General features: G+C 38.5%; 4 protein-coding genes, 2 long non-coding RNA genes and 1 pseudogene across 15 annotated transcripts; 3 read left to right on the top strand and 4 right to left on the bottom strand.

The window, feature by feature from the left end:
* Window positions 1-5,464: 5,464 nt before the first annotated feature.
* Window positions 5,465-12,268, top strand: LOC112281455 (uncharacterized). 2 transcript variants are annotated; one of them, XM_090249714.1, is made up of 10 exons: window positions 5,793-6,181; window positions 6,734-7,553; window positions 7,922-9,215; window positions 9,432-9,715; window positions 9,935-10,025; window positions 10,306-10,463; window positions 10,569-10,620; window positions 10,810-10,892; window positions 11,120-11,213; window positions 11,411-12,268. In XM_090249714.1, exons 2-10 carry the CDS (start codon window positions 7,161-7,163, stop codon window positions 12,232-12,234), a joined length of 3,273 nt encoding a protein of 1,090 aa, XP_090105840.1. In that variant the 5' UTR covers window positions 5,793-6,181; window positions 6,734-7,160; the 3' UTR covers window positions 12,235-12,268. The 2 variants fall into 2 exon arrangements, with proteins under 2 accessions (XP_024373753.1, XP_090105840.1); XM_024517985.3 differs by having other exon boundaries at window positions 5,465-7,553.
* Window positions 12,269-13,397: 1,129 nt separating this feature from the next.
* Window positions 13,398-14,748, bottom strand: LOC149989393 (uncharacterized). The gene is made up of 2 exons (XR_016502608.1): window positions 14,597-14,748; window positions 13,398-14,151 (listed from the first exon to the last, which is right to left on the bottom strand). It is a non-coding gene; the product is annotated as an uncharacterized LOC149989393 (long non-coding RNA).
* A 368-nt stretch (window positions 14,749-15,116) lies between these two features.
* LOC112281900 (uncharacterized) lies at window positions 15,117-17,057 on the bottom strand. The gene has a single exon (XM_024518916.3). It carries the CDS (start codon window positions 16,680-16,682, stop codon window positions 15,600-15,602), a length of 1,083 nt encoding a protein of 360 aa, XP_024374684.1. The 5' UTR covers window positions 16,683-17,057; the 3' UTR covers window positions 15,117-15,599.
* A 696-nt stretch (window positions 17,058-17,753) lies between these two features.
* On the bottom strand, window positions 17,754-23,183 carry LOC112281898 (tRNA-dihydrouridine(47) synthase [NAD(P)(+)]-like). Its single transcript, XM_024518907.3, has 10 exons — window positions 22,925-23,183; window positions 22,295-22,551; window positions 22,013-22,129; window positions 21,341-21,610; window positions 20,166-20,735; window positions 19,605-19,877; window positions 18,974-19,258; window positions 18,644-18,764; window positions 18,170-18,339; window positions 17,754-17,970 (listed from the first exon to the last, which is right to left on the bottom strand). Exons 1-10 carry the CDS (start codon window positions 23,088-23,090, stop codon window positions 17,872-17,874), a joined length of 2,328 nt encoding a protein of 775 aa, XP_024374675.1. The 5' UTR covers window positions 23,091-23,183; the 3' UTR covers window positions 17,754-17,871.
* A 1,324-nt stretch (window positions 23,184-24,507) lies between these two features.
* Window positions 24,508-28,318, bottom strand: LOC112281901 (peptidyl-prolyl cis-trans isomerase CYP40-like; annotated as a pseudogene). The gene is made up of 9 exons (XR_016502611.1): window positions 27,974-28,318; window positions 26,765-27,142; window positions 26,441-26,587; window positions 26,188-26,275; window positions 26,008-26,060; window positions 25,720-25,823; window positions 25,478-25,553; window positions 25,170-25,241; window positions 24,508-24,943 (listed from the first exon to the last, which is right to left on the bottom strand). The product of XR_016502611.1 is annotated as a peptidyl-prolyl cis-trans isomerase CYP40-like (transcript).
* A 3,414-nt stretch (window positions 28,319-31,732) lies between these two features.
* LOC149989394 (uncharacterized) lies at window positions 31,733-32,554 on the top strand. Of its 2 annotated transcripts, none has more exons than XR_016502610.1 (2): window positions 31,733-32,155; window positions 32,313-32,464. It is a non-coding gene; the product is annotated as an uncharacterized LOC149989394 (long non-coding RNA). The 2 variants fall into 2 exon arrangements; XR_016502609.1 differs by having other exon boundaries at window positions 31,836-32,171; window positions 32,313-32,554.
* A 2,541-nt stretch (window positions 32,555-35,095) lies between these two features.
* On the top strand, window positions 35,096-38,892 carry LOC112281899 (UDP-glucuronate 4-epimerase 1). 7 transcript variants are annotated; one of them, XM_024518911.3, is made up of 5 exons: window positions 35,096-35,227; window positions 35,418-35,776; window positions 36,589-36,808; window positions 37,033-37,695; window positions 37,940-38,892. In XM_024518911.3, exons 3-5 carry the CDS (start codon window positions 36,761-36,763, stop codon window positions 38,579-38,581), a joined length of 1,353 nt encoding a protein of 450 aa, XP_024374679.1. In that variant the 5' UTR covers window positions 35,096-35,227; window positions 35,418-35,776; window positions 36,589-36,760; the 3' UTR covers window positions 38,582-38,892. The 7 variants fall into 7 exon arrangements, with proteins under 7 accessions (XP_024374679.1, XP_024374681.1, XP_090105841.1 ...); XM_024518913.3 differs by having other exon boundaries at window positions 35,559-35,776; XM_090249715.1 differs by lacking the exon at window positions 36,589-36,808.
* The last annotated feature ends 32,665 nt before the right edge of the window (window positions 38,893-71,557 follow it).

Consider the following 71,557-nt stretch of genomic DNA (forward strand, 5'->3'; position numbering starts at 1 on the left):
TATACATAGAACAATTTTTGTAACAATATTATATAGATCCACAATTCCAACAGCTATCTTGTCAATGCAACAATTGACTTGGTTAAAATGCATGTCAAAAAAGTTTATATGGCTATGACATTATAGCTTTTTTTAATGCTCGTTTTAATAAGCAATTATTAGGATTCCAAGGATTTTGTCTATAAGGCATAGAATGACAATAATTACATATGTTATATATTAGAAGTTGTAATAATGGTCTTTATAGTAGCATATTATGGCTATTGCATTTGCTTGATCCTTTGAAAATTTGTATAGCTACATTTATTGTTTCAAATAACATAATAATTTACATATATATATATCAATATTTGTTCAAAAAAAATATATGTAATCTCTCTTAAATCAATTACAAAGTATAAAATCATTTATATGTATTTTTTACTTATTAAATATTTTTTTGAATTGGCTATAAAAGTTACCTATTAATTTATTTTAATTTTGTCAAATAACACCTAAAGCTCACAATACTTCTTTATTGCTCTTGAAAGTACAAAATATTTAAAAGAATCTCTTTTTTATCTCTTCATAGAACACTATTGGATTTTGGACCTCAAAATTATATATCTAATCAAGAGTCATGCCTTCTATAATCATAACAAAGATATATTTAAATTATATTGGACTAATAATTTCATTTATTTTGGCAATATTTTTGAAATGTTATCTGTATTGGTCCAAATTATTACTTGTATAAAAAATGAAATATTAGACCAATCTTTGTAACTTATTAAATAGTGTTTATGATTCTATTATAATTGGTGTAATAACCACGAATATTATGAGTGACATCATTAGCACCTAATTTTTTTTATTATACTCAATTGTACTAAAGATTATGATATTACATCTATAGAGGTCATTTTTGGCAAGATAGTACTTTGAAACTAAACTTTATTGCAAGGTCATGTATCTTTACATCTATTTTTGTATACCTAATGTTTACAACTAAAACTTTGTACTTCATTTATTTTGGGATTTCCATAGTAAATTCTTCTTTTTCTTTTGAGTTTTTTCTAATATTTTCATAACGACAAGAAGTAGTTTTTTTATTACCTTTTATTTTATTTTATTGTGGTGTCATATTTTTGAACTATGTCATTTGGTATTGGCAATTTGTTCAACCTTACTTTTAAGTAGATAGCCCTATCCAACATTCATAGGATCCTCTATGGAAATTCATATTACCATCCCTAGTATAGTCATTGAAAAATTTGCTCTCAATTTGTGATGGTAAAAAACGTATTAGTGGATAATAGAAATCATCACAATGGCTTTTTAATATGTTTGAGAAGCCATATATTGTCTTCAAAGTAATATGAGATTTTTTATAAAGACATGATGGCACCATGTTTACACCAATCTCAATAAAATCAATGACTTATATTTCTTAAGATTCTTGATGTGACCACAATACTAACATATTTAAATAGTAATATATTGTTTAGTTAGTATATAAGCATATAATATTACTAAAAGCATATAATTAATATATCTCAAAGATTTAAAAAAATCATTGGCTTGAGCTTTCTATTTATATAAAAAATATATATAAATAAATAAATGATATTTGTTATTTTTTTATTATTTGTTTTTATATTTTATTTATTTATTTATTTATTTATTTTTGTAACTCATAAAAGTTCATTGCTTATATTAATAGGTAATAGAAGATTTTAAGTAAAAAGAATTAAAATTAAAATTAAAAAATGATAATTTCTCGACTAATATGTGATAGTAATGTCCACATATAATAGAAATATTTCTATCAGATTTGTGATTAATTTGAAGTCTTTATTTGTCATTCCATATTTTGACTTTTTAACATAAAGCATGAATTGTGGTTTAACATCTGTTATTTAGAAACATATTATGCCTCATTCAACTCACAAAAAAATTATTTTAAAACTCATTCTTAAATCAAATTGTACTACAAATATTTATCTTAAAACCATCATATACCAATTTTTATTATTAGAGATTTGGTTCCCATTGTACTTGAATGTCATGAAAAAAGATGAATTTGAATCAATAAAATTAATTATATTATAAAGTTGTGTTTGGAATAATATGTAATATTAACAATTACTCCATAACAACTTTTTTTTTTTTGAAACAATTGTGCAATATAGAAATAGTAATTTTTCATTGTATATCTGAATGATACATTCTTTTGTAAAACTAAAGGCAACTCCACAAAATAATAGTTACATTAAAAAAACACAAGAGTGTAATCCTATGTTATCATCACATATCCAAGAGGAAAAAAATGAATTCAAAAAAGATAAAATCATAAATCTCCCTTTGATGCAACAGCACTAAAAATAAAACTAATTAGTAATAAATATAATGTACTCATTATTTATTGATTTCCATTTTTTTTGAGAATATATATATATATATATATATATATATATATCTAGATATATAGATATAAGCTTGATGTGTGATTTTTTTTTAATATATCATGTTCAATAATCACATTTACTTTAATTTACTTTTGAAGTAAGAATAATATATTGCAAGAATTTATTTTATTTTATTCTAATAAATGTAGCATGTATTAAATTCTCCACAATCAATGAATTACAATTTTTTGTATCACTCACTCAAATTTAGCAATAAAAAGCCTCTGCTACACTCACAATTCGAGTTTCATCACACAAACAATACAAGTACTGCTTTTGTTAAACAAGATTATTTTTCCTTAATTAGCCATAAAGGAGCATGTTCTAATTAAGGAAATTTTCACTTGTTTACAAAAATGTGTTTAAATTAGAACGAGGTGCGAAAGCAAAGAAAGTTTGCTCGTAGCTTTGTTAAAACCGAGGTCGTATTTGACGACACCAGTGCCAGAAGCAACAAGACCTGGTCGCCTCTAACAATTTGGCATCTGAAACGCTCACGTTAGGCCCATATGCTCGTGCACTGCTCAACTTCCCCACTTCCCAAATTCCCAAGCTGGCATTCAGAAATCCTACGTGGCAGGATTGTCTTTTCATTTGGGTGGATTCTGCTTGAACCACCCATAATTCGACACCTGGAAGGGTCCAGAAGAGGAAACGACCCACCATGTCCATTCTTGGGTGCTGTAACTGTAGGGCACGGATCCCCGCTCAGCTCGACTATCTTTTTCTTTTCCTTTTGCTTTTCTTTTATAGATGCAGGATAGTGATCCATTAGAGAGAAAGGAAAAAAGGCAGCATCTGTGGTCTCAAAATCCCTTTAAGGTGTACTAGGAGCCGAATTAGGGTTACAAACTCTCCCGTGGGATAAGCTTCTCAGAGAGAGAACTGCCTCTTCCAAGGAGCTGTTTAATGAAGAGTCTAATATTGGGAGGCTTTCTGCCACGTGGCGGAGGTGAACAATAGACTGTGATATATATATACGAACAGGTCAGCCACATCACATTTTTAGAGCCTCGTCAATCTGCATGTTGGACAATAGTCCTCTATATTTAGAAGAGAACGTCCTCAGCTCTGTTGATGTCTCAGCTGACACAAGACTTCTTAGTAAACTAAACAATAAACTAATAATAGTAACCTGAAAGGGACATGGGCTTGTTCTCTCCCGCATTCAATTTAGCAACTTTTATACCTGCCACTATGATTCTCAAGGATGGCAAGGTTCAGATACTCGAAAAGTTCCCAAAGCGGCGCATTCCCCTAGAATCATGATGGGGATTCCTAGCTGTGGCCTTGAGTTCCCCATGTGTGAGAACTTTATCTCTTTCCAAAACCTGGAGCAAATTGACCTCAAAGTCTGCGCCCTAAAAAGTTCTGTCAGCTTTGCATCCCCCACCGTCCATTGCTGTGATTGCAGGCCAATGAGTGAAATCATCCATCTAGTTGGCCATTGTGTTTTTCAGGGTTATGGCTGCGTTCATCTGCCCACAGTTGCCACGCGGATTCGCAGCCGCAGCTGCCACTTGACCGAAGGATTAAGTGTGAACTGGCATGGCATGCCATGGCATGGCCGCCGACACCTACAAGTGTGAAAATGAGAATATGGCACGAATTTGCGACATATCAGCTTTCCATTCACCGACAGAGAGGAGATTGTATTTACCGGTTTGAACACCACCGCGATTCATCTACGAATGTGGTCATTCGTTCACATTCTTGTGGAATTGACTCGTTCTCTTCTTGTGTTCCCACAAAATGCATGTGGAAATTCTCATGCTATTATTGAGCAGCTCATCCTACTAAAGTAATTCATATCATCATACAAAGGTCGGGCTTTGGATGGCTTTTAGAATTGGTATTTATTCCCTACGGAAATGAAAATTAAGTGAATCACTAATTATTTTGGGTAACCCAGCTTTGTGTTAAAATACGAAAACGACAATAGAAACACTATTTCTGTACTAGGTTGTTCTCTATTTTTGAAATCTGTAAACAAAATTACTAATTACTTTAGAAGTCAAGCAGTTAGTATAAATTTTGGAAGCCTGAATAAATTAAGGTGTTCAAAAGGTAAAACATCATGTTAATGTGGATTAAGTGAATATATTAGAATTAACTGTTTATGATGTGTGTTGCACGTGTCATCCATTCCAACTATTTAAATGGTTGAATAAGTTGTTTGTAGTTCAAACTATGAAGGCACAGAAGAACAAGAACATTCCCAACTCTTCAAGACAAAGAGAACTTGATCTGCTCTGACCATGAACATACAAAGATGACTAGCTTGTGTAAAGAGGTTGGTTTATTTAAGCCCAGCTATGAAAATCATACCTTTGCTCAATGGATGACTGTTTGATGTTTAAAAAAGTAAAAATATAACAAAATAACATAGCGAGTTTGTGAATGTTTAAAACATCAGATTCTGGGAAAAGAAAAAGGAAATCGTAATATGAAACTTAAACATGGTTACATATGTAGATCCACTTTTAGAACTGTATAGACGAGGAAGACCAAGTGTACCCATTATCCATTTTTTATATCCTGTGTCGAAGAGGTCGGAACTTCGGGTGAAACATGAAATAGGGACTCCTTCCACAGAGTCGTCGACGGGGGTCGAAGACTGAACACATGACAAATGAAACCCTAGCAATCATTCAAAGTGCAATCCCACGTCCTAAAAGCACGCGACGTGAACGACTTGACCAGCTATGAAAATGAATGAAATTTGCGCCGTTACGAAGAAGTCATCCGTATAGGTGGTGAGCTTCAGCCAACATCTGTTGCGGGTCCGCCGGCTACAGCAACGAAGTCTGCGAGGGCTAACTTCCGTCCTGACGCTGAAGGGACGACATGCCGACGAAGTCTCAAGGAACTCCGAAGAAGTGCGCATCAAAGAATGCTGTTGCTCCGAAAATCAGCGGAGAGTAGAGGCGGAGTGGCAATTATGTCTCGGAGACTGGTCTCCATCGAAGCCATCATAATCGACGCTCGTTGTGGAATGATATTGTTACACGAAGCTCGCACTTGTTTCTTTTATGTTCCGTAAGTTGGCAGACGAGGCGCTAGCGTCTCTTTTTCTACTTTCTCGCCTTCCTCCCAATTTTTTGTCGCGTCATATCATACCTGTCACGTTCTCCGTTCTCAAACCTGCATCTCCTGCAACATTCCATGTCCTCATCAAGCCGAAGACGAGTACATTTCTGCTTTTTGGCTTCTGTACTAGCATGGGTAGGGAAGGTTGTTCCAGGGCATATTTGGAGGTGAAAGGGCGTTGAAGGGGATACGGCGTAAGGGGAGGGAGGATTGTGCTGGATCATGAACGTGATAAGGAGGCAGGTTTCACGTGACTAGGAAGATTTTAAGTGATTCTGAGGAGCTTCTGGTGGCAGATCTAGAGGTTGGAGTTTGGCAAAGCGTGTGGGAGAGCTGGGATTTTGCTGGGTTTGTTTGTTGCCAGTGAGCGATGATGTGGTGGATCGGTCACTGAGTGTGGCATCGAATGGTGGGTTATTAGTGGTTTGGGATTGTAGGAGAAGGAGATGCGTGGGCAGAAGTTGTGGGTTGGGGATTAGGTGATGCAGTGCGTGAGTTCTGTGTACTGGTGGTGAGTTTTGGGATTGAAGCGTCTGGATTACAAGCGACGGTTTAGAAGAGTGGTTTGGATGTTTGAGGAGCGTATGAGGTGGAGGTGGGTGCCAGTTGGCGCAGCGTTGGTGGAAAGAATTCGCAGTGCAATGGTATGAAGTGACTAGTTGTTTCTGTTGCAAGGATTGCGAATCCGGATCCATTTGTCACTTGATTTACAAGTTGGGGTACCAGGAGTGGCTTCCCGGGAGTTGCGGGCTAAATTGGTGCAACAGTGTCTTAGAGCTTCTTCCCCTGCGTCAAATTCTTCAGTAAGTCGATCGGTTTGATGTGGTATTTGAAAGGGCTAGTGTCCTGAGGAGTTTAAGGCAAGAAGTCGAACCGTATTATATTGGAACCTCCAGGCATTCTATTATCTGGAAAGGTCTAGGAAGACGAAAGACTTGGGGCATTGTTTAGTGGCACGTATTAGTGGCAGAGTACATCTAATCGTAGTAGTTTCTAAAGAGAAGTACACGATGAGGACTTCAACCATGACAGACTGTATCGAAAAGTGCAGTCCATCGTAATGGATGCATTCAGCTGTTTTTCTACGCCTATATTTTCTCGAGTCTGTCGAGTCACCATAAGTTGTCGACGTTGGAGACAACTTTCTTTTCCATTGGCTTACCAAATACTATGCAATGGCTGCCGAGTGAATCCAGATTAGGTACAAACAGCGCTGAGGAGGAGTATGCATTAAACCTATGGGAAATTGGCCATCTCCTGAATCATGATTCTTCTTTCACCTGCCTTGGGGTTCGTGCATTTTGGTGGGCTGCTCTTTGCCACTCGGATCTTCTCATCTGTTTGGATATTGACACGCCATATGTCACATCTTCATTAAGCTTGTTTCATGCATTTAATGGGCTTGAATCGAGGTTTCGAGGAAATCAGGAATGGGGGTGTTGTCCGATCAATTGAAGCTGGCGCTGCCTCCATGTTCGAATTGTCAGTTGCTGTAGACCTGCCAAACTGTCGAGGTGGGGTGGCGAGATAACAGGGTGCTCCGTTGATGACATGAGTACCTATGGGTGTATTCGCTCCAAGATGAAGTTATTTTTGGCAATTCATCAAGGCCTGTGAAGAAGTATGGGAGAGGAGTCTGTGTCGGACGATGAGTTTCACGAGTCTTTTGAGGACGTCCCTTCCACATTGAGCTCAGATAGTACGGGCGAAGGAAGTGATCGAGACGTACGAATGCATACTGCTGGAATTGCTCCTGCGACCGGCATTGACCGTCTACCTGTCTGGACGCCTTCCGCTTTCCAATCCAAGTTTTCTGTTTGGAAGGATGACCCTGGTACTATCAATGAGCGTAGGGAGCGGTTCTTTAAGAAGATGGGGTTAAAGTCCTCAAGAGACGACCCGACATATGCTCACATTCTTGATCTTTCGGGAGGATTCGCTTCGAGTGAGACAGGCTTCAAAAAACCCCGTAAATTGTGCGAAGAAGCTGTCACAGGAACCCGTGCAGATGGATACGTAAGCACTCAATTGGATCTATTTCAGTGTGGTACTAGCGTAGCTGCTTTGCTATTCACAGAGTGTGTTACAACCGAACTGTAGCACTTCTTGCATTTGAAATTGTACAGGGAGGTCATTTTACGAATCAGCTATTGTCGATGAGCAATAGTCTATATTACCTTGAATTAATCAATTTATGGGTTTTTGGTCACATGATTGTTGGAGTCCTGGTCGTTGCCTAATAAAGGAGTAACTAGTTGGAATCATTTCATTGACTGAGGGTAAGCAGAGGTTGTATTTAGGTTCACTATATGCCAGTTTATTACTTGTATAGGTTTCTTCCTGCCTTAGGTGACTCATACCGTCCTTGCCATTTATGGATGCAGGTGAAGCCAACGTGTGAAAACTGTGGGGGTGAGCGGAAGGGTGTTTCAACACAAAGATGTGCGCATTTGGAGAGTTTACGACCTGAGAAGTTGGGAACAGATGTAGAACAGGCTTTAAAGCCATTATTTACGGAGAACGGTTTCAAAGTTGATTCGGATAATGTTCGGGTGGAAGTTACAGGCTCACGTGCTATTCATGAAAGGAACCTTGCAGACACGTGTTGTATTGCAGGAGGAAATGGCGAACTAGGTTCCAAATCTTCAGATTCCAGGTTCTCCATATCTCCAGGCTACAAAACATGTGAATGTACCGATTCAGTTAGCAGCGATGGGACTCACAATTTGCATGAAAGTTGTGGGAATAAAACAGAAGTTGTTTCAAACCAGGGTAGCATTCATAATAGATTCGATAGCGACAGCTCGTACTTAGTAGAAGGTGTTCGTCGATTAGAATCAGGGCACCAGCATCAAGCGTCCAGTTCTCAGGAGAATCTGTTTCGGTCCTCCGATACGGACTCTGAATACGCACTTGGCAGCCCCGATGTCCACAATGGGATCGAGAGCATCATGGACGAGCGTTTCAAGATCCGTGACTTGGACAGTGGAAAACAATTTTTGATGAAAAAGTTTAATAGGGATGGGTCATTGAATATGCTCCGGGAGATGGACACTGGTAAGGACTTGACGTTTGCCGAGTTTGAGAGGACTCTAGGCCTAGTGTCCCCAGTTACACAAGAGCTCAAAATGCGACAACTAGCTTTGGATGGTCAGGTCAGTATTCGAAATTCTGAGCCAAAGACTGACGAAAAAGCTCCATCCACAACGAAAAGGAGGGGTTGGCTGAGAAAGTTGAAGGGTGCGGTGAAGAGAAAATCTAAGGATGGACTGGTCAAGGGTGAAAGTGCACGGAGTGTTGCAGTTTATGATAGTGTTGATGATATAGATGCATCTTCAGTGGTGGGTAGTATTTCCGGCGACGCGTCGCCGAAAGGGGACAGCTCATTTTCAGGTCTGAAAAGAAAGGAGTTCACTAAATGTGATTCGATGCCTGGTCTGCCCATAGATGACGTTGACGACTCTTTTTGGAGAAGTCCACAGAAGGTGAAAGTGCGATCGCGCCAGAAAAGTTCGAGAGACCTTTCAGATCTTCACTTGAGCCAAGAAATCTCAGCCCACCAAGGTGCAATATGGACGATGAAATTTAGTCCCGATGGGTGCTATCTTGCTAGCGCTGGTCAAGATCGGATTATTCATGTTTGGGAGGTTATTGATCACCCGTCAGTGACTGAGTCAGGTGAGTCTTCTGTACTCAACCTGCCACAGGGATCCTGATGTCACATGTTTTGATTTTACAAAATAGAAAAACTGTCACTGAGGAGGAAGGTGTTTGTAATCGGTCGTGTTAACAATATTTGGCTAAGGTTTGACGTATGCTTGGTTGTAGAGTGGTTACTTTTAGAATTAGGACACTTTCAGATGATGATAATTGCTATGAAAATGTTGGTTTCAGAACTTTATGGTGGCCTTCATAAGGTTGACATCGAGCTGAGACAGAGAGAAAGTAGTGTCAAAGGTGATAATGATGGAAGCATCAAGGCGGGGCAAGATAGAATTATGAGCAAAATCGACAAAGAAGGAAGTATCAAGAGTGGAAGAGGGACTCTTCGAAAACTAAAGTCTAGCAACCAAAGCAAGGGTCCAGTTCCGAAGCTCTTCTGGCTCTCCGAGAAACCTATTTGCTCTTTTAAGGGGCACACAGAAGATATACTTGACTTGTCATGGTCTCGAAGCCAGGTATTAGTTTTTCATTTTCATTTTTATTTTGTTACTTATTTTTGTAAAAGACAACTAGTTTATCTTTTAACCTGCCGGCATGAATTCATTGACATGAGATGTTCTTCTCTCTTACTGTAGTACATGCATTGCATTAACCGCCTATCTGATTTTATTTATGATTGCTAGGGATATCAAACAGTCAGATTTTAACAGCTGTTGTATGGGCCTGCATGCCAGTTTCTTTTGTCTTCATCCATGGATAATACAGTACGTTTGTGGCACATTTCATATGACGAGTGTTTGCGGATTTTTCCTCATAATGACTTTGGTAAGGTTGCGTCCCATATTTTCAACTTACACTCTATCGTTTGTAAGTAGTGGTCTTCATGTATGTGTCCTTGGGCTGTTTTCCTTATTTCCTGAATACATTTGATACTATTTTTTTAAAAAGTACAAACTACCAAAAATTTTAATTTTGTAATTTTTATATTGAAGAAAGTTTGTACTTGTCGTGGAATTCCGACGTGGATTGGATATTTATATTGTTTGTTCCTTACATTGACCATTTCCAGTTACATTTAGCGGGGTGGTTGTGTATCGGTTTGCAGTTACTTGTGCACAATTTAATCCTCTTGACGATCGCTACTTTCTTAGCGGGTCGCTTGATGACAAAGTGCGGATCTGGAGCATTCCTGATCACCATGTGGTTGACTGGAGTGATCTTCAAGAAATGGTCACAGCTGTATGTTACACTCCGGATGGGAAGGTATTCTAATTATTCTCTTGTTTGTGCACACATCTTCCCCCTCTATTCTGTGTTCAGTTACAACACGTGGGAGATTAACTGATTGTATGGGTGTTTGGGTTGTAGAAAGCGATTGTTGGGTCTTACAAAGGGACCTGCCGCTTCTACAACGCTATAGGTGAGTACTTGCTATCCTAAACTTAAAACTACAATATGTTTATGTAGTTATTATATATAAATGTGCTGTGAAGAATTAAGTGACAACTTACTTCCCGTTTTAGGTATTTTTAAACGATACTGGGCTGTATTATCCAGAAGCCTTATCGGTGGTGTTCCGAACTCAAAGCATATAATGAATATGTTGCAGGAAATAAGTTGCAGCTGCAAGCTCATGTAGATGTACGCGAAGAGTCGAAAAAAGCACGGGGCAAAAAGATCACTGGACTGCATGTATTTATATTTAACTTCATCTCCTTGGATTGTTGCGTCTTCTGTGAGTTGTCAATATGGATAACCATGATTTGTGGGTTAAGTTTTCTCAGTCTACTTTTAAGTCTAATCAAATATTTATGTTAGTACTGTCATTGAATCTTCAACGTGTAAATTTGAAATATAGAATCTTTTTAGTCCAGATTCATTCATATTCAATATGCTCGTTGACATTTGTTTGCATGCAGTGTATGCCCAAGGATCCAAACAAGGTTCTTGTGACGTCAAATGACTCTCGTGTCCGTGTGTATGATGGCCTGGATCTGGTTGCTAAGTACAAAGGTACTTAACATCCGCGTCATTCAATTCCTGCTGAGTTTCATGGGACTAGAGCTTTCGCTTCCACTATCTTCGTCATCTTCTCTGCAGCATCCCTGTTGGAAATCTGTTTTTGAAGCGTTATTCAATGGGCTTCATTCAGTTCAAGGCTGCATTGCCTTTTATGCTGATCCCTTATCGCTTGTACTTTTTAATTTCAGGTTTACGAAATGTAAAGAGTCAAATTTCATCGTCCTTTTCTCCAAATGGAGATTTCATCATCAGTGCCAGCGAAGATTCTCGGGTTCTGGTATGGAGTTCTGCTAATAGAGATATTTCAAACAAATCATCCCTCTACCGAAAAGACAAGCAACTATCGTGTGAGGAGTTCACATCACGCCATGTATCAGTAGCAATAGCTTGGCCGGATTCTTCCGTCCGCTCAGCATGTGATCCTCCCGGTAGGTCAGAGAGGTTTGGCAGTGTACAGGTTGCTAGTGAGCTGGGGTTATCTCCACCAAGGGAAGAGCCTGTGGTGGTTACAACAAAGGGCACGGAAGAAAACTCGAAATGCCCATCGTATTGCTTAGGACGGTCCCCTCTAGGAATTTTTGGATCTGGAAGAAAAAACAGTGTTGCTGTGGCTGACGAACTTACCTCAAAAAAGCAAGTTGAAAGTGGCAGCCTCGGCAACCATGGTCATCAGCTCGATGCATCCCCTGTAGATATTAGCGCTAAGGTGTCGGTACAATCACTTTCATTAGAAGAGAATCCTTCTTACTTGCAGCGGCGTCCAAGCTTCTTCCCCGAGAGAGGATCCACCACGTGGCCTGAAGAAAAGCTTGATTCTTTACGAATGTCCAGGCCGAGTATGATGCAGTCAGCCTCCATTGTTAGCAACATGAGTGACCTCAATGGAGGAGAGGTCACCCCTCCTAGTGATTTGGTCAATGTTTCCGCTGCTTGGGGATTAGTGATCGTTACTGCAGGTTTGGGAGGCGAAATAACAACGTTTCAAAATTATGGCTTCCCTGTACGTCTCTGAATATGAAATTGCGCTTTATTCAGCGTTAAAACTCTGTTTCTAGCATCCAATATGGTTTGTTTGCTGTTGTAATGGGAGGATGGTTGCTACCTTCAGTTTACTGATCGCTGTGTGTTGAATGCGAATCTTCTGGGTGCGTATTTTGATCAATTGCAAAGAACGAGTTCATCTTGTCTGTTCCAAGGCGGGTTTATGTGCAATTTGGATCAAATTGAGCTTTATGAAAGTTAAATCCTCTCTAAGATATTCAACGTGAATAAAAACCAGAAGTAAACATTCTTATGAGCTAGTGATTAACCATCCATCAAACATTTTTTAAGGAAAAGGAATCTAGTCAGGATTACTAACTATATTTATCACTTAACATATATTATCTACTCCAGTGATATTTGCTACGATGCAGAACGATGTCTGTCAATCTGGTCGTATAATCTATCCATGACTGTTGGATGGTGAATGAGGTCTCTATCCACCTTTTATATCACATCTCACTTTTACAAAACGAGTATACCATGGACCTTGACAGGTTAAGACTGTTAGGGGAGCCTTTAAAATAGTACCATCTTTGTCACACATGTAAGAATGCTTTGCCACAGATCCTCTAATGTATTCGAGATATCATATTCTCAGTTGGGTTCTTGGATCGTACGCACTGTATTAGTCATGCTTCTTGGATGCACCGATCTTCAAATTTTTCCATACATAAATGATGCCAAACTTCCAGCATTGAACCATTTGCGACAAGATTGCTTCGCTGAAATTAACCTAGGATATCCAGTAGGAGTCAACTTCACATAAACTTCACCGCCATTCGGTCAACTATGTTCTTGTGTTTTTAAAAATAACTACATAGGATACTTGGTCGCAGCATATATCCTTGAGAAGCGTGTTGATACAATCGAGCAGCTAGTAAACTTGGCAGTCTTATTTCCTACATTTCGTTTCAGATATGATCAATCGCTGCAACAACTAGCTCCTGATGCCCTAATTCTACTTCAATTATTAAAATTATTTGTATAGCCGCTTTTGAATGAGATTCGACAGCTTTGCAATCAGACCTCAAAAATGAAGTTAGGGATTACAAATCCAAATAATTTTAATGCATGCACAAGGCGGTTTGCAACAAAATTTAAGCTCTGGAAAAACTCTGGATTAACACACCATTTATGAGCCAAATGGCAGCCAGTGCGTCTTCTGAAAGAACGGACACTTCAATTGACGTCCAAAACAATACATTCAGATAAAGTCATGTCCAGTTTGATGAGTGCCTTCATGGACGAACTGGCCATTATCTCAGGCTAGTTGCGCACCATGAACCTAACGCCCAGCTTCATATAACCGCCTGCACTGTGCGCCACACAAATGCCACACGCGGATCCTCAAATGAATGTAAACCCTTCCACTGAGCGTGCACTAGGCACGCACAACCTATTTAATAGTTCCAACTGTATGCACACTAGATATGCATAAATACTCCTTACCCAATGTCCTCAGAAGCTCTTCAATACGGACGAATAACTGGCCAAAAAAGAAAAATAACTAGTAAGAAAAAATGCACTTCCACAACAGCGAGGGGAATGTATGAATCAACAGATGAGTCCTCGACAAGTTTGATAGGGACTTTAGTTGGCTTCATGTGTTTGGCGCATTTTTTGTTAGCAACCCAATGGCAAAACTGCTAACTGACCCACAATGAGTTTGGGAGTTTGGGATGCATTTGTCCAGCAGCCCAAAGGGCATTTCACATTCGGCACAAAGGTCCGCCAGTGCCATGGCTGGAGTGCGCTTTACAAATGCTTAGAATACTCATAGATCGCGATGCTCCACCTTTGCCTCAATATGATCGAATCAAACGACCACGTCGATCAGCACCCACAAGAGATGGTATTCTAAAGATGGACCTCGGAGGGAGCCTCCCTGCAGTCACACATCTGCAAATAATTATGCATAATTATGATCAGGGTTGCATTGAAATTGTTAATTGAAGCTTGATTTCTCGAAGGTTTCCTCCCTTTCCAAGTATGATCCGCTGTGATATTCATAATACCTCCGTCATACAGAACCAGCGAATTATAAATCTACTGAAGGCAATCACACTGAAGCTACTGCAGCAAATTGTCACATGGAAAGGCGTTGTCAATTCCCACTAGACCTGATTTCATCAATCTCCACATAAAGCCTCAAACCAGGCCGGCTTTAGGAGTTTCCGAATCTATCAAGTACTTGACATGCATCGAAAACTCGGCCGGACAATCACTTAAGAAAATGGCCACCTTGCAACAAGGAACTATTTCAAGCCGCAGATGCAGAATGCTTCAAACATAACTGTTGGCTGCGTGGCGAAGAGAAATGGGATGGATACCTTTCGGTGAATAGTCTCTAGCACACGACCGAAGAGGCGTTCGGAAATTGATTATTTTTCGTCCATGAGACCTGTCCCCTTGTCCGCATTGGCCCATCAAAGTGGACCTTATTGATTGACTTCGGCAACAGTATGTCACGGTCTGGATCATCCTTGCACACGACGGTGGCCGTTGCGAGTCGAATTAATTCACCAGCAACACCAAGAAGGGACCAACATCTGCGAATCTAATAACCACAGGAGACAAAGACGTCACTTCTGTAAAAGACTAAATCCCTTCTAAGCTCATAACTATGCTATACTGATGATACTCATTCAGCTTTCTAATAGTTACCCACTACCTCATGCGATCATCCTCTCAACTAGTGAAAGCTTTTGCTTAAAAAATACAATACTACTTGGCGAAATCTGCAACCCACATATTCCATTTCTCCAAAAAAGTTCACAGAAAATCAGCCGTACTCATTCATGTGCTCAAGGCATAGAGGGATAAAAAGAAGAATAAGAAAGAACAGGGACATATTACAAGACAGTGAATCGCATTGATGTCCACTCTCAGGGAGAAAAAGAATGATATCCCATCCAGACCTACATGCTGGCAACGAAAATCACAGCATGCTCAACCCTAACCAATAAATGAACCAACTTCCTGCGTTGGTCTTCACCGGAATCTAATTCAATTCACAAAACTAATTTACAAGCTTCAGGGCTACAGCCGTAGCGCACGTCTTAACGCAACTGTAATGTACTGACACCCACTACCTTCATGCAGTTATTGTTGGACGTTGGTCGATGAGCGGGAGCGCTATCAGCATTGCGACGGCTCTACCATCTTCTAGCCATCACCTGTCACCCGCTCTTCAGCATGAAAACGAAAGTGTAACCCTGTAAGACTACGTCTGACCTGCATGATATCCAATCCCAGGGCAAAGCCTCAAAAGCAGCTGCCACAGAAGTTGCGAATTTCCTTGGCCGATCATCCATCTTGGCGACGAGAAGCTCGTCAAGTCACATTGAAGTCTTTCTCAAGCATCGGTCGCGTCCGTGTCTGTGTCGCCACTGGAGCCCTTGAGTTTCTGACCACAGTCGACTGAAGCGTTTCCCCTTTCTCAGCTTGCACTTGCATCTTTGAGATTTTACGTTTCTGAAGCTGCCGCCGACAGCAAAAGATGAGTAAAGAAGAAAGTACAATAACACCCAATACTCCTAGGACAGTTCCAAGTATAATCTTCCATGTGTTAGATTTCTTCCTGGGAGGAGCTAATCCCACCAACGCGAAGTAGTTTTCGCCGAGATTTCTCGAGAAGCACGCGTAGGTCAGAGAGGTTCCATTAGTCGCGCTGACATTTGTCGCGCTCGCATTGGTCGCTAGAGCTGTTCCATCGGCATCAAACTCAACGCAGTAAGAGGGTCGGGCGTTGGGCGGTATGATCACCTGCATGGGGGTCTCGGATACAGCAGTCAGAGCAGGCAAAGGAGTCGTCGGCCCCAACAAATCGGCATTGTACACCCTGATCCCAACCAAAGAGCTCACGAAAACCTGCCCCGGTACCGACGAAGAATACACAGAAACATTGCCGAAATCCCTGTACACCAAAATCACCCTCAAAGAGGAGACGTTAGAGATTCGTAAGCCCGGCGGTATCGTAAACCTTCCAAGCGTGACGCCATACCTCCGCAAACTGCCCACGCGCAGTCGAACAGCCTCCACAGTGACATTCGCTAAGTCCCCTGGCAGGACTGTGGAGAAAGGGATTCCCGTGAGCGGACTCATCCTCGCAAATGTGGAGAAAGCCGCGAGCTGAATGGTCTGGTCGTACGAGCTTAGGTTACCAGACGCTACTGCCGGAAAGGTCTGATTTGCGTACTGTCCCACTACTTCAGCTCCCACTCCCGATCTCAATGCCAAGACAATCATCACCACGACCACCCAAAAATACGACATTTCCTCCATTGGCGACAACCATCCTGTTCTCCTCTCCATAGCCCCTCTATCCTTCAGCATTTCACGACGCTCCTTCTCTCCCCTCTCCCACAATCTCACATTCCCGACGAAACAATACATGGAAGGAACCATCACCAACATACCCTACAAGAGCCAATACTCAATGCTGAACATATCTACACGGACTGTCCAGACGAAGCTGCTATCCAGCACGGGCAAGACGCTTGCCTGTGGTAGTGATCCCGAGTACTTCGAGTCCGCACCAAACGGCTAGCACATCAAACCTCGAGCAACTGTTACAAGCCGGATCTACTACTGGGGCAAACTTCGAATGCCAAAAAAAAGTCAGAGGAGCGGGGGCAGTGGCGCTGGAATCGAGACAGCATTCTTCATTGAGACTCACAGCGTCGGCCAAACTGCCGCTCGGCGCTGTCATTCCTGTTCTGGCATCGCCCGGTTGGTGCATGTCCTCCAGTGTTGTCATCACTTAGTCCGACACCATTTTAGTCCGACGTCTACTCTGTGGTTTGCAGACAGGTCTGAAAGGTTTCTCAGTTTATCAATAAATTATGCTCAGTATAAGATCCAAATTCTTAACCTTACAGCTATTTCTGTATGAAAAACTGACGAAACTCACAACCCCGTCTGGGACGACATAATGAAACTACAGCTGGCAGTCAATCCAAACGCATCCAACTGGAATCTGATGAAATTCAGTCAATACTCATGGCAATGCCAGCTACACCAAGAACCCCATGTGATAGGCATTGAAAAAGGGAAAACGCACAGGTAGTACGAAATCGGTAGCGCCGAATGTTGTAAGTCACTAATTCAAAACTGGAACCTTGAGGAGGAAGAGGAAGCAAATTTCCTGTAATTGATAACATGCGAGGCAGCAATCGGGGTGGGCTATTGGTAGATCAAGGAAAGCGAAGGATGTCGGCTGATTCCTCCTACAATCTCCTCTCTTGCCAGGTGAGAAGGACGAGACTGACAACTCTTTTTCCCGTTGGTTGCTCTGACAACACTAGAATTAGAACCTATCTGAGAAAGCCACGTTGCAGATGGCAATTGTAGAACACTGTTGGCCACCGTAACAAAGTTTTTATGTGCACTCTTAAGCTTGGGAAAGAGTCGCCATGACCACTGCATAGAGTGAAGTGGGTAGCTTGAAAAACGAAGTCATTGAAAAGAGATCCCTCGTACAAGTCATTAGACGAAAGCAACTTTTTTAATATTATAATGATGTAGAAAAACATCCAGTGGATCACATGGGAATTAACGATTAGCCTATAGTTTAGGAAGAGAGCATGCAATGAAATTGTGACGCTTAGCCGTTCTCAGCTTTGTCGTAAGCATTGGATTTGTGTTTAGGGGCAAACGCAAACCCAGGTGGAGGTGGACCTAACACCATTTCTGTCAATCGGACCTGCCAAGAATTCCGAGTTATCCACTAATTAGATGTGGTAGGAAACTTCCTTGACAGAACTTATTTCATAGGTTGTAATAAGGACTGCTCTTGCCCATTCACATGGAGTCATGCGTCCTATCAGAAAACCAACTCTTACAAATAAACGATTAGGGAGTTCAAACACAATCAACAGATTTTCAAAGAAAGCAAAACTCACCCAGTCAGCTGCACTATCTGATGCCATCAGTGTTTCTAGGTCATTGCGTCCAAAGTAGTTCGGTGGACGCCAATTTAGCTTTTGTGGGATAACATCCAGAAGACCAACAGGGATGTAGCGATGTGCATAACTTAACCATTCCAGGAGAAAATGTCGTGTTGTCTCCACACCTAATAATCCAACCCAAGTAAATTAAATTCTTCAACAGGTTTTCAGATGGTCATAATGTCCAGTACTCAAAAAATGCAAATATGGTGGACAGTCCACGATCAAGTCATACGTGTTGTCAAGATGAAAACTGACGTGAACAGAGAATTTATACAAACATTTCGCCACTGTATAAGTATACCTAATACTACCAAGAACCACATTGGCGCAGTAAGATTTCGCAACTTCATATGTTATTTGACAGATATTGGATATTGTTAACACAAATACAACAAACGTGACCAACTGAGCAAGAATAGATTGTACCTTTACTATCAGAACCCCAGTGTATCAGGCCAAATTTCACATAATCACGCAATATGTTAAGCCTTTCTTCAGCAGTGATATCCCAGTGCCGTTGCTCCTTGATTTCGGTAAATAACCACGGCTGCAACAACCAGAGAACTTCATGATATTTCTATACACAACTACCAGCATCCAAGTATAAGTGGTTTGCTCAGTTTTATAACTAAGCCAATTAATCGATCATGCACTGCCCAAAATCGCTTGAATTTACATTGGTATCAGATTCAAAGCATCTAGTGAAGATATTTACATCCAAGCTCCACTTGTATCAGAAATGCAGTAGTCACCTACCTTTATCAAAGCTCCGCGAGCAATCATACATGTTGCGAGCTTGCCTCCTGAACTTTCAAGGTGCCCGTTGTAATCAGTGTAAGAGAAAACATCTCCATTCCCAATAAGTTGGACGTCACTTGGACCGTTGGTTACACACTGATTAATGTAGTCCCAGTCTGCTAGTTTACTGTAGCGCTGTTGACGTGTCCTACCATGAATAGTGACAGCTGTTGCTCCCCAAGATCCGAGATCAGGAAGCAAAGAGTGCGCACAATTTCGACCTTCAAAGAAGCCCATTCGCAACTGTAGCATAAGCGTGTTCCAAGATGAATGCATAGAATGAACTCAATAAGTAGTCATAGGAAAAAGCCATGATAGGGACTGCGAAGAGCATGTCAGTGCACTTTAAGGACACAGGATTTAGCAACCACTTTTGTAATTACAGAATTGGGGTCTCAACACACTAGAAAATCCCATCACACAATCCTCAAATAATCTTAAGCGGAATGCGAACTTTTCCGAACCTTCACACTAATCATCTTAACAAGGACGCAGCAATGAAGCGGCTTGGAAAAGGACAGATAAATTATAAAACTGTATCATCTAGAAGGCAAGTACTTGCATCATGAAAATTAGAAAGAAGTCTTACTTTGACCGTAAGAGGGGTGTTAATTGATCCGGATGCTGCTCTCACAATTTCTTGCAGCCGTTGAGGCTTGGTCAGCAGAGAAGAGCCCCCACCCTTGTTCACCACCACGTCTATAGGGCATCCTACGTTCAGATCAATGAAATCAACAGTGCACTCTCGTTCTATCAACTCAGCTGCCCGAGCTACAGTATCAGCGTATGATCCACATATCTGAACTCCAAAAATATCTTCCTCCTCATGCCGCCTCAACAAAGCCCACTCTGAAGCTTGCCCCTGACTTTCACGAGTTCGCAAACGAAGGAGTATTAATAACAGAAAATTGACGAAGGCTGAAAGTTGAATATGAAGTTCACTAACAGAAATGGCACATACTTTGGCATATCTTCCAGAAATCAAGATATCCTAATCCACTACACTAATTCCAAACAACAAACATGGCAGGATATGGCAAAATGTTCAAAGGCGTGAACTGAAAATGAGAAGCAAGAAGAGAGGTATAGAGTGAAAGTGGACAAAACCAGTATTTTGCAACTGTGGGCAACTATCAACAGAACAACAAACCTGAAGTAAATTAGTGCACATGGCCATTTCTCCACATGTGATGTCAGCACCCAATTTCTTGCAAACTCGTCTAAATGGTAGATTACCCACGGTGGTTAGAGGAGCCAAATAGAGCTTTCCTCGGAAATCAACGAGTTTCTTATCTCGTAGCGGTTCTTTCACCTCATCATTGAGGTACTTCATATCGTCGTCGTCTACTCTACTGTTGCTTCGCCCACTTGTAGCCTCCAATACATTATCCGAAGCTTGCTGCAAAGCCTCATCTGCTGCTTCAATTACAATCGTTCGGACTTTCTTACGAGGAGGGTATTCTTTGTTTATTAGAGAGGTATCTGATGATAAGGGTCCGTCAGGCCCATCAGTTCTTACTTCGCCATCCCCAGGGAGTCCAGCAGAACCATTAGTAGTTTCCGACGCTGCGATTATTTCCGCTTCTTCTGGAGAGACTTCAACAATATTACTGCTTTCAAATTTCACTTTTGCTGCAGTGTCGTCATAAACCAATACTGGTTTTGCCTCATCTCCTTTACAAACAACAGACGGCTTTGCAACCAACTTCCGAGCCTTTCCCTGCAGATTTTAACCCACATCCTCGAAATTTACATGATTCGCCATGAGAGGGATACCATTTACTACATAAAATAAGAGTATTCACAAAGTTGACCGCTAATTACGTGAGGAACTCGAATAGAAGAAGGTTGACTTCTAAAAACCACTTCAACAAAACTAAGTTCTGCAAAAAATACACTATAAGAGAATCCTCTGGTAAAATATTGGAGGAAATATCATTCTGAAGATGCATAGTGTGTAGGTCGGCCGATATCAAACTAACGCGGCATAAAGTGGGGTTGAAACATCATGACTATGTAACTGGAATTCTCGAGTGACCCAATCGTGCAGCACAATCCGGCTACAATACCGCTGCTACATTTACGAGTTCAATTTCATAAAGAGAGTCACGGCATATACTATGACCGGAAATAGTTGAAAACCTAAGGCCCCTTAACAGCCCATAACATTCATTGAGGACCTCAAAAAAATGGTTGAGACCATGAATTAACCCCGAATTCGTGTTCTGAGTAAAGCAACAACTTCAGTTCAACATCATATGCAAGTAAAATTAACACATCTTCCATATAAAGATTATGGAGTTAATGAAGTCTGTGAAAGCATACCAGAAGCCCCAGTGCTTGTAATTGGGCGTCAGCTTTTGGAAAGGTCACCGCATTTTTCCATAGCAATTTCTGAAAACTTTTATTCAAACTATTGAGCTCCCGGATACTGGACATTGGATTTTTACCATCATAATTTCCATCCTTCAAAACTTCTGCTACTTCGGTCCCCTTTACTTCAGGGTGAGAACCAGAAAAACGGCATGCAAATCCGTAGGGACAAGAAGAAGTCACATCCAAGAGAGGGCACAATCCCTCCAGATCTTTGGGTTTCTGAAATCAAATAACAAGCGGCGTGAATGAAATACAGTGCATGCACATCATCATAGGAGAAAGGAGAAGGGAGCAAAAAAAGAAAAAAGAAAAAACTGCGCCATACTTCATCCTGCTTGAATTCATCCCAATCTTCAATTTTCTCAAGAAATTGACAATTTGTGAAGGTTAACAATTTTCACAGCAAGGACAGATAAAGTAGGAAAAGCTAAAATGGTTATTCTCTTATAAACTGATAAATCGCACAATGAGAACTAAAATAGAACTGCGAAATGCAGAAAAAGGACATTTGAATCTGGACCCTAATAACCAAAATGTTGCCTAACCAAGCATTTTACGATCAGTAGAACATAAAGCAACAACTGCAGCGTTCTAGTTAGCAATCTTGGAGTATTAACTTACTTGTTCCATAAATGCCGCCAGGTCGTGATTAAAGCGACACGAGTCACCAAATTGACATGCATTTGCGTCACCAGTTTTCGCTACCGCCCCACAAATATTTTCTGCCGAAGTTATAGCCTGGGTTTCAAAACCCCAACCATTGGCATTCAGAAGATCATGCGTACAACATGAATTGACGATTTACATCACGATTACCACCAGCATACCCTAAATTCTGTTCTGCAGGAACGCAACTTCCTACATGCAGCTCAAGCATTGACCTATTAAGATAAGAATCCAAACCTCCTTCCGTTCTCGTTTTCGTTGGCGTCTAGACTTCTTGTCGACTGAAGCTTTTGCAGTGAAAGGTTTACTAGCCTCTACAGCATTGGCGGTTCCTTCCTCAGGTGAGTTGGTAACAGCTTCCTTAGTTATGACTATTGACTTGGCCATGACACGAGGTGCAATGTTCAAAACAACATATTCCCGTTTGACAGGTGCCCGCGATTTGGCTATGAGCTCCTCAGCTGACGGGTAGTTTTCTTTGCTTAGTGCTTGAGCTGAACAGAAGCAGCAATAACCACTTTATCAATCATAAAAACTTATTTCACGAAGACAACCATCATATGTAAGACAACAGATGAGAGCCCCAACATAATGGCGGGAAACCTAGAGCGCTAAGCCAAAGCTCACCTCATGAATCAGAAAACGAGAAAAGAAAATTGTATCTACTAAAACAGTGAAAGAGAAATCCAGCAGAACACTTCAAACCACTTGGTGTATGTCACATACAACATACAATTTTAAGAGAATGAGAGCAAAGTCAACAGATACCACCAACGCAATTTTAGCAGACGTACAACTCAATGCCGCTTCGAACAGCAAAATGAAAAGGCGAAAAGTTCCAAAACCCCATGTAGCGAGAAAACCTACCACCGTCAGCGCCGTCAGTAGAACCCCCGCCTAAACCCTCCTCCGCTGTCACCGACGAAGGCAATTCAGCAGCAACAGCCACCTTAAGCACTTCGTCAGCCATTTGAGAAGCAGTTTCTACGTCAGATTTTCCCACGCCTGCAGAGAGGTCATTCCCAACCTCCATCACTGCGAAGCGCTTAAACCTTGAAACACAAACCCGCAAACCCCACAACGACAAAGGAGCATATTCTTCGAGACAAAATCTTTAACGAAGTTGAAACTGTATACAGCAACGCGCTCACAGGCCCCACCGCTACGCAAGGTCGGGATCCCTTGACCGGGAGATGAATGAGGGCCCCGCTCTAGCTCTCATCATCCATTACAGTAACTGATTCCGCTGTAATTCTCTTCATGTGATCGTCAACCACTGCATCCACGAGTGGGGAAATGGTGTAGTGAAGTATTTTGAGCTCGTGAGCTAGAAATATAATCATGTTTCGATATGCGTCGTTTCCAGTTTGAGTTGGAGCACCGCCACTTCGTCACTTTCTGGTACCATGCGGATCACTTCCTAGGCCAGGAGTGTCCTTGCAATCATGGTTGCATCCGCATATTTACCTCCTCCATTCTGCCAAGATGGATTGGTTTCTCTCTAAATGCACCGTGCTCTCTGCAAATCGGAGGGTAGTTCATAGCGATGTTAAGTTCTGGCAAATTGTTACTTCAATGTTCATGACCGTAAAACCCTCAAGTGTTTTCCTGGAGTTGCACATAGTCAAGTTGCGGAGTAATCCGGGATGATGTAAATAGATTCACAAGACGTGATGTCACCGTCGAGTTCACAGCAATGGCATTCCAAAGTATCTCGAAAGTGCTGTAGTTTTGAGAGAAAATTTCGAACAGCAGGATTCGGATAGTTGCCCTCTGTGGACCAGAGAGTGGACTTTTACAACCACAGAATAATGTATGAGCAATTCAACGCACGGTTAAGTACATTTTGGTGAATAAAATTTACAAATGATACATTAGAGAACAATTTGGGTTTTGAACTAATGCATGGGCTTGGGACCTGCACAAGGAATTCTGTGATTTGTTTCGCATCAAAGCCTTGATTCGTAGTAAAAAGTGACTCTACATAATATTATCAAAATGCGATACTAGGCGATTCAGTTTAAACAAAATCGTTGACATAGCCAAATCATCGATCACAAAAACAGCTCAAGTAGACACCAGTCACTGATCGAAGATGGAAGTGGTACAGCTCTTTACACAGTACAACTTACAACCAAAGAACATGCATTTAAAGCCACTTATATTATCCCATGCAGAAGGATAGCCAGATGACCCATTCGTCTTTTACACTTCGCTGAGGGGAATAATGGTAATCATGTGGGACCTTTTAAGAGCTTAAAGATTGAGTTATGCATCTTACATATAAAAACCTCATCCTAACTGTTGAAACACAACAAGAACCCTACCTGGTAACTTTCAACAGTCACCTAAAAATTATATCATATGTGAACTACCATGACATCACACTTCTTGTGAATTCATTTCCATCTGCATCTGCTTGCATCCTGCTATACATAAAACTTCAATCATGCAATAAATGCCAGCAATAATGTCCAGGTCTGGCTTCTTATAAACAGCTGGCATCATTAAACTGATATCACTAGCTCTAAGCAATATAGTGCACACACCCACTGAAGCAAGAATTCACGGACCCTGAATCGTTCAATTGAAATAACCTGGGCCTATAGCAAAATAAATCAATCGTACGCTCGATTCACAGGCTGATCAGATTAATGATGTATATATCAAAAAAGGTTGATGTTCTAATCATCTGGTTTGATTTGGTTTCCAAAGAAGCACTTTCTACATAAGCAGAATGTTACCAATTTAGAGAAAAATATAAAATTTGACAGACAGCATTCTCTGAGCACTTTTGAGGAATAAATTACCTGTCAAAAATTGAAAATATTTTTACTTGAACATTCGGGCATAGAACTTCTTCTCTCTCTCATTCCGCTCTTTGATCTGAAATCATCAGCCAGCATTAGCAAGGACAACAAAAGACTCACATTCCAGATATACACAAATATCTTTACGCATTAGGATGAAATTTCTATGTACCAGAGTCATCCAGAAAACTTATATAAATTACATTTTTCCGAACAGCTGCAAGCTCCTTCTTAATTCCAGCTGTACAGATAAGTAGCATAAACAATCAGCAAATATCATAAAAGATTGATCACACACGTACATTCTTAGTGACAAAACCCTCGAATCACCACAGTGCAGACAACTTCAAGCTCACTCCCCAGTATGACATATCCTACACCACGACAAAGAATTCACAAACCTCAAAACCTGCAGGAACATCATGATATGAAATACATGCGAGACCAGTGATACAACAAACTGAGTCGTCCAATCCCATTTAATACATTATTAATGCAGTTCAAATTTTTAGAAAAATACTTGATTGACATAACATATCCAGACATAAGTCAATGTCAGAAACTTTAGTTCATGATGAAAATGAGGCATTAAAACCTAGAAGTTCCTCACCGTCATTCGGTTCAATATTTGAGGCTTTAGTTAAGCTCATCAATGCTGAATCGATGTCACCCATCGCTAAAAGAGCCTGCATCATAGAGAAAACAACTTTTTCCTTCATGCTTTGAACACAAGCCAACCAAAAGATACCTCAACTCAAGATTTTTGTAAGAATATAGTACGCGAGGGTCCATGCCCATCTAGAGACTCATACAAGAAGCTTGCAATTATGCTTCAACATACAGAGACTTAACCTGGCCACGACGGAAAAGAGCTTTCACATTATCAACTCCAGTTTGCATAGCGTATTCACAGTCGGTCAATGCACCCTGAGGATTTTGAAGGTCAACTTGCAGGCCTGTCACCAACAATTTCATCATGAAGTCTGGTTGTAAAACATGTGTACGTATGTGAAAACTCTATTTTGAAATTGGTTACACAAACATAAATGTTATTTCAAGTATATCCTATCTGAAATATTTAAAATATATTGCGAAAGTAATCTATTATCTAAGATGAGAAGGGTTGAAAACTATACTTACAGCACTATTCGTTAATACAAGAGACTTCATCTTGCGCAACAAAATGCTTCTTGCTGTAAACCACCGTTAGACAGTAATGTGTCAATCACCAGGTTAAAATCATGCCATCTGCTCAAAAGAGGAATTCTCAATACAAAAGTTTAAAATGCCATCTCTGGAGAATACACCTTGGCAACTTACTTTCATCAAGCTCTTCTTTCTCCCAGCATACATCCAGGTACCGTAGAGCCTTCCGATACATTCTTAGTGCGGTCTTGTAATCTCCTTTCTAGTTCAAAAATTCAAGCAAATATTACGAACGGTTCCATAACCTCCAAAAAACTCTTTACCAGCAACAATCATGATCAAGAGATAGGATAGAAGATGATATTTTACGAAAGGATAAAATGCGCATTAGGCGGTCTCGTTTCAGGTTGATGAATCTAATGAGCACCTTAAAAAATTCATTTCCAAAGACGCGGGCAGAATCAACTGCTGCCTCCCTCCAAGCTGCATCAACTGGCTGAACGTCTAAGTCTGACGGCCAATCCGGATAAGTATCTCCATCTTGTGTGAATCCTAGAAAATTCATCATCCGTCACTCTAACAACGTCAGTAACTTTCTACAGGGCATGCTGTTATTTTCAACTTTGAAACAAGAAATAGGAGTCTACCATGTACTAGAGATACAAGTTTAGACAGCAAGCCACAGCGACCTAGAAAAGAGTCCATAAAAAGAGGAAAGAATTGAGGACGGAAATGTATCCAAAGCTCGTACCACGACGCCATCGTCTGCGCCTTCCGGCAGCTCACCACAGTCCACGATGCGCAACTCATTCAAGGGTAAGTCAGTTGAACTGTCGGTTGGCTGGTGCTCAAGGGAGCGCACGATCCCCATGCCCTTCAAAACCTTGCCAAACAAAACATGCTTTCCGTCGAGGTGGGGTGTTCGATTAGTAACAATGAAAAACTGGAATCCATTCGTATTTGGACCAGCATTCGCCATATACAGCATGCCCTTCCGCTCATGCTTCATTTGAAAGTTCTTGTCGTCAAAACTCTTTCCATAGATAGACTCACCACCAGTTCCGTTCGCATTCTCAAAGTCTCCACCTTGGATTATGAATTCTTTTATCACCCTGTGGAAAATGCTTCTCTGTTCAATAGAGGACATCCAAGATTTATGCAGAATGATAATCTGGTCAGTCAGCAGGAATAAGCAGTCGGGCGGTGCATCCACAATGGATCACTCGATACAAGGCATGCAATGAATAGAAAACTGTAATTATACAAGTCCGCGCGTTCCAATCGTGTTAACCACACGCAAGCTACCAAGGTTTTTCCTAATAACATTAAATTCTACGCACAATTCTCCGAAATACGTTCTTACAAAGATCACGCTTTCAAGGCGCCATCACTTGATGATAGATTCCTACAAATGCGACATTTCAACAAATATGAATTCATGCCACCCTCGTTATGATAAAAACCCACTTTGCCTTGCGACAAAGCGCAGCTGTCAAGTACAAAGAAGTGGCTAAAGACTACTGTGTCTGCATAGATCAGTAATATGAACTCGATCGCTTTCCTGAGACTGAGCCAAATGCACAACTGAAGTAGTCCACCTGAAGGAAGACAAGCGCTTTTCCTTATACTTATAGAGTGAGTTTATGGCGAGAATCTGACGAGGAAGAGCAACCTACAGCGGTGATCACTTCCATTATGCTGCGGCTACGCAAGCAGATCTTTCTAGTAAACTCAATTCTTGCGTTTCAATCATCTATCAACCACATCCAATCTGACCTACCAAGACCCTTTCACAATATTTCGTGTGTATCAAAGGCCCCTCATCACACAAAGTTCCCGACACTAAACCCGAAATGTAACTAGAATCTAGTGAGCATTGTGACGTGTGGCGACCTACGAAACTGACGACATGGGATCCGTGCATGTCATGAATGAAAGAAGAACTGAATTATTAACATACTTTGTAATAGAAAGGGCGTCTAGAGACTGGCCCAATGCCTTTCTCCCCCGTGGAAATTCTCGGCCGTCCTCGGGGCAACATCTGCGAAAAGTTCGAAAACGATCCGCCCTTCCAAGTCGCCCCCTATACTGATGTCAAAGAACACCTTCGGGTTCTTGAACCCGGCGGATGTTGGGTCAGCACTCATGCTCGCGACAGCAAATATCACCATGTACCGCACGCCAATGAATCCTAAACCCCGACAACTTCACACCACAGTAATTGATCCTCCCACAACTTCACAATTGTTTACAGAAACAAAGAAAGAAAGAAGGGAGAGAGAGAGAGAGAGAGAGGAAAACAAAAATAAATCAAAAAATAAAAACGCTGAATAAAATATGTAGCTTCTTCTCCCTCAAAGGATTCCCTCGTACACTTAAATTGTAAAAACCCGAATCGCAAACCATGCAGCTAAACACAAAATCTTCACCTCTAATCTCAAAGCCCCTTCTAAAGACTACCACCAATGAGCTAGGGTTCCGGAATTCCCACCCCTAAGACTACGAGACTACATCCAAAAAAACAGCCACCGATGTTCCAAAATCCGCTTCAGGCTCCCTACGACACACCAGCAGCATCTCACACCACTGCAGAGCTATCAGAATTAAATCTTCAAGTGAACCCACTGCTAAGATTTTACAGTAACCATTGAAATGTAGTGTAAGAGTAATGCCATTTGCTTAGGTTTACTATGAATGCTGCAACTACCACTTGAAGTTACATGTTTATGCTGTTAGGTGTTATGAATATCTGGCATTGCATAATTGGAGACTTGAAGTTTTTCAAAGACTGATTGTTGTGGTAAAGTGTCATCTTTATGATTGTACTTCAGAAAAATCATCCTCAAACAAGTCTACAGAGGTGTTGAACTAGATCAATGTTAATAATGGATTCAAATAAAAAAAACATCATAATAATATTGTATTAAATTTGTACATAATAGTATAGAAGTGTTTGACTACGATAGCATTTTGTAAATTTTAACTAGTTGATTCCCAAAAAAGAAAAGAAAAGAAAAGAAAAAGAAAACAACACTGAACTTGCATTACGATTTTAGAGAAGACATTACTAAATGTTGAACGAGGCTATTAAAATTATTTCTAATCCATAATCTTAATTACTTAAATAAAAAAATACTATGTAGGATAAATTTTTGGTTAGATATTATTTTTTTCATTTTTTTTCATTTTCTAAAAATTCTAATATATAAAATTTTGGAGGCTTAAAATTTCATTATTTCTAAACATTTCTTAAATTTGGTGTCCTTGTTTTTTTTTGTTTTAATCTAAATTTAAACCTTTAGTCTTTGTATTTCTAATCCCCAATTTGAGACAATCTTTTACATACATTTGATTGAACCAATTTATTGCAAAATTTGTAGGTTTGAAATTTCTCATAAATATTTGAGGCATCTCTTTTAAATTCATTTTTTGGTTTCACATGTTGAGTAGTTTGAGCATTGCAACAATTTGCTTTTCACAAACAATATCTTCAGAACACCTTCAAAAACCTTTAAAAAAAACATATAAAATAATTATTTAAGAATTTATTGTGGATTTTTTTTATTATTATTATTTTTCCATTTTTTCCATTTTTTCCATTTTTTTTTCAAAAAAGTTCTTTCTACAAAATGGGCAATAACATCATTAGCAAAATATTCCATTTATGCTTGAACAAAATCTTTATTAACTTCCACAAACTTAGAGATAGTTCAAAGAAAAAAACTGAGTAACTTATCTTAAAGTATGATATCTATTGGTGTAGTCGAAATGTTTCTTCCAGTTTATGCTCATCCTGGAAGTTCATGGGTGTCTCTACTAATCCGCTATCTAGAAGAGCATGCTGGAAATTTTCTTTTGCACACATCAAACTTGTTTACCATTATTTTAGTAGCTATAACTGTGAGTCTGATGATGCTGGAATGGTGATGGCCACCACAGATTGCTTCTGGAGCCCATGAGAGTAGAAATACAAAGACTATGCAATCTCTGTGCCAAAAAGACAAGCTTGTGGGTTTTGTGAAGAAGGAAATGGTTAACGGAGCATTCTCATGTTGTTAAGCACTGTTGGCTTTCATGGAACTGGAAGCTTGTGAGTTCTCGAGCCAGTTTTATGACGGCGAACTATCGCTTTTGCCTTTCGAAGTGCTGGCAACTGAAAGCAACTTTCTCATCTTGGATCCCCTCACCCAATTATTAACCCTCATTCTTGCTCTTCGCATTGGATACGTTGGAGTTCTCAAGGTGTATATTGTTCAAGAGAATGATGAGTCACTGATCGCACTTAAACCAATGGAGGAAAAGAAGTGTCCCGAACTGCATAAGAGGTGGAAATGTGCGGAGACTCTTCTCTGAACGGGCGAAAAGTATCTCGAAGATTCACAATGGTATCGCCCTAGATTCACAGTGTAACTCTCGTCCATGGTGTATTGGTGTGGAATTGTAATCTGAAATTTATCAAATCATGTAAATTACTTAATCCGACACCGATATGAAGCCTGCGATTCTGCATATTTTTGAATAAATACTCATCTCTCTGACATGCCCTGCAGCATCGGTTTAACAGTGCCAGTTGCACTCCATTTAACGATTCCAACTGAATGTGCCAATTTAATCCTGCAATTGCTGCGGGAAGCTTCATGATCTAGAGGCCCAAGTTTATCAGACGGCAAATTGTTCGCTTGCTCAGTTTGGAACTACTTGTACTACAACTTCACGCAAAACATCGAACAGTTTTAAACGGAAGGTTTGAGCATCACTGCAGTTGCTGAATGCTTGCACACTAGCCACGTTTTTTTTAACTAGATAGTTTCCCCTGCACTTGACAGCAAAGTGATATATCCCCGCAATGAGTATGTACTAAGTAGAATAGTACATGGCAGTTTCAATTCTCTTCTTTCTTACTCGTATAAGATGAGTGCTTCTCCTGCGATAAGTTGCAGTTATGAGCAATTTCGCAGCAATAAGGCCAGTTTTTTAATCAGTCCATTCCCGTTCGCATTGTGATTCCAGAGAGCAGGTGCCTTCAAATAAAACCACCAGAAGTTAATGTGGAGGTTCAGTCTCTGCCGCCGACTGCAAAGCTCACTACAATTTTGCCGACACTAGTACTAAGCTGTACTTCAAACATGTTCAGAGTGTGTCTCAGCACAATGTCCATGAATGATTTAGAACTCTCCTTTATCACGAAACCTAACAATCACTCATCGGTTCCGTTTTTGATCTTCTCTTGCGTCAACTGTGCTCCCGCCAATTGCAGGCATAGCCAAGTAGCGGAATGAGTAGATTTCATTTGTTCAGTACGTGCCAGTCAGCATAACGCATCCACTTGTGCAGAGCATCCCTTCAAATTCTTTACACATAAGCTTGCAGAGACTAACACTTCATAATCTACCAAGTCAACTGAGGAGTAGTGTCATGCCAGGGAAGAACTTACAGTTAAACTTCCAGTATAGAGGGTTTCGACACTCATGTGCCCCTGCTGGAACCCAATAGTCGCGGTTCCCATCCTGTGGTGTGACTGGTGATGTTGTACTTTGTCGATTGAAAGTACACAAAGTCCAGTTCCAAGACATGCTGACTGGCATGTACTAAACAAACTGTCAGAGAAGTTAAAAACAGCTGTCAGTCGCGGGTCAATGTCTGTCCTTATAACCACACCATAACTGCGCTGAAATAGGGAAATGACAACCATCACGTAAGTACTTGTTCGAGAAGCTTCTCTACCCTCGCCGGCAAAAGAGGATAATCAACCTCTAGGATTCTCAACCTACTGAGAAGCTCTGCATTCTGCAAAGTAGAGTGAAGAATTCCGTGAATCGATTAATGAGTTGTGTGAGTGACATCCAAATGGCCCGATTCTATCAGCCATGGAGTTATCGTCGGATCGAACAGACCATGTGCGAACACTCAGTTCTCCCACTTGTGGCTTGGCCCACATTTTAGCTCGGACTGCCACTGAAATGGACCCAACATGGGATGGATTGGCAGCTGGTTCAAGCACGTCGACATGTCCATCTCCAAGTCATCTCCACACTGGCGTAGTTTCCATGTCATGGGAGAGAATATCAACCAGGGGTTCATTTATAACATTTGCCGATATAACTACAATCACCATATTCTGCATCATCACAAGCGCAAGGAGGTTCGAGCCAGTTGTGGTATTGCTTTATTTTCATTTTCTCCAGGTTTCTTCCAATATTTTCCATTTCACCCCGATCCCTCACCAGTGTGTTTACAAAGTAGGTGTCGTTCATCCAGTCATGTACACCAGTAATCCCCTTCAAGGCTTTCCCATGCAGGGCTCAGTTTCCATAAAAAAACGTGGCCCGATTCTCACCCATGGGTGAAGTGGGCCATATTGTACCCACCAGCATTGGGAGGAACGCAGGCAGTTTGTGGATAAGCCCACACTTTGATTGTGTATGAATCGTTGGAGACTCAATGAGTGGGGGAGCAATTAACAGACGTACTTCTGCTATCCCTGGCTGCATGACTTGGCCTTCAGGTACAACCATGGCGCCTCAAGGACAAGGCTTTCAGAGAAACCTCCACCAAGCAGTATAAAAAAAAACACCCCTGTTCTTTTACTAGGTACTTCAACACTGGTGCAATCTAACTACCGCTAGTACCTAGAAACTTGATCGACACTAGAACCTCAAATTAGCGCTATGAACCGGATGGTCTCACAATCTCTATAATGTAAATTTATATATTAGATTTTTTTTATTTTTTATTTTTTTTTGTAGATATGAAGGTTTGGATTTTAGTCTCCACCTGTTATTGAGAAAAAAATTAACTTATCAAGTGTATATGGATAATTTTGTGCAAAAATAATCAAGTAATAGAGAATAATATATTAAAGATGATAAAAATCATGCAAAAATATTTAGATACAAGAAGGGTGACAAGTCATAAAATAAAATAAATTTTCTTCGTCAAAGTTTTAGATAAGATGTTGCATTAGCTAAAACTAGTAAATTATTATAATTTTGTGTTATTATTTGCATGTTATAGAAGTTTTATTTAAATATGTAAAAGTTAATGTCAACAACATTGTGTCCCCTTCTGAAAATTAATTCAAAAAAATTATTAGTATTTATTAGTGAAATAATATATATATATATATATATATATTAACTTATTAACTTTTTTATAAAAAAATTTAAATTTGAATGCACTCTAAAAGCTGCTAGTAATTTTTAACGTTGTGCTCTGTTAAACACAAATAAATTTCATCTGTGTCTGTAATTTAATTAAGAAATCTCAAATATGAATTGAAGAGTTTACCATGAATATGAAAAATTATCTAGTTAAAACCACCTAGCAACAAAAATTTGGTTAAATGTCTAACCATTTGCAGAAACATTTGTTAATTGTCACTAAAACATTTCAAACGTGTTTGGTTGTAAGTTGTTGGTGTTTGAGATCTAGAATATATCCAATTTATAAAAATTAGGATAATCAAAATTATTAGTATTTTTTATGTAGATAAACCTGAGAAATTTTGTCGTCAGTAAAATTGGCTCTGAAGAAATCAGTAATTTGATAATCTTACTATTTATTACTGATCCTGTACAACTATTTTGCTAAATTTTGTTTCATGTTTTGTGCAAATGATAACTTATTGATGAAACATACATAAATACAAATCAAAGCTTTAAGCGTTTAAAAATAAAATTATGATTATTAATGCACTTTTGAATTTAATCAAATTTATTATTTTCTAATTTAAAATAAAATAAAATAAAATAACAAAAAATCTATATACACATATTGTAATTTAAAATATGTTTAAGAAATAGACAAAAACTTCGAATACTGATTATATATCTAATAAAGAAACCTCAAAATTATCAAGAATTGTATATATATATATATATATATATATATATATATATTTGTTTATATCCAAGACTGTGAACTAGTACCACTACATTACAAATCTAATTGTCCTCGATAGTCTTTTCCTTTCAAACCAAATCTAAGATAAGCAAACAAGTCTTTAGGAACTCCTGTTGAAACTTATTATTTTTTCTTAAATCTTTCCAAGCAAAGCTATTGAAGTCTTTCTTCTAAAATATGTTTCTTTAAATATTCAAAGCTCTTTACTGTCTAGAGTTTTAAGATTGAAAGAAAACAAGTTAATGTACTTTATACATATCACTGCAAAGATTCTACATGTATTGGATATTTTAATATTTTTTCATATATATATTTACTTCGATATTTTTTATTTATCTTTAATTTATTTGACTTTAAGAATTCCTTTAGCAAATATAAACTTTCAAAGACCAAGTAAAAATAAAAAACCAATAATGCTTTCATAAATTTTTTCTTCCAAAGACACTTCGAAAATATGAAATAATATTTTGTTTAAAAAAATTATTGATTAAAATTTTAAATAAATAGAAATGAATTTCTAAACAGCTTATTAAATTATATATATATATATATATATATATATATATATATATAATAGAATAGTTTTAATTTGTATTGACTTTCTTATAGTTCAAAAAAAGGATTTGCAAATTTTGATTAATTTAAAAAGTGTTGAGTTTATAAATCGTATTAATTTGCATGATTTATTTTAAAAAATCATTTTGATATTTTTAATCTACTATGTTTTAGTTTATTGTCCATATTCAATAAAATTATTAAATTTTGATTAAAAGTTAATAATAATTACAATCCAATTACTACTTTTTATATATCTGATATTGAAAAAAACCACAAAAGAACTCCACAAACTAAATAATAATTTTAAAAAAATACATTCATTCAAATCATACTTTCTAAGTTACAAATAAACATATGAAAAGTAATAAAACCATCCTAGTATAGCTGGAGTGAAGAAATACAATCACATTTTGTGAGGGGATGGCTAGCAAATGAACACACAAAGGCTACAATGCACAAATGTCCTGATTTAGTAGATATCGATGTGTTATTAGTAGAATCACTGTCAACTCAAAGCCTCATTCGACTTGACGGACGTCCGTGCCGTCAAGGACCCGCTGCATAGCCGCAGAAGCGCGGCAGATGCCGGAAAGAAATAGAAGGTGCCTGCGAAGAAGACGAAGAAGAAGAGCGAGAAGAATAAAAACGGCTCCAAGCCCTGCTCCTATGCATAAGCCTGACCTTTGATTCATCTAGTGTGCAGTGTCTTGCTCATCTAGCGGAGATCGTTGCTTACGAGGGCTTGGAACTGTAGGTAAGCAGGCTGGCGGTGTTGTGGTGGCGAAATCTCGCAGAATCGGTTGGCGGAAGTTAAATATAGCAGGGTAGTTTTTACTTTGCTGGTGTTGTATAGATATACTTGTGTGAGGGGAGGGAGTACATTTTAGACGAGATTGTAGCGTGTTACTCAGGAGCTGTTGCGGAAGCCTCCTGGTTGGATGCAGGTCGGCAGAACACGAAAGTGGAAACGAATTACTACATTCTCCCTGCTGCTGCTCTGCTTCCCCTGCTGCTGCAATTTCTCTAGCTAAGGGATTCCAGTTCTCGACTCGTTTGTCATGATGACGGAGCTAGTGGAAGTGCAGGGCTGAGATGCGGTGAAGTCAGGAAGAGGCTGAGCGCACTCTTTCTAGTAATTGCGAAGGATGTCGAAACGTTTTTGAACGTTCTAGGAAAGGTCGTTCGAGTTGATTGTTGTCAACCCGAGCGCAGAGGCACTTGCCCTCACACTTGTGGCGCTCGACCGAACAGAGTTGAAATCTGTGATTTGGACGGACGAATAAAAAGCGAACAAGACCTTCCAGTAAGTCACGAGCTGTTTAGACTTTTTTCCTTTGATATCCAACCTGTTTTTTTAATCTAGGAAGATCTATTGGCTCAGCTTTAATTTATTCTATCAGCATGTACAAAGCAGGTGGTCTACTAGAGCTATGAACCATGTCGTATCTAGAGTATACCCGAAATTGCTTTGCCTGAGTTTTTGATAAATTTAAATATTTGAAGTGTTTGATTCTACCGTCCAAAGGTCACTGCTGGATGGCACTTTGAGCTTCATTTTCGTTTTAGGTAGGAGATGCTCATAGCGATACTTTCCACCAAACCAAGTTCTTGATTCTGAAATCACTATGTCAAGATTTTTTTTCTCGATTAGTATCAGTCTTTATATGCTTAAACAGTGCTTGAATCCTCTAAGCACTAAGAAGCCCTCTTTTAGTCGAGGTTGCATTTGGTCTGTCATTTTGAAGCTCATCAGGTCTTCCGGAGTGCCTTGCGCGGATTTCCTCGCTAGAATAATTACCATCACATGGAAATGCATGGTTAATAACAGTAAAATAACCTCGGACTATGTTGCAAAGATGTAAGTAACATAACTTCTTTTCGGGCTATCAATCATGGACTCCCCGTGCATGACCTTTATTACAGAGTAACAGTCCTGGTAACATAGGCCTTAGCTTGAAGTGGCGTAGTCTTGCATCCAAATCAGGAAGAGTAACATGCAGTCGTGAATTGTAGGGGTCTAACAATAGAGTAGCCACCAATTTGTAGTAATCGTCGAAGATTTGGGAAGAAGTCTTGAAGAAAAACGATGAATGTCTTGATTCGTTGTGGGTGTAGATGCAGTTTCGAGCGATCTAATCCGCAAAGGAGTGTCACAAAAAACCTTCGGTCGTATCACTCAGTATAAATTCTTAAGGACTCTTCTTGGTAGCTGGTGGAGGAAGTAAGGGTGACAACCTGGAATGTACTTGACTCTCCTTCCAGGGCATTGCAGAGTCCTTTGCTTAAAATGCCTCCTTCGACCATGCAAGACAGCTATACTTCAACTCCTCGAAAGGTATTGTCTCGAAGTTAGAAATTCATTAGATTTAATCAAGTTCCAATGTCGATATCTTTATTCTACAACATGGCTTGACCCGCTACAACCGCTCACCCAACCCATAGAAACAGATCAAAGGATGAAAAATTAAAGAAAGGAGAAGAGAAAAATGAAAGCAACGAAGTTAAATGCTATATTTACGGTTTTAGTTAACCAAGATGATCTCAAAATGTCATGTGCAGATGAAAATTGACAGAAGTAATTATTTTGGGCGAGTGGCGTCGAGATGGCACACAACAGCATCCGCGAGGCTCCTGGCATGCTCTGCTGTCCTCCTTATTTTGACTCTTTTTGTGATGTACCGAATCAGCAGTATATCTGGAGGGATTGTTGAAGGTGGCATTATCGGTCGTTCGGTGGCAGCCTTCAAACCAACTCATGAGTGGGAGTTGAAGGTGCGGCAGTCATGCGTGCCCAAAAGATTAGAAGAGGATGTTATGGTTGTTCTAGTCACTGGTGCCGCTGGATTTGTTGGCACTCACGTATCTTTGTCGCTAAAGAAAAGGGGAGATGGAGTGGTTGGTCTAGATAACTTCAACGACTACTATGAGACTTCCTTGAAGCGTGCCAGGCTAGATTTGCTCGAGAAACACGGCGTATTTGTTGTCGAGGGGGACATCAATGACGAGACTTTGCTGATGTCACTTTTTGAAGTAGGCCAAATTACCCATGTTATGCACCTTGCAGCCCAGGCAGGGGTACGGTACGCTGTGCAGAATCCACGCTCATATGTACACAGCAACATCGCTGGCCTTGTGAATCTTTTCGAGGTCTGTAAAGCTGCAAATCCTCAGCCAGCAATTGTTTGGGCATCATCGAGCTCAGTGTACGGCTTGAATAACAAGGTATACATAAAGGTTAAATTTAAAAGTATAATGATACTCCAAAACCATTAATTGCAATCTTTTCTCTAGTCCTAGATATCCTTTGTAAGGGAATGGATATACTTTAGAGAGAAGAATTCCTCTGGTCACTGAATTTTCTCTATTAAGTTAGACTTAAGCATCTGTCCCGAATTTTATTTGTTTCTATAGCTAGTTACTGTTCCTTTCAGCTAAGTATTACTTAAAGGCATCGTTGTGAATGTAGGTGCCATTTTCTGAAAGTGACCGTACCGATCAACCTGCTAGTCTCTATGCAGCGACCAAGAAGGCTGGTGAAGGAATAGCTCATACTTACAACCACATTTACGGCCTTTCAATAACAGGGCTCCGTTTCTTCACTGTGTACGGACCATGGGGACGACCGGATATGGCTTATTTCTCCTTCACACAAGACATCCTACGGGGAAAGGCTATTAACATCTACACTGGCAGTGGTGGAAAAGACCTAGCACGTGACTTCACTTACATAGATGACATTGTCAAGGGCTGTATGCGTGCTTTGGACACAGCTGAGAAAAGCACAGGCAGTGGCGGTAAAAAAACCGGTCCAGCCCAACTGCGCGTCTTCAATCTTGGCAATACCTCTCCTGTCACAGTACCGATCTTGGTTGATATTCTAGAGAAGCACTTAAAACAGAAAGCTATCAGGAATATCGTAAAGATGCCTCGGAATGGAGATGTCCCCTTCACACACGCGAACACATCATCAGCGCAAAGCCAGCTAAACTACCACCCAACCACGAATTTGGACACAGGTCTCAGGAAATTTGTGAAGTGGTACCTGAGCTACTATGGGGTTGGAACAGACCATAGGCTATGGTTGGGTGATCGTGAGCAGATCGTATGAATCTTCTTACACCCCTTGCCTTGCGTTGTAGGTTTTGTCCGATCACAGGTTTTGAAGCTGTAGGATATAAAGCGAAGTCCTTCATGTCCTGCCTTTTAACCACACAAGGAGGCTCATGTCCATGTAGTGTGCAGAGGAATTGTGAACACATTCGTTCAGGGCTGTAGAAATGTCAGAGTCTGTCTTGTTTTCTGATGGTGATAGGTTTTGATATTCCTCAAAAGAATAGTCTCAACCGGACAGTATGTCCTTCAGAGGATAATGTATTTCTTCTTACTCTCCTGACGAATCTGGGCTGTTTCAATTGCTTACATCTTCTTGGACTCATGTATAATTGAAGGGGTGTCAGAGTTAGAGAAATTAGTCTTGAATAAAGTTCCAAGGAAGGTGGGAACCAATAAGTGAATTTAAATTTGATGCACTTCATATATGTAGTTGGTTTTCTTTCAAGAAAATGCATTTCAACTAGATATTTAAGTGACGTTGAGGATGTGAAAGGTATTGTTTAAGTTTATTATTTGTCACCATTTTTTTAGTTTGGGATAGTGGGTTGGAATAGTGGTTTGGAATCTTATGAAGATCTAGTTGTCAAATTTAATAATATAAGTCTTGGTATAAGAATGGAGCATTAAAACACAGACTTTCATTCTTCTTCTGAATTATATTTTGGTAAGTGTATCAAACTTGTGTACTAGCAAGTGGTACATATTTTGGTAGTATAATATAAGAGAAATAATATAAAATTCTTAAAAAGTAAACTTTTTTTTATTTAAGGATATGGAAATGATGGAATTAAGAATTAGTTAAATATCTTATGTTTACATTAGAAAATAAAATTGTATGTAATTTAATTGTTCATCGAAAATTAGAAAGCATTGCAGTGCTTTTAAAGAGATTGAGAAGAATGGTGGAATTTTGAAAAAAAAAAGAAAAAAAGAAAAGAAAAGAAAAGAAATATGGTGGTACTAATTTGTTTATCTACCATGGTTGCAATGAATGGTTTAAGTTTTGATCTGAATTAAAGTTATGTGTAATATCAACAATGGTAATATTTTTTTCTAGCATATTTATAATACATGGTACAATTTTAAAGCAATTCATAATCATATATAATTTAGATGGTAGTAAGTCTTGCCTTACAATACTTAGAATAAACATTATATGTCTAAAATAATTTAATATCATAATTTTTTTTATCAATGGTAATTCATTTAATTCTCACAATTATAATGTAATGTGAAATTTTAGAACTAATTAATATTGTGTAAAATCTTAAAATTTAATATTTTCTTTAAATTTTATATTCTTATAAATATGCAATTTTGGCCAAAAACTATTATTAGAAATATACTTTGTACCTTATTTGCCTTAAAAATGTACTTTGTATCTTATTTTCTTTCTTTTGCAATGTTTATCAATGAACCGGCACACACAAAAATGTTTCTTTCTGTACTTGTACTAAGGTTTTCAGTTTTGGATTTTAAAAAGATCAAATATCTTTCTTAATTTTTTTCTTTTTCTTTATTTTAACAAAACCCTAAAATATATATATTTATATTTTCATTCATATTTGTATTTTTTTCTTCCTAATTTTGGCACTTTTTGGACTTTCTTATTTTTATTTTTATTTTTATTTTTTTTAAAATTTTTTTTGAGCATCCAAAAATTCATAACTATTCCATTATTCAAAATGCTTTTAACATTGCTAGTTGCTAGTAACTTTGAAATTGGTTTCAATTCATTATTTCATTGGATTGGTAGGTTGGACCTAAAATCATTCAATCTTTGCAACCTTGACTTTGATGGTGAAACTCTACCACTAAATCTTTACAGATGACCAACAAAAGAACCATAAAACAAAAATAAGAAAAAAAATACAACTCCAATCAATCCTAGATTCACATTAAGATTCTATCTTTATAGTAGAATCTGCATGTAAGTTTCCAACCCTTTTATATCATGAATAACTACCAATAACCACAAATTGCCACCAATGATTGCCATGACTATGTCAATATTTACTAAAATGACCAAATTTCTATTGAAAAAAGTGATATATTGGTAGTTTTGAGTGTCAGCAATAATATGTGTTATAAAGAAAGGATGCCATTGGACTTGAAGCATTGCATGCACAAGGTTATTTCTTGAATCTATACTTTTTAGAAACATCCATTACCTTCAAAAAGTATATATAAGAGCATAGGTAAATTTAGGCAAGGTACAATATTAGTAAATGGATATTGTTATATTTGTTTATTCAAGGGAATGCAGATCACTCTAAAAGATAATTCAAAATCAAGAAGTGCCTTGATTTGGATGTACTACTTTGCTTGCAATGTGCCTTCAAGTCCAAAATCTAATAGATTCTTGCAATAATCATCTTTTGCCTATCTCAAGTTAGAGAAGTCAAACTCCACAGTGCACGTTGTTGTAATACATGTTGTCTTATTTGGAAATGCATTAGGCACCTAATTGTGGAAGGTGAAGTTGTATTTTACAAATATCCAAAAAATCTTAATAGATTTCATCCATATAAAAAGAATACAATTCGAATTTTAATTCAAAAGTACTTAAAGTCAATACAAAGTGCTTAAAAATACTCTTTTTAATAACCTCAATCAAATAAAAACCCCAATTGCCTTATTACTTTCATAATTAAGCAATTTTGATTTTTCTTTGCAAATCCTAATCCTAATTAGTGAGCTTTGGCGAGCTATAACTCCTAATCTGTCCATCAACTTGATAATTCTTTTTTATATATAATTTCCATTATAAGCCTTCTATATACTAAAAAAAAATTCAACCCAATTCAATTTATAGATTGTGAAAAAAGTCCAAAAATTGCATTGATGTCACTTGGCTACCAACTTGAAAGTTGATACAAATATTCAAGTAGTGATTTTTCCTTTTTCAATTTTTAACTTCAACTCAAAATTGGTATATAGCTTGATCTTGAAGTTTTCTAATACCATGCCATATAAGACATTTTCAATAATATCAAAGAAATTAAGTACAATAATTTGCTGCAAGATATTGGCCTCGATATTTGTAGAAAATTATTGTACTTAATTTCTTTGATATTATTGAAGATGGAAGGCAAATAACAAGTTTATGTATATATATATATATATATATATATATATATATAAGAGAGACAACATAACAATTGTTGATGACATGTGTTGTTATATCTAAGCTTGAGACATTTTGCCAATGAGGGGGTCAATTGCTTAAAGATCTTCAATAAAAATAATAAAAAAAGTTTCAAACTCTACTTCTAGTTACGAGATTAGAATTATGAAGCCTTAAATCTTATAAAATATCTTGATATTGAGTCCCATAAAGGTATCTATTGTAAGCAAGTAAATCCACCAAAGACAAAGCAGGGCATTTGCAGGCTCTTTCAATTAAATGTAAAGAAGGAGCTCAAAATTGATATTTCTTGAAATAAATAATAACTTTGTTTGTAGAGAGCTAACAATTAACAACACAAAGGCATATTGTATCTATTTCTACAATCAAATTTTGTTGTTATAAAAGATGCAAAACAAAGCCAATCATCATAAAAAAAAAATGCTCCTTTACAACTATGTTCATGATGCACTTTATCTTTAAATGTTAAGAACAAGAATTTCAAAAAATAAAAAATAAAATCTCAATACATTTTAATGTCACTCAAAAAGACTAAAAAATCATTCAAAGATGGAATATATTCTTAAAGATTAGCAAGATCTTGCATAGTCGCTACCACATAGAGTTGAACCATAGTAAGTTGTTAATTGTCAAAAGATAATAAAGGATTAAAAGACATTATTATGGTGGTGACTAGGTTTTTAGGTGACAACTAGGTTAGGAAGAATCTAGGATTTAGTTGAATACAGGAAAGAAGGATAAAAACGATTGTAGATAAAGTTTATTTACAATTGATATAAACTCTAGCTATAAGTAAATAGTGTTGGAAGTGAGAGTCATCTTACTTCACACTTCTTTTTGTATGCAACCTTGTTGATGCTAAGTATTGTGGCTTCTAACTTCTCTTTTTTTAATAGGTTATGGACCCACTCATATTTCCTTATGAGTTTTTTTGAAGATATATAAAGTCTTTGTTGTTATGTACAGAAAATTATATTATTGTCGCTGATGTTAGGATTTTGAAACTCCTAACTTTTAGATTCAGATCTAAATCTAAATCTTTGTTTGCTCTTACTTGTTGTTAAGTGCATCTTGGATTCAAGATTTGATTTGCACCTTATGATGATGTTATAGAATATTAGTGTTGTATTTTCTTATTGATTAAGATCTTTGGTGGACTAACCTTATAATTTCATGTATTAAAAGAACTTAAGTTGCTTAAAAGGCCTCTTATGGTACCTAGAGCTGATTTGTAAGCACAAAAGTGATAGAAGAGTGAAAAATCTGATATGAGACGTTTATATTGATCATTGAACTTATGAGAGGTTCTAAAAGTAAAGTTGAGAGTGCTTTGAGAGTAAAAACACTAGTTTATTTACAAAGAAGATATTTTGAGATTTTAAAGTAGCAACATCTTCTTGCTGATTTTGAGAGCTTTATGACAATTTCTCTTCATCTTTTTTGATAAATCTCTTCCTTAAGCATGGCTTTAAGTGAAGGTGAAGGCTTGAAAGTAATTAAAAAGTTTAAAGGTAAAAATTTCTACCATTGGAAGGTTAAAATAGAGCTTTTGTTGGCTTCTTTGGACCTATGGAATATTATAGATGAAAGTGAAGAGCCTCCAAACATGAATGCTAATACAAAGGAGAAGAAGGACTATAAATGATGTGAAAAGAAGGCCTTTGTATTGATTGCATGCATTATTGATGAAGCCAACTTCTCCCATATTATTTCTTATAAAGAACGAGCAGAAACATAAAAGACTCTTTTTAACATCTATAAGTATAAGAACTTATCCAACATCATCTACTCAAGAAAGAAGTTCTTCATATGTAAGCTGGAAGAAGTTAAAGACCTCATGGCACACATCAACAATGTAAAGACACTTACAAATTAGCTTGCAATTATTAACAAGCTTTTAGAAGAGGTAGATTTTATGATAACTCTATTTATGAGCTTGTTGAAATCCTACAACTACCTCATTGTAGCTTTAGAATCTATTAAGATGAAAGAACTCACAATAGACTATATGATAGCAAGACTTAGCCATGAAGTAACTAAAAAGAAAGAAAAAGAGTCTCAAAATAAAGATTCAACACTTTACTTATAACAAGACAAGAGAAACTATTCAAACCAATGAAGTAATGTTAAAATTTGCTTTATTTGTAGCAAAATATGAATTTTTTTTTGAAATTGCTACAAAGGAAAAAAAATAGAAAAGAAGAATACAAATAGTGTAGAAGATGAGTTTGGAGGATAAGATTATGCATTTGTAGTGACCAACGGGATCTCTATGGCTGCCATATCAAGATGGATTGTGGATTCAGGTTCTTCTAAGCATATGGTACCTTATAAGTATTCATTTGACACTTATGAGGCTATTTCAATATCAAATATGATTTTGGCAAATAATAGTATATAAAAAGCTATTGGAATTGGTTTTATTATAATGAAAGTAGTTGTGAATAGACAAATAAATAGAATCAAATTCAAAAACATCTTCTATATGCCCAAGATGAAGCAAAACCTTCTTTCAATGAATAAACTTGTAATAGAAGGTTTTATGATTTAATTCAATAAGAATGGATATTTTATAAAAATATTATGTAGAAACATGGTTGCTAAATGCTCTAAAGAAGGAAATTTGTACTACTTCAAGTACAAAAAGGTCAATAGAGTGGAAGTAGCTGTATTTGTTGAATTTACATAAAATCTAGATAAGTTGAATATATGGCATTATTGCCTTGGTAATTTACATGTGAAGAGCATGAAAAAGCTTAAATCTATGGTAAGTAGCTTGGATCTTAGTAAAACAAGCCAAAATATAATAAAACTTGCATATGAAGGATGCATATGAGGCAAATAACAAAAGGCCACATTTCTAAGTGATATAGCAATACGTTGTCATATTGTGGTTTGGCTACCATGTAAAAATAATGTGATTATATATTTAATGTATAATTTACTTAATAATATTTACAAATATTATATAAATCTTATACAAAAAAAGATTGAAGAGGGATTTTGGTAGCAAAAAGAGTGTTAGGCATCCATATGGATAAATGGAGATGGATGATACAAACATCCATTCCTATTGGTAAAAAATCATGTCCAATGGGCTTCAAGGATGCTGCTCAAGGCCATATTAGGGATTAGGGTTAGTCTTTGGAGAGAATTCGAGCTTTTGAAGACTAAAGTCAGTAGGTTCAGGTTTTTGGTTATGATTTTGGTAAAAATTTGGAGTCATTTGGAGTTTTTATGAAGAAGATATAAGCACTGAAAGTCGAGGTATCAATTTTGTACTTGCTGTCACTCTTTTGGATATAACGCACACATGTAGAAAGCAATAACGAATCAGTGACTAGAGTTGGAAAAAACACTTTCTTGGCTACACTTTATATATACTGCTTGATGAATTCTAAGCCGGAACAAAGAAGATATTGGAAGTTGAAGTCAATGCTTGGAATCTAAAGAGTAGTAAGTGACTCGAATTGCTAGTGGTTGTATTTTGAGCTATATCTTGTGCAATTTGATAAGATTTTGGCTGAAAATTTCTAAGAATGTGTATTTTTATGATACTAAACTTTATATATAAGTTTTGTGGCATTTAAATTTTGGATTAGTGAGATATGGTGAAATTAGTATATGGATGTCTGTAAAGGTGATATGTACCAAACCTGCTACTGAACAGACAATATCTGAAGTTTGGTAACAAATTTATAGTTGATTTTTTGTATAAAAGAAGTTAAGAGTATTATCTTATTCTTCAAATTTTTTGAATACAATCCAATGGTTAGATTGGAAAAAATTGAGTGCTAAAGTTTTGTAGTTTTGAAAAGATTATTATTTTTAGTTATTGATTATTATTACTAATTATTGGTTATTATTATTGGTTATTGATTATTATTATTATTAATTATTGGTTATTTTTATTGGTTATTGATTATTTTTACTACTATTGATTATTTTTATTGCTATTGTTTATTGTTTCCAAAGCCAATTACTAGTACTGTTACTAATTACTGCTATTGCTGTTGGTACTATTACTATTGCAGTTACTGTATTCATGAAATTTCAATAATTTTTGAATGTTGTAAATAAAATTCAGGTTAGATGATTTTATATGTAGTTATCAACTAAAAGATAGTTTGGTAAACTCAAGAAGTTGAAGGTGTAGTTAAGAATATAAAAACTTTTCTTGGATTATATAAACAAAATTTATGTACAAAAGCTATGATATATAAAAGCTTTGTTTGGTTAATTTATATAAATTTCTTTTCTTAGTTGTTTTTTTTGATCTTCCATTGAAGATAAATTGGTTGTTGAGTAAGAAGCTATTAAATCAAAAATAAGCTCTCTACATCCTAGTAGCTAGTGTATTCTCATATAGAAAAACACGTACTACAACAACATGCTACAAAGTTATTGGAGATTGTCCATTTTGATATATGTAGACCTATTAAGAATAGAAGTGTTAGAAGAATAAGGTATCTCTATATTTTTATTGATGATTTCTGAAAAAATATTTGATTTTATATTCTTAAAGCAAGATGAAAAAGAAGGCCTTTCAAAATTTCAAGGACCAACAATGAAGATGTTGAAGATTATGAAAATGATGATAATGAAGAGTTTCAACCTTTAAGTGAGAAAAGACAAGCTTTAAGAGAAAAGAAGCTTACAAGAGAGCTTGGAGTACAAGAAGTTGAATCTTCAAATGAAAGAAGATATCCTTTGAGAGAAAGAAGACCTTGTGGCAAATAGTAGAAGAACCACATCTTTCGTCAAGTAAATGAAGAACATACAAATGTTACTCTCCTTACTAATGAGTTTTCTTTGTGTGATGTTATAAAGTCTCAAGATGCAATGAAGTAAGAGAAGGCTATGGAAAAAGAGTATCAATTTCTTATGAACAATGGTATATGGGAATTGACACCTCTTCCAGAAAATTGATCTAGTATTAATTGGAAGTAGGTATTTAGGACTAAAAGAGATGCAATCGATGTGGTGGTGAGGCAGAAGGTAAGATTAATTGATAAAAAAAATTTATAAGTTATTAATATTATCACGGACACAGAAATATAGACTCGAGATCTAACAAGAAGTTCAAGAAGAACTGGCAAGAACTAGATTAATCAGATGAGAACAACACCAAAGAGGTGAGCTAGAGCTCCAAGAGATGTGTTGTTGAGACTGAAGAACTCTTCAACCTCGATCCCAATATATACTTCTATTTAGGAAGCTTCTCAAGCAACTTCTACCAACTAAGAAGCTTCTAAAAGGTTCCAGAGACTTGCTTCTAGAAGGTTCTAGAATCTTATCTCTAGAAGGTTCTAAGGACTATGTCCCTAACATCTTCTACCAACTAAGAAGCTTCTAGAAGGTTCCAGAGACTTGCTTCTAGAAGGTTCTAGAAGCTTGCCTTTAGAAAGTTCTAGAAACTTGTCTCTAGAAGGTTCTAAGGACTATGTCCCTAACATCACCCCCTCCTTTAGCTTCGAGGTCTCTGAGAAGCAATGTTGTTGTCAATCAGTACCAACGCAAGAAAATGAAGATCTGTCGCATAACGTTGTCGTGTTGTAACACGAGTATATAGTGAAAATAAAAAGAAAGGGGAATTTTATTAATATTCAGTTACCTCGAATATTGGGAGCAACGACCAACTCCTGTACAAATACTGAGTGGCCAGGTTCAGTCACCCTGTTACAGTCAGCCGGGGCATACTGAAATGCTCCATTCGATTCCAATAACAGGAGTCAGCAGGAAGAGAAGGATCAATTCACACGACGGGTTCGAAGAGCCAATTGGATCCAATTTCGAGAATCCAATCCGGGTCCTCTTACCCAATATGAGACTTGAATTGGCAGGACAATCCAATGCAGACCCAATTACGGGAACATCCAGGGAACGTTGTTTGCGGCAAATGGATCTCTTAAAGGTAAAAATGGAGGAGAAGGCCTTGATGACGTGAGCCAATTTCGGATCTAAGCTCTGATGGCGAGAGCCAATTTCGGATCCAAGACGAAAGATTGAAGGAATTCAAGAGGATAAGGTTAGGGGAAGAATAAGTTTGAAGGGGAATCAATTTTTAGGGGGTTTTTTTTCAGATCAGAGAGGAGGGGGGGGTTTTTTTTTTTTCTGGGAATCGGAGGGGAGCTAGTTTTCAAGCTTTTGCAAGGTTACTAATTCGATTTTTATTGGAGGTTTTTTGAAGATCAAGGGGATTAGAGAGAGGAGCTTTATGCTTCGGGTCGGGGAAGGAAAGACATAGAATTTGGATTTTTCTTCTTCGTAGAGTTTTGGGAAGACTGAGGCAATCGCTGCTGAAGTCAGTATTGTAATGGTGAATCGGGATTTTTAATGAAGTGGGTTTGAATACTCTTGACTGTTTTGTGAAATCGAGTTATGTCTATGATTGAAGGATTAAAAGGATGTCTATAGGATTGAGTATGCGGAGTGAATGAAATTTATTGGGTTAATCTAACAAGACAGTCAGTGGATACAAGATCGTGAGTACAAAGCGGTATTGAAGATTAACAGTTTGTGTTGTTCGGGGTTCTCTGTAACGTCTAGAGACCTACCGGCTGGGGTAAAAAGGACTTCGACAAGCAGTCGAAGAGCATCCGTATAGATTTACGGTACATTGTTGTAGTCGTTTATATTCCAGCAGTCAAAACTGATAGACTGCTTGACTATCGACGAATCTCCATACTACCTTCTACAACCAAAGGCCCGGCGCGTCTTGGGCAGGAAAGCACGTAATACGACAAAAGTGGTGAATCCGACGTTGTCGTATTACGTGCTTTCCTGCTCGAGAACGTGCCGGGCGTCTGGCTGTAGAAGGTAGTATGAAGATTCGCCGATAGTCAAGCAGTCTATCAGTTTTTGACTGCTGGAATATAAACGACTGCAACAATGTACCGTAAATCTATACGGGTGCTCTTCGACTGCTTGTCGAAGTCCTTTTTGCCCCAGCCGGTAGGTCTCTAGACGTTACAGAGAACCCCGTACGACCCAAACTGTTAACCTTCAATACTGCTTTGTACTTACGATCTTGTATCCACTGACTGTCTTGTTAGATTAACCCAATAAATTTCATTCACTCCGCATACTCAATCCTATAGGCACCCTTTTAATCCTTCAATCACAGACGTAACTCGATTTCACAAAACAGTCAAGAGTATTCAAACCCACTTCATTTAAAAATCCCGATTCACCATTACAACACTGACTTCAGCAGCGATTGCCTCAGTCTTCCCCAAAACTCTACGAAGAAGAAAAATCCAAATTCTATGTCTTTCCTTCCCCGACCCGAAGCATGAAGCTCCTCTCTCTAATTCCCCTGATCTTCAAAAAAACCTCCAATGAAAACCGAACTGGTAACCTTCCAAAAGCTTGAAAACTAGCTCCCCCCTCGATTCCCTTCCAAAAAAAAACCCCCCCTCAAAACTATATCCCACCTAACCTTATCCTCTGAATTTCTTCAATCTTCCGTCTTAGATCCGGAATTGGCTCCCACCTCAAGCTTGGATCCAAAATTGGCTCTCGCCGTCAAGCTTTCTCCTCCGTTTTTGCCTTTAAGAAATCCATTTACCGAAAACAACGTTCCCTGAAACAGCACAGAGAACAGGACAGCCTGAAACAGAATCGAACCCCGTAATCGGGACCACATTGAGTCGCCCAACCAATTCAGGTCCTATATTGAAAAAGATGCCCGTAGTAACCTGGATGTTCCCGTAATTGGGTCAAATTGGTCCTCTCTTCCTGCTGACTCCCGTTATTGGAATCGAATGGAGCATTTCAGTATGCCCCGGCTGACTGTAACGGAGTGACTGAACCTGACCACTCAGTATTTGTACTCGAGTTGATCGATGCTCCCAATATTCAAGGTAACTGAATATTAATAAAATTCCCCTTTCATTTTATTTTCACTGTATACTCGTGTTACAACACGACATCCACCCCCTCTGAACCTGTGCATCCTCCGGTATGCACCAATTTACCCAATTGCTGTTTGATTCAGAATATATCTCCTATGTCTTTGTCCAGTTCGTCTTCGTCACCTTCATTATCCATATCACTTTCATCTTCTTGCTGCGGAATCTCTATACCTTCATTAAGGTCTTCCATATTCATCTCTGCGTGTCTTTGCTTAAATATTTTTACTCGCTTCCCTGCAATTGGTATTTTCAATTTTGTACCATCTGACTCCCGTAATGAGTAAGTCGCATTATCATGAACAGTTGTTACAACATATGGTCCAAACCAACGTTTTGAAAATTTCCGCAAGGTACTATGTTGATTATCCAGACTATTGTCATAAACAAGTATCCAGTCACCTTCCTCGATTGCTTTTGGTCTCAATCGATGTTGCTTATCGAATCGCGCCTTGTTTTGTAACCTTGCTCTTTTTAACCTTCCCAATGCTATCTGGACATCTTCCGTTCTTTGCTCCAATTGTCGAATCCTAATAGCCAGAAGTTCTTCTCTTGTCAATCCATCTTCCCATGGTAGCACACTCTAAATAAGTACCTTTTCTTCAATCGGCATAATTGGTTTTTGACCTGTCATAAGTTCTACTGGCATATATCCTGTCACCGAACTATGTGTTGTTCGATCAGCCCATAATGCAAATGACAATAGCCGTGGCCACTCTTTAACCTTCCCATTACAAGCTATAATCAATGCTTTCACAATCGGCGGGTGACCACGTTCGCTTTTTGCATTCCCTTCCGGATTATAAGCAGTAGTCAGTGATAGTTTAACTCCACATCTTTCAAAGAACTTACGAGCTTCTTGTGCATTTGATTCTCCACGATCTGCAGTGATTTTTCCTACACACCCGTAACGGCAAATGACATCTTCAAGCAAAAACCTACAAATCCCCTCTGTAGATTTTGTCCTCAATGCTCTTCCTTCTACTTGATTTGATAAATCTTCACGAGCTAGAACCAAATATCTCATCTGCCATAACCCAACCGGCATAATAACCAAATCAACAACCCATTTAAAATGAATAGCTAGAGGATACGTAGGATGAAGACCATCTCGATGTCGGATATTAGAATACGATTGATAGATTTTACATGACTCTACAAATGAGAGCACATCTCGATACATATTTTTCCACCAATATCGTTCCTTGAGTTTAGCAAAAGTAGCCCAGATTCTTCTATGCCCTGTCCATAAACTATCATGAAACTCCTTTAATAATTTTAGTTTTTCTTCCCTTTTGCCTATCACTCGTTGTGGCATCCCAATTCCTTTCTTCGGTCTCTTCCATAAGAATCCATTTCGAAGTAAAAATCCATATGCTTTTTTTCTTATTTGTTTGAATTTTTCTGTAGACCAATTTCCCTGCTTAGACAAGGTATTCAAATAATGACCAATATCCAATAATTCTCCTTCATAAGCTTCTTCAAGAAATAGCTTGTCTTCTCTTTTGAGATTTGATATTGAATAGAATTTCAATCCGACATCATCAATGTCTTCAACCATTTCGTCCTCCCTCTCGTATCTTGCTCGAGATAGCATGTCTGCTACTAAATTGTCCTTCCCAGTGATATGCTTAAATTCTGGATTTAGTGACTTAATATAAGCAATCCATCTCAACATTACAATATCTGGCGTTGAATAGTTAATAATCATTCCAAGCAATGGCAAGCAATCTGTTTCAATTACTACTACTGCTCCAATCAAATAGCCCTTTTCAGCTTTCATAGCCAAAACGACTCCCCAAAGTTCTCTTTTGACTTGCGAATATGCACGCTGACGAATACTTAAAACTTTAGCCCCAAATCGAACTGCAAATCTACTCCCATTTGAATCATCTTGACCCACAGCCCATCCAACGGCAATTGGACTAGCGTCTACAGTAAGAATCACTGGTCTATTGCACTTATAATCAACCTTCCTCAATATTGGAGGTGACATCAATAATTTCTTCAATCTTTGCATTGCCTGAATATGCCTTTCTTTCCATTCAAATCGGTAACCCTTGCATAACAGTTCATATAATGGATCCGCTATGTGAGCAAAATGAGGGATCCAGATTCGATAAAATACACATGCACCTAAAAACCTGCGAACCTCTGTTAAAGAACCACAATCCTCTTTCATCCTTCCAATTGCATCAACTTTAGTCGGATCTGGTTTTCTTCCGTAAGATCCGCATAAATGTCCAACAATTACAACCTCTCCGACTCCAAATCAGGACTTCATACCCGATAATGTAAGATGAACTTCTCCAAGCCGAGTTAAAATCTTTTCACAATCTTGTATATGATCAACAACATATCTGCGACACCCCCTCGTATCTAAAGTTTCATCCTTGTCTCCTTCTCTGCACCCTTTTATAGGAACATCATCCAGAAAAGGCATAGTCTTTTCCGGAATAAAATCTCTCAATACCTTATTCATCCCATTCATCATATGCACAACTGAGTTGGTCGCGCCTTGAGGAAGAGTGCACATTCTAACCAATCCAAGCGGTGTCCTCATCGTTGTCATATCTCTACTTCCTTCGGCAAGTTGAAATTGATCATAACCTGAATACAAATCACCCATTGAATAGATCCCCCTTCCAGCAAACGCGTCAGCAAATTCATCCACAATAGGTCCAATTCCTGCATTCCTAACAGTTACAGCATTCACCGGCTGCATATCTTGAATAAACCGTAGTGATCCATTCTTCTTAGGTACCGTAAATCATCGACTAGAATACGGCGCAAATGAAGGTTCCAATATTTTCATCTTTATCTTTTCTTTTAATAGCTCAACCAATTTAGGTAAATGTGCCCTCGGTACTGGAATCGGTCTTAGATTCCAAGGTACATGCGGTACAGTGAAGATAACCATAGGTGTTATAATATTTGGATCCACACACCCAATTTCATGAGATTCGAAGGCAAACGATCTACCTTGTTTAGCCAACATCTTTTTGAAGCAAGTAATTTCCTCCGACAATAAAGAACCATCAGAACCAATCTTCAATTCTTCAAAAGTCTCTTCAGTAAACTGATGTCCAATACTCATTGGATCTCTTAAACTTGCTTCTTTTGATGCTTCTCCCATTTGTTCTTTAGAATCCTCTGGTAATGGTCCGGCAACAGGCTTTATCTTCTTATCTGTCGTTTTATATCTCGTTTCTATTGTGACTTCTGGTGCTTGAAAAGATTCAAGCATGGTATAAACCTCTCTCGAATGAATCTCAACAATCTTATCATTATCCCCTAACTCAATAGATGTAATCAATTCCAATGAATCTTCCAGCCCATTTTCTTCATAAACACCCAAAATCCTCTCATCATCTTACAATGTACCTATCTTGCGTAACTGTCCTTCAATATCATATAATCTTTTTCTTTCTTTTCTTTTAAAATCATCAACTTTCTTATACATAATATTTCCATTCTCCAATATACCAATAAAACTCGCATCAAAGGCACCTTCATCTCGCGAGAGTACCTCTTCTATTGTACCTCCATAATCTCGCTTTACAATGGTACCTCCCCAAAATCCTTAAATCCTTCAACAATCTTTGGCAATGGTTTCTCTATCAACCTATCTCGATTCCGTTCATGGTTTGGAGGTACTGTTAGAAATTGTACAGCTTTCCTCCCATCTTCGCTCCGTACCCTTGCATAAGCAGAACCATCGTCAAGTACCTTTGTTTCTATCCGTGTTGCCGTGATATAAGGTTGTCCTAAAATCAACGGATAAGATGTTGTATCTTGAACGAAGAAATGTTGCTCCGTCGCAACATCCCCAATCCGAATTTTGACATCTGGACAAGCTCCATATAATTCGCCCCGTGTGTTATTAGCTGCTCGTATTGCCCATCCATGTTCCATATCAATTGGCCATTTTTGCTTCTTATAAAGATCTTTAGACATGAGATTTATTTCAGAACCATGGTCCACCAAGGCAACTATTGGTTCTTCTATATCTCCTACCTTCACCAATACCTCAGTAGTTGCTCTTGCCCAATGCTTTCGAGTATAATGGCTCAAAGTTTCCATTTCCTTGTCACTAGAATCTTCGAAACGTACTCACTGATTATACCCATTCTTTTCATTTGTTGGTTGCTTGTAACCAATATCAACCTCTTCTTCATCTCTACATATTCTTGCATCAATAGCATGACTCATTCCAGTTTCGCCCATTAATTGCCTTTTTCGCTTAATGCTGTCAATGATAACATCATGAAACTCCTTCTTTGCAATTTCCAAGACTTCTTTCAATGTGAATTCCACCTTAGCGTTTAATATACGTTCTTCCAGCACCCCTTTCAAATTTGTTGCCGCTTCAATGTCAGAAAGTAGCTTATAAGCAATTGATTTGCCCTTATCTTTTGTCTCCGTTGTTTTTTCTCCCAATGATGCTGAGGTATCCTTTACAGGCAATTCTTGTGAAGCTGCCTCCCGAGCCTTGTCTCCTCGAGTTTGCCTCTTAGAAGAATTTCCTTCTCTAGTATTATCAAAATTTCCTTGTCTTTTTTCTTCCATCAAAGCTTCATGTTGGCTCTTAGCAATATATGCATGAACTGAAAGAGACTTAACAGGATCCTTCCAACCTGTTCTACCTCGTATTGTAGCTGCAGTTCTCAATAATGCTTCTCGAGGTAATTTCCCTTCTTGCATTGTAGAAACGGCAGAAGCCCAAAACTCACTAGTTTCCGTACTTCCACCAATTGCATCATCTACTCTAGCACCATAACTTGCACTTTCTCGTACTACTGTTTCATGCTCTTTTAAGTAATCTTGAACCAATGCTCTCATTCCTCCCTTGCCAAAATTGGTTTGAAGAAGATCCTCCCTATCTTTCAATGCTATCTTCCCATCTTTCCAGCAAATAATTCCCTGCCGTATCATATTATTAAATTCATTGCAATCTTTTCTAGTGTGTGAAGCATCATCACACCAAATGCATCTTTGTACGTATCCTTGTTTTGAAATATTCTTCGAATTGTTTATAGAAGTATTCTCTTCAAGTCTTGCCAATTTGATTTGAAGATCTCGCATTCCTCGTATATTTTCTTCCATCCCCATATCTGCTTTCTTTGACAAGGATGTCGAAGGTTGAACTGTAGGCATTGTTGGTGGTGTTGTACGTACTGGAGCTTTGGGTGCTTGTACTGTTTTCGGAATATTGCTCCTATCCTTCCTCCTTTCTTTTTTCGTAAGCAACCTCACCGCATCTTCAACGTTCTTCCACTTCGTTGTCAATCCTTCATCTTCTTCTTTCTCTTCAAGAAGGGGTTCTAATTTCTCTTGCAATTCTCCATCAGCAGCTTGAAGAAATAGATCAACTTTGTTCGGCTCCAATGTCAATTTTTCTACCTTCGATAATTGAGAGTCCTGCCTCTCAAATTCCTTTAGTAGCTCTGTTGCTTGCAAATTCTTATTGGGCCGTTCAATCCATCCCAGAAACAGCTTGTTAGTAACGCGATCAGCATCTTCCAAGAAATATTCGTCTTTCAACGCATGTGAAAAATCCTCCCATGAATTCCCACAACGATCCGTAATCGATGTAATGTGGTCCCTTATTTTCGGTATCGTGGCAAGTCCAAATAGTGCAACCATTTTCTTCTCAGAAACCCGATTTAATTCCATTTCACGAACATGACATCTTAAATACCTTGAAATATTCCTCCCATCAAATTGATCAATTTTATTGACCACTGCTTGCAATGCTTTGGTTGCCAAAGCTTCCTTTCGATCATTGCTTTGCTGTTGCTGCATTGACAATGAGAAGGCTTGAAACAAACTAGCAATAGACGGATCCATGTGCATACCTTGTCCTTTAGAAGACTCCCCACCAGAAACTTCTCCAAAAAATCCTTCAAAATTTTTATTTTCGTTTTCCATAAAAATAAAGATAAAATCAACCGAAATCGAATACCTTCTACCTCAAGCTTTCACGTCAGGTTCACCACTTATGTCGTATTACGTGCTTTCCTGCTCGAGAACGCGCCGGGCGTCTGGCTGTAGAAGGTAGTATGGAGATTCGCCGATAATCAAGCAGTCTATCAGTTTTTGACTGCTGGAATATAAACGACTGCAACAATGTACCGTAAATCTATACGGGTGCTCTTCGACTGCTTGTCGAAGTCCTTTTTGCCCCAGCCGGTAGGTCTCTAGACGTTACAGAGAACCCCGTACGACCCAAACTGTTAACCTTCAATACTGCTTTGTACTTACGATCTTGTATCCACTGACTGTCTTGTTAGATTAACCCAATAAATTTCATTCACTCCGCATACTCAATCCTATAGGCACCCTTTTAATCCTTCAATCACAGACGTAACTCGATTTCACAAAACAGTCAAGAGTATTCAAACCCACTTCATTTAAAAATCCCGATTCACCATTACAATACTGACTTCAGCAGCGATTGCCTCACTCTTCCCCAAAACTCTACGAAGAAGAAAAATCCAAATTCTATGTCTTTCCTTCCCCGACCCGAAGCATGAAGCTCCTCTCTCTAATTCCCCTGATCTTCAAAAAAACCTCCAATGAAAACCGAACTGGTAACCTTCCAAAAGCTTGAAAACTAGCTCCCCCCTCGATTCCCTTCCAAAAAAAAACCCCCCCTCAAAACTATATCCCACCTAACCTTATCCTCTGAATTTCTTCAATCTTCCGTCTTAGATCCGGAATTGGCTCCCACCTCAAGCTTGGATCCGAAATTGGCTCTCGCCGTCAAGCTTTCTCCTCCGTTTTTACCTTTAAGAAATCCATTTACCGAAAACAACGTTCCCTGAAATGGCACAGAGAACAGGACAGCCTGAAACAGAATCGAACCCCGTAATCGGGACCACATTGAGTCGCCCAACCAATTCAGGTCCTATATTGGGAAAGATGCCCGTAGTAACCTGGATGTTCCCGTAATTGGGTCAAATTGGTCCTCTCTTCTTGCTGACTCCCGTTATTGGAATCGAATGGAGCATTTCAGTATGCCCCGGCTGACTGTAACGGAGTGACTGAACCTGACCACTCAGTATTTGTACTCGAGTTGATCGATGCTCCCAATATTCAAGGTAACTGAATATTAATAAAATTCCCCTTTCATTTTATTTTCACTGTATACTCGTGTTACAACACGACAACGTGAAAGCTTGAGGTGGAAGGTATTGGACTTCGGTTGATTTTATCTTTATTTTATGGAAAACGAAAATAAAAATTTTGAAGGATTTTTGGGAGGAGTTTCTGGTGGGGATTCTTCTAAAGGACAAGGTATGCACATGGATCCGTCTATTGCTAGTATGTTTCAAGCCTTCTCATTATCAATGCAGCAACAGCAAAGCAATGATCGAAAGGAAGCTTTGGCAACCAAAGCATTGCAAGCAGTGGTCAATAAAATTGATCAATTTGATGGAAGGAATATTTCAAGGTATTTAACATATTATGTTCATGAAATGGAATTAAATCAGGTTTCTGAGAAAAAAATGGTTGCACTATTTGGACTTGCCACGATATCGGAGATAAGAGACCACATTACATCGATTACGGATCGTTATGGGAATTCATGGGAGGATTTTTCACATGCATTGAAAGACGAATATTTCTTGGATGATGCTGATCGCGTAACTAAGAAGCTGTTTCTGGGATGGATTGAACGGCCCAATAAGAATTTGCAAGCAACAGAGCTACTAAAGGAATTTGAGAGGCAGGACTCTCAATTATCGAAGGTAGAAAAATTGACATTGGAGCCGAACAAAGTTGATCTATTTCTTCAAGCTGCTGATGGAGAATTGCAAGAGAAATTAGAACCCCTTCTTGAAGAGAAAGAAGAAGATGAAGGATTGACAACGAAGTGGAAGAACGTTGAAGATGCGGTGAGGTTGCTTACGAAAAAAGAAAGGAGGAAGGATAGGAGCAATATTCCGAAAACAGTACAAGCACCCAAAGCTCCAGTACGTACAACACCACCAACAATGCCTACAGTTCAACCTTCGACATCCTTGTCAAAGAAAGCAGATATGGGGATGGAAGAAAATATACGAGGAATGCGAGATCTTCAAATCAAATTGGCAAGACTTGAAGAGAATACTTCTATAAACAATTCGAAGAATATTTCAAAACAAGGATACGTACAAAGATGCATTTGGTGTGATGATGCTTCACACACTAGAAAAGATTGCAATGAATTTAATAATATGATACGGCAGGGAATTATTTGCTGGAAAGATGGGAAGATAGTATTGAAAGATAGGGAGGATCTTCTTCAAACCAATTTTGGCAAGGGAGGAATGAGAGCATTGGTTCAAGATTACCTAAAAGAGCATGAAACAGCAGCACGAGAAAGTGCAAGTTATGGTGCTAGAGTAGATGATGAAATTGGTGGAAGTACGGAAACTTGTGAGTTTTGGGCTTCTGCCGTTTCTACAATGTAAGAAGGGAAATTACCTCGAGAAGCATTATTGAGAACTGCAGCTACAATACGAGGTAGAACAGGTTGGAAGGATCCTGTTGAGTCTCTTTCAGTTCATGCATATATTGCTAAGAGCCAACATGAAGCTTTGATGGAAGAAAAAAGACGAGGAAATTTTGATGATACAAGAGAAGGAAATTCTTCTAAGAGGCAAACTCGAGGAGACAAGGCTCGGGAGGCAGCTTCACAAGAATTGCCTATAAAGGATACCTCAACATCATTGGGAGAAAAAACAAAGGACACAAAAGATAAAGGCAAATCAATTGCTTATAAGCTACTTTCTGACATTGAAGCGGCAACAAATTTGAAAGGGGTGCTGGAAGAACGTATATTAAACGCTAAGGTGGAATTCACATTGAAAGAAGTCTTGGAAATTGCAAAGAAGGAGTTTCATGATGTTATCATTGACAGCATTAAGCGAAAAAGGCAATTAATGGGCGAAACTGGAATGAGTCATGCTATTGATGCAAGAATATGTAGAGATGAAGAAGAGGTTGATATTGGTTACAAGCAATCAACAAATGAAAGGAATGGGTATAATCAGTGAGTACATTTCGAAGATTCTAGTGATAAGGAAATGGAAACTTTGAGCCATTATACTCGAAAGCATTGGGCAAAGGCAACTACTGAGGTATTGGTGAAGGTAGGAGATATAGAAGAACCAATAGTTGCTTTGGTCGACCATGGTTCTGAAATAAATCTCATGTCTAAAGATCTTTATAAGAAGCAAAAATGGCCAATTGATATGGAACATGGATGGGCAATACGAGCAGCTAATAACACACGGGGCGAATTATATGGAGCTTGTCCAGATGTCAAAATTCGGATTGGGGATGTTGCGACGGAGCAACATTTCTTCGTTCAAGATACAACATCTTATCCGTTGATTTTAGGACAACCTTATATCACGGCAACACGGATGGAAACAAAAGTACTTGATGATGGTTCTGCTTATGCAAGAGTACGGAGCGAAGATGGGAAGAAAGCTGTACAATTTCTAACAGTACCTCCTAACCATGAACGGAATCGAGATAGGTTGAGGGAGAAACCATTGCCAAAGATTGTTGAAGGATTTAAGGATTTTGGGGAGGTACCATTGTAAAGCGAGATTATGGAGGTACAAAAGAGGAGATACTCTCGCGAGATGAAGGTGCCTTTGATGCGAGTTTTATTGGTATATTGGAGAATGGAAATATTATGTATAAGAAAGTTGATGATTTTAAAAGAAAAGAAAGAAAAAGATTATATAATATTGAAGGACAATTACGCAAGATAGGTACATTGTAAGATGATGAGAGGATTTTGGGTATTTATGAAGAAAATGGACTGGAAGATTCATTGGAATTGATTACATCTATTGGGTTAGGAGATAATTAAAAGATTGTTGAGATTCATTCGAGAGAGGTTTATACCATGCTTGAATCTTTTCAAGCACCAGAAGTCACAATAGAAACGAGATATAAAACGGCAGATAAGAAGGTAAAGCCTGTTGCCGGACCATTACCAGAGGATTCTAAAGAACAAATGAGAGAAGCATCAAAAGAAGCAAGTTTAAGAGATCCAATGAGTATTGGACATCAGTTTACTGAAGAGACTTTTGAAGAATTGAAGATTGGTTCTGATGGTTCTTTATTGCCGGAGGAAATTACTTGCTTCAAAAAGATGTTGGCTAAACAAGGTAGATCGTTTGCCTTCGAATCTCATGAAATTGGGTGTGTGGATCCAAATATTATAACACCTATGGTTATCTTCACTGTACCGCATGTACCTTGGAATCTAAGACCGATTCCAGTACCGAGGGCACATTTACCTAAATTGGTGGAACTATTGAAAGAAAAGATAAAGATGAAAATATTGGAACCTTCATTTGCGCCGTATTCTAGTCGATGATTTACGGTACCTAAGAAGAATGGATCACTACGGTTTATTCAAGATATGCAACCCGTGAATGCTGTAACTGTCAGGAATGCAGGAATTGGACCTATTGTGGATGAATTTGTTGAGGCGTTTGCTGGAAGGGCGAACTATTCAATGGGTGATTTGTATTCAGGTTATGATCAATTTCAACTTGCCGAAGGAAGTAGAGATATGACAACGATGAGGACACCGCTTGGATTGGTTAGAATGTGCACTCTTCCTCAAGGCGCGACCAACTCAGTTGCGCATATGATGAATGGGATGAATAAGGTATTGAGAGATTTTATTCCGGAAAAGACTATGCCTTTTCTGGATGATGTTCCTATAAAAGGGTGCAGAGAAGGAGACAAGGATGAAACTTTAGATACGAGGGGGTGTCGCAGATATGTTGTTGATCATATACAAGATTGTGAAAAGATTTTAACTCGGCTTGAAGAAGTTCATCTTACATTATTGGGTATGAAGTCCATATTTGGAGTACGAGAGGTTGTAATTATTGGACATTTATGTGGATTTTATGGAAGAAAACCAGATCCGACTAAAGTTGATGCAATTGGAAGGATGAAAGAGGATTGTGATTCTTTAATAGAGGTTCGCAGGTTTTTGGGTGCATGTATATTTTATCGAATCTGGATCCCTCATTTTGCTCACATAGCGGATCCATTATATGAACTGTTATGCAAGGGTTACCGATTTAAATGGGAAGAAAGGCATATTCAGGCAATGCAAAGATTGAAGAAATTATTGATGTCACCTCCAATATTGAGGAAGATTGATTATAAGTGCAATAGACCAGTGATTCTTACTGTAGACGCTAGTCTAATTGCCGTTGGATGGGCTGTGGGTCAAGATGATTCAAATGGGAGTAGATTTGCAGTTCGATTTGGGGCTAAAGTTTTAAGTATTCGTCAGCGTGCATATTCGCAAGTCAAAAGAGAACTTTGGGGAGTCGTTTCGGCTATGAAAGCTGAAAAGGACTATTTGATTGGGGCAGTAGTAGTAATTGAAACAGATTGCTTGCCATTGCTTGGAATGATTATTAACTGTTCAATGCCAGATATTGTAATGTTGAGATGGATTGCTTATATTAAGTCACTAAATCCAGAATTTAAGCATATCACTGGGAAGGACAATTTAGTAGCAGACATGCTATCTCGAGCAAGATACGAGAGGGAGGACGAAATGGTTGAAGACATTGATGATGTCGGATTGAAATTCTATTCAATATCAAATCTCAAAAGAGAAGACAAGCTATTTCTTGAAGAAGCTTATGAAGGAGAATTATTGGATATTGGTCATTATTTGAATACCTTGTCTAAGCAGGGAAATTGGTCTACAGAAAAATTCAAACAAATAAGAAAAAAAGCATATGGATTTTTACTTCGAAATGGATTCTTATGGAAGAGACCGAAGAAAGGAATTGGGATGCCACAACGAGTGATAGGCAAAAGGGAAGAAAAACTAAAATTATTAAAGGAGTTTCATGATAGTTTATGGACAGGGCATAGAAGAATCTGGGCTACTTTTGCTAAACTCAAGGAACGATATTGGTGGAAAAATATGTATCGAGATGTGCTCTCATTTGTAGAGTCATGTAAAATCTGTCAATCGTATTCTAATATCCGACATCGAGATGGTCTTCATCCTACGTATCCTCTAGCTATTCATTTTAAATGGGTTGTTGATTTGGTTATTATGCCGGTTGGGTTATGGCAGATGAGATATTTGGTTCTAGCTCGTGAAGATTTATCAAATCAAGTAGAAGGAAGAGCATTGAGGACAAAATCTACAGAGGGGATTTGTAGGTTTTTGCTTGAAGATGTCATTTGCCGTTACGGGTGTGTAGGAAAAATCACTGCAGATCGTGGAGAATCAAATGCACAAGAAGCTCGTAAGTTCTTTGAAAGATGTGGAGTTAAACTATCACTGACTACTGCTTATAATCCGGAAGGGAATGCAAAAAGCGAACGTGGTCACCCGCCGATTGTGAAAGCATTGATTATAGCTTGTAATGGGAAGGTTAAAGAGTGGCCACGGCTATTGTCATTTGCATTATGGGCTGATCGAACAACACATAGTTCGGTGACAGGATATATGCCAGTAGAACTTATGACAGGTCAAAAACCAATTATGCCGATTGAAGAAAAGGTACTTATTTAGAGTGTGCTACCATGGGAAGATGGATTGACAAGAGAAGAACTTCTGGCTATTAGGATTCGACAATTGGAGCAAAGAACGGAAGATGTCCAGATAGCATTGGAAAGGTTAAAAAGAGCAAGGTTACAAAACAAGGCGCGATTCGATAAGCAACATCGATTGAGACCAAAAGCAATCGAGGAAGGTGACTGGGTACTTGTTTATGATAATAGTCTGGATAATCAACATAGTACTTTGTGGAAATTTTTAAAACGTTGGTTTGGACCATATGTAGTAACAACTGTTCATAATAATGCGACTTACTCATTACGGGAGTTAGATAGTACAAAATTGAAAATACCAATTGTAGGGAAGCGAGTAAAAATATTTAAACGAAGACACGCAGAGATGAATATGGAAGACCTTAATGAAGGTATAGAGATTACGTAGCAAGAAGATGAAAGTGATTTGAATAATGAAGGTGACGAAGACGAACTGGACAAAGACATAGAGGATATATTCTGAAGCAAACAGCAATTGGGTAAATTAGTGCATACCGGAGGATGCACAGGTTCAGAGGGGATGGATGTCGTGTTGTAACACGAGTATACAGTGAAAATAAAAAGAAAGGGGAATTTTATCAATATTCAGTTACCTCGAATATTGGGAGCAACGACCAACTCGAGTACAAATACTGATTGGCCAGGTTCAGTCACCCCGTTACAGTCAGCCGGGGCATACTGAAATGCTCTATTCGATTCCAATAACAGGAGTCAACAGGAAGAGAAGGACCAATTCACAGGACGGGTTCGAAGAGCCAATTGGATCCAATTTCGAGAATCCAATCTGGGTCCTCTTATCCAATATGAGACCTGAATTGGTCGGGCAACCCAATGCAGACCCAATTATGGGAACATCCAGGGAACGTTGTTTGCGGCAAATGGATCTCTTAAAGGTAAAAACGGAGGAGAAGGCCTTGATGACGTGAGCCAATTTTGGATCTAAGCTCTGACGGCGAGAGCCAATTTTGGATCCAAGACGAAAGATTGAAGGAATTCAAGAGGATAAGGTTAGGGGAAGAATAAGTTTGAAGGGGAATCAATTTTTAGGGGGTTTTTTTTTCAGATCAGAGAGGAGGGGGGGGGTTTTTTTTTTCTGGAAATCGGGGAGGAGCTAGTTTTCAAGCTTTTGCAAGGTTACTAGTTCGATTTTCATTAGAGGTTTTTTGAAGATCAAGGGGATTAGAGAGAGGAGCTTCATGCTTCGGGTCGGGGAAGGAAAGACATAGAATTTGGATTTTTCTTCTTCGTAGAGTTTTGGGGAAGACTGAGGCAATCGCTGCTGAAGTCAGTATTGTAATGGTGAATCGGGATTTTTAATGAAGTGGGTTTGAATACTCTTGACTGTTTTGTGAAATCGAGTTACGTCTATGATTGAAGGATTAAAAGGGTGTCTATAGGATTGAGTATGCGGAGTGAATGAAATTTATTGGGTTAATCTAACAAGACAGTCAGTGGATACAAGATCGTGAGTACAAAGCGGTATTGAAGATTAACAGTTTGTGTTGTTCGGGGTTCTCTGTAACGTCTAGAGACCTACCGGCTGGGGCAAAAAGGACTTCGACAAGCAGTCGAAGAGCATCCGTATAGATTTACGGTACATTATTGCAGTCGTTTATATTCCAGCAGTCAAAACTGATAGACTGCTTGACTATCGACGAATCTCCATACTACCTTCTACAGCCAAACGCCCGGCATATTTTCAAGCAGGAAAGCACGTAATATGACAACGTCTGCTATGAATTCCAACTGTTGTACGCGAGGTAAGTGGTTCATCAGTCCTTGAAGCCAACGATAGTGGCCCACTTCTTCAACTTTTGACCAAGCATGAACTTCCGTGTCTTCATTGTGAAATTGTCCTGCAAATATGCCTTCCGGTTGACCATGGTAAGCAGGCTCGGACTCAAATACAATCACCAGTGATCGGTTACTTGGTATCCTCCGTCGTCGTTGTGGTGCAGGTGGTTCCTCATCTCGGGGTCGCCTTCGTGAACTAGTTGGTTGAGATAATCTGACTGGCATAGTATCTATCTCTTGGCTATCCATATCAGAATACCAAACTATGGCTACTGAAAAAATTCTATTTTATCTTGGAGAAAATAACTACATCAACTACGAATTTTGGTTGTGCTCTCTCCTTTCTTATATTCTTGGGTGAGCAAGCTTCAGAAAGAAGCTATTGTTGAACCGGCTTAGGTTTATGAGGATGTTGTTGATGAAACTCTTGTACCTTTTGCGGCGCATTGGTGAGATTTTCAGCTGGCTCCCACGTTTTCCCATTAATGTCGTAGCCGCACCAATGAACAAGATACTCCAACTTGCCCCACCTTCGCCGAGAATCCAGTACCTTTTCAACCTAGTATTCCTCGTGGTTCTCGATCTCAATACTAGATGGCGGACATTGCACTCTTCCAAGAAAAGATGACTCTCGATAAGGCTCTAACAAAGAAACATGAAAGACTGGATGTACCTTCATAGAAGCCGGTAATTCCAGACGGTACGCCACTAGATTGATTTGCTTTTGGATGATAAATGGTCCCAATCTTCGATAGTCCAACTTATCACATGGTTGCTTGGTCTTGATATTTTGTCGAAGAAGCCATGCTTTATCTCCAATTTTGAAAATAGGTGCTTGATTCCGAAATCTATCTGCAGACGCATTATAGGATTCTTGAGCGGATTGTAATTGAAGCTTCAACGTATTTTGAAGCTCTGATAGTTGTTTCGCAAATCCTTCAGCTGCTGGATTGTTATTTGTTGATGGACTCAATAAATCAAGCTTTGGATGATACTCATAGTTGGAAAAGAATGGTGTGTATTGAGTCGACGCATGGAGGGTGTTGTTATATGCAAACTCAGCTAGCGACAGATATGTGGTCCAATCGTCTTGCTGATAGTTGATGTTGCATCATAAGTATTGTTCCAAGACTTGGTTCACCCGTTCCGTTTGACCGTCAGTTTGAGGATGAAAAGCCAAAGAAAGCTTGATATCCACCTTCAGTATCTCAAAGAGAGATCTCCAAAACTTCGATACAAACTGGGTTCCTCGATCTGATACGATATCATTTGGTAGTCCATGATATCGATACACATTATTGAGAAAGAGTCTTGCTGTGACTTCACTGGATGATGCCTTCTTGCAAGGGACAAAGTGTGCCATTTTTGTAAGTCGATCTACCACGACAAAGATGCTGGCAAATGAGTTCGATGATGGCAGGTCCGTGATGAAGTCCATGGAAATTGAAGACCATGGTCGACGTGGAATCGGTAATGGTTGTAGGAGTCCATAAGGGCGATGCCGAGGATTCTTGGATCTTGAACAGATGTCACAAGAGAGGACAAAATCTTTCACATCCTTCCACATTTAGGGCCACCTAAAATCTCGAGAAATAAGCTCCAAGGTCTTGTTGAATCCAAAATGTCCCGCAGCATAAAAATCGTGGCGAGATTGAAGAACTCGGAGTCGTGCTAGTCCTTTTGGGATATATAAACGCTCTTCAAAGTATAAAAGATCTCCCTCCACCTTGAACTTGTCGTCATGGGCACGTTGCTTAATATCAATGGCTACTGAATCTTCAATAGTTACGGCACATACCTAATTCAGGAAGTCAGCATCAATTGGCATAATAGTAGCGCAAAGCTGAAATTGCTTTGGCTTCAAGAATGTCGTACATTGTTGATCAAACGCTGCTTCTCCAGCCTTTGGTACAAGATACAATCTCCTCGATAAGGTATCAGATAGTCCTTGCTGCTTTCCAGGTCGATAAGTGATAATAAAATCGAACCTAGATAGCAACATACTCCATCGAGCTTGACGTTGATTTAAAACTCGAGCCGACATGAAATACTCCAAATTCTTGTGATCTGTGTATACGGTCTCTAGATGTGTAGCTCCTTTAAGAAAGTGATGCCATTCTTGGAAAGAATCCACTATAGCAAGAAGTTCCTTATCGTGGATCTCATAATTGATTTCAGCAGCAGAGAACTTTCCAGAATAGAATGCAACCGGATGGAGCTTCTTGTCTTCTCCCATTTGTGAAAGTAGAGCTTCCAAAGCAAAATCCGAAGCATCAGTTTCTAAATAGAAGGCCTTTGTAAAGTCTGGATGTACCAAGATTGGAGCCGTAGTAAATGCGGTCTTCAGGTTTTGAAACACATTTTCTACTAGAGGTCCCCATTCCAGCTTATCTTTGTATGTCAACCGAGTGAGAGGAGCAGCAACTTGAGAGTAATTTTTGATAAAGATCCGATAGAAGTTGGCAAAACCAAGAAATTATTGTACGTCTCTAACCGTCTTCGGAACCTCCTAAGATACGATTGCTTCCACCTTCTTGGGGTCCATCTTCAAGCCTTCCGTAGTCGCAACGAATCTCAGAAACTCCATCTCTATTTGGTAAAATAAACACTTCTCCAACTTGGCATATAGTCCTCGCTCGCGTAGTTTTTCCAATACCAAACGAACGTGTTTTTCATGTTCTTCCTCATTTTTGGAGAATATCAAAATATCATCCAAATAGATGACAACAAAATTATCAAGGTACTCTCGAAAAATGTCATTCATCATATATTGAAAGACCGCTGGAGCATTGGTAAGACCAAAGGGCATGACATTAAATTCAAAATGGCCATACCTTGTACGGAATGCTGTCTTCCACTCATCTCCTTCCTTGATTCGTACGAGGTTGTAAGCTACCCTTAGATCAATTTTTGTAAAGATCCTTGCACGTTCAAGTTGTTCTAAGAGACCAGAAATCAAGGGTAACGGGTAATGATTCTTCTTTGTTACCTTCTTGAGGCCTTGATAGTCCACGCACATCCGTAACGAGCCATCTTGCTTCTTCACAAATAAGATGGATGCTCCAGCTGACGATTTTGAATGACGGATGAAATTCTTGGCTAGATTCTCGTCGATGTACTTCCGCAACTCTGCCAACTCCATCTGCGATAGATTGTAGATTGGGCCAAAAGGCGGTTGTGCTCCTTCCTGTAAGTCAATGGCGCAATCATATGGTCTGTGTTCCGGTAGCATGTCAGCATTTTTCTTTTGAAACACGTCTTTAAAATCCTTATATTGCTCCGGTATACTTGCTGTCGAGATCTTCTCCCCGGTAGTTGGAGCCGCATAAATGACAAACGGTGTGCCTCCCTTGGACAGTCTTATAAACGCTCTTGCTCCAATAAATAAAGATTTCTCTATTCGGGGTTTTCTACTAGGCTTGTTCTTGGGTGGTTTTGTGGGAAAGGTCATCTTTCGCAACTTCCAATCTATGGATGGGTTATGCTTTTCCAACCAGGAAAGACCAAGAATAACAGGATTTGATGGGGTTCTAATAATATTGAAAATAATATGACTACTATGGTCCTTAAACGTCACTTCTATAGGTTCTGATTCATGGGTGACACTACCAGATAATAATGGTCGTCCATTTATGACCTCAACGTGAACAGGTTTGGATTTTTGTACTAAAGGGATCTTATGACGCTTTGCAAATTCTTCGTCTAAGAAACAAGCAGATGCTCCTAAATCTAATAATGCTAAGGTTCTCAGTTTCTGAGGGCCAATAAGCAAAGGGATTGTAAAACAAAGGGCAGGTTGAGCGGAAAGAAAGGAACCTGGTTGTTGTTGCGATATTTCATTGTCCAGTCGCATGGTTCCTATTGTGGCTGGGCATCCTCGTTTTCCTGAATAAATGCACCCCTAGTCTTGATAATACGTCGACTTTGCTTCTTGGGGCAGTTTCCAACTTTGTGGCCTTCTTCATCGCAATACAAGCATAGACCTTCCTCCATACGCCACTTTTTTTCTTCTAGAGTAAGAGATTTGACATGTAGCGCATCAATTTGCATGTCTTCTACCTCTGAATGTGAATTCACGTTGCTTGCCGACATAGTTGGGGTATCGCGAACCGTATGTTGTCTTGAACGTTGATCTTGGCGACGTTGGAATAGGTGATTATCGCATTTCACAGCTTGGCTAATAGCTTCGTTGAGCGTTTGTGGATCAGGAAGAGTTAACAGCAAATCCTTCACATCGTCCCTTAAACCCCAATAGAATTGACTCATCAATGCTTCTTCGTCCCAATTGATGTCGCATGCTAATTGCTTGAAGTCCGATGCATAGGCTGATGTAGAACGCATCCCTTGTCGTAGTGACTGGATCTTTGTTGTAGCCCATCGAACCTTGTCGTAGTGACTAGATCTTTGTTGTAGCCCATCGAACCTTGTCGTAGTGACTGGATCTTTGTTGTAGCCCATCGAACCTTGTCGTGTTCACCAAATGCTTTCGCAAATGCCTCCATAAAGGTTTCAAAGTTGTTTAGTATGGACGATCGTTTCTCAAACAAAAGAGTAAACCATGATAGATCTTGTCTTGTAAGTAAGGTTCCAACAAGCCCAACACATGACTCCTCCGTTGGATAGCGTTTGGGCTGTAAAACTGTTATCAACCTGATTTGGTTGACGAATCCTCGAAACTTGGAACGTGTACCATCAAACTTGTCCGGAAGGCTAATTCGGGATTCCTTATGTTGTAGAACCAGCGGTGCTTGTCGAACCTGAGGCAAAGTTGCTTCTCCAAGTGTAGAAGTTTGAAGGTGGTGCAACCTAGATTGTGCCATCCCAGATGCTACATCATTATGAAGCCTTGCCACGACTCCTTCAATCTCTGCAGTTCTTTGTGATGACGTAGCGAGGGCATTCATGATAGCATCTAACTTGGACTCTAAACTTTTCGTCATATTAATGTCTTGGCCCCCGACCATTCTAAGAGAAGGACAGAAATGACTCTACAAGAAGACAATATTGGTTTAGAGGAGGGTACTCCGCAACCTCTAAAATGCCTTAAGAGCTTCAAGAAAAGGGGTAATCCACTCTCTCCAAGAACAATAAGACTTCAATATTGTAACAAAAGAAGTATCAGTTTAGAGGAGGGAAATCCACAACCTCTAAAGTGCTAGTTCACTTCCAAGCAGAGGAGTATTCCATACTGTAACAAAGAAGAAACTAGCTCTGATATCTGAGGTGAGTGTAGTCTCGACAAAGTGTCACGGACACAGAAATATAGACTCAAGATCTAACAAGAAGTTCAAGAAGAACTGGCAAGAACTAGATTAATTAGATGAGAACAACACCAGAGAGGTGAGCTAGAGCTCCAAGAGATGTGTTGTTGAGACTGAAGAACTCTTCAGCCTCGATCCCAATATATACTTCTATTTAGGAAGCTTCTCAAGCAACTTCTACCAACTAGGAAGCTTCTAGAAGGTTCTAGAGACTTGCTTCTAAAAGGTTCTAGAAGCTTGTCTCTAGAAAGTTCTAGAAACTTGTCTCTAGAAGGTTCTAAGGACTATGTCCCTAATAAATATTGACTTCAATGAGACTTATACACCCATTATCAAATTCACTACCATTAGGACCATTGTGGCAATTGGGGCAGTAATGGACTTGAAAATATACCAAATAGATGTGAAGATGGCCTTTTTGAATGAAAAATTACAAAAAGACATCTACATGGACCAACCTCAAGGATTTGTATAATAAGGCAAAGAATGCCTTCTATGCAAATTGAAGAAATCTTTGTATAGATTGAAACAATCACTAAAAATATGGTACCAATATATTGACTCATAAGGAATTTGTAAGAAGTGAGGTTGATCATCTACTATATGAGATGCAATGTAGAGAGTTTTTGCTGATTGTAATTCTCTATATTGATGATTTGATCATCTTGGCTAATAATATGGAAGAGACGGATTGGATGAAGGCCATATTAGGAAATGAATGTGAGATGAGTGATTTGAGAGAACTCTACTATTACTTAGGAATAAAGTTTGTAAGAGATCATGGTAACAAGACCATTACAATGAGCAAATTCAAGTATGTTAAAAAAATGTTGAAATAATTCAACATGAAGGAGTGCAAATCTATTAGAACACCTTTAAAGGCTAATTTGAAGTTGATGAAGCTCACAAATGAAGAGTATGCATAAGTTGAAAGTGAAATGTAAAGTATTTTATTCAAAGTATGAATAGAGTCATTTATGTATGCAATGGTGGCCATAAGAGTGGATCTTACATTTAGTATGAATTTTTTGAGTCAATACATGTCTGAAGCAAGACCTTTTCATTGAACAATAGTAAAAAGAATATTGAAGTACTTGAAAGATACAAAGAACTTCAAATTATGCCTTAATAGTAAGAACATTGATTTGTAAGGTTATTGTGATGTAAATTAGGGTAGTGATGTAAATGATAGAAAATCCACAATGGAATATGTATTCTTTATTGGAGTAGAAGCTATTTCATAGAATTGCAAGAGACAACCAATCATTGCAAGAACAACCATTAAAGCTGAATACATGACAATAAGTCATTGTGCAATGGAAGCATGTTGGATAAGAAAATTTTTAGAAGATATTGAACTTATGCAATTGAAGAAAACTCCAATAATATGTGATAATCAAGGATGTCTTGGATTTCGTAAGAATTCAAAGCACCGTTTAAGAACCAAGCACATTGATGTTCAACATCATTTCATACGAGAAAAAATTAAAGATGGAATAATTGATATAAAGTATTGTGCTACAAAAGACATACTTATTGATGTACTTACAAAATGATTCTGAAAAGATGGACACCATGAGTTGATAGAGACATTAGGCTTGAAAGTCTTTTGACAATTAGCAAAGAAGGAGTGTTGAAGTTAAACAAGATCTTGCATAGTTGCCACCATATAAAGTTAAACCATAGTAAGTTGCTAATAGTTAAAAGATAACAAAGGATTAAAAGATGTTAATACAGTGGCCACTAAGATTTTAGGTTAGAGCTAGGTTAAAAAGAATTTAGGATTTAGTTGGATGTAGGAAAGAAGGATGAAAATAATTATAGATAAAATTCATCTTCAATTGATATAAACTCTAGATATAAGTAAAGAATATTAGAAATAAGAGTCATCTTACTCCTCAATTTACTTTGTGTCCAACCTTGCTGATGCTAAGTATTGTGGCTTCTAATTTTTCTCTCTTCAATATATATTAAATTAAATTGACTATTGCTAAAGAGAAGTAGATTAGAAAGTCTTGAAACAAGAATAAGAATTAGAAAGGCATTGACAAGAGTGAAGAAGGTTTTATTCTTAGCTCCATATATACTATCTAATTAGAAGTTCTATAGCAATGTTCTATAAGACTTCTAATATGTTGTTGTAATGGAAAGAATTTTCCTTAAGAAAAGACTAGGCTTCTAACTGTCACTAATTACTCAATCAAGCCTCTAGATAAAAATAAAAACCAAGTCTATATATAAAA

Source organism: Physcomitrium patens, chromosome 4, assembly GCF_059467195.1.
Source record: "Physcomitrium patens ecotype Gransden chromosome 4, ASM5946719v1, whole genome shotgun sequence".
Lineage (NCBI taxonomy): Eukaryota > Viridiplantae > Streptophyta > Bryopsida > Funariales > Funariaceae > Physcomitrium > Physcomitrium patens.

Coding starts and splice junctions, on each gene's coding strand:
- LOC112281900 (XM_024518916.3), bottom strand. CDS start 16,682: ATGTTGGTGATGGTTCCTTCCATGTATTGTTTCGTCGGGAATGTGAGA.
- LOC112281455 (XM_024517985.3), top strand. CDS start 7,161: ATGGGAGAGGAGTCTGTGTCGGACGATGAGTTTCACGAGTCTTTTGAG. Junction 10,026..10,305: donor TTTTCCTCATAATGACTTTG/GTAAGGTTGCGT, acceptor ATCGGTTTGCAG/TTACTTGTGCACAATTTAAT. Junction 11,214..11,410: donor TCTGGTTGCTAAGTACAAAG/GTACTTAACATC, acceptor TTTTAATTTCAG/GTTTACGAAATGTAAAGAGT.
- LOC112281899 (XM_024518911.3), top strand. CDS start 36,761: ATGCCTCCTTCGACCATGCAAGACAGCTATACTTCAACTCCTCGAAAG. Junction 36,809..37,032: donor ATACTTCAACTCCTCGAAAG/GTATTGTCTCGA, acceptor TGTCATGTGCAG/ATGAAAATTGACAGAAGTAA. Junction 37,696..37,939: donor TGTACGGCTTGAATAACAAG/GTATACATAAAG, acceptor TTGTGAATGTAG/GTGCCATTTTCTGAAAGTGA.
- LOC112281898 (XM_024518907.3), bottom strand. CDS start 23,090: ATGGAGGTTGGGAATGACCTCTCTGCAGGCGTGGGAAAATCTGACGTA. Junction 20,736..21,340: donor TACAAGCACTGGGGCTTCTG/GTATGCTTTCAC, acceptor TAAAATCTGCAG/GGAAAGGCTCGGAAGTTGGT. Junction 18,340..18,643: donor CTGGGGTTCTGATAGTAAAG/GTACAATCTATT, acceptor TTGGATTATTAG/GTGTGGAGACAACACGACAT.